Consider the following 72,089-nt stretch of genomic DNA (forward strand, 5'->3'; position numbering starts at 1 on the left):
TTTAAAATAATATGATACATTCATATCACTAAGTATCCTACATCCATTAAAAAATTACTTTTGACCAATACTTAATGACCCAAGCATTCATAACACAGATGGATATGAAGCTGATTTTATAAATTCAATTATTAACTAGAAAGTGAAAAGGAAAAAGGACAACAAGCAAAGATCAGACACATGTCAATAAAAGGACTACTATAATAGCCAAGGTTTAAAATTATCTTTGGGTTATTTGATCACATAGGATTTTTACTTTTTGTCTATGCTGTGTGAAGAGCTGCTATTTACATTTCTAACAGAAGTAGTTTAAGAGTATCAAGGGAAAAGTCTCTTAGAAAGGTTGGAAATTAAGGATATTAATAGACTTTTTGGCCTGGGAAGATGGACACTCCAAGATTTGTCCTAAGTAAGGGTTGAGACTGTATTTTAAAAAGTAGTTATGATTTGGGGCATCTGGGTAGCTCAGTCAGTTGAGTGTCTGACTCTTGGTATCAGCTCAGGTCATGAGCTCTAGATCTTGAAATGGGGTCCAGCTCTGTGCTAGGCATGGAGTCTGCTTGGAAATTTCTCTCCGCTCCACCCCCTTCCCCATTTTGGCCCCCCTCTATCTTTCATGCTTAATCTCAAAATAAAATAAATTATAAAAGAGGTAGTTATGAGGCCATGTAAAGATAGCAGAAAACCCTAGACATCTTTGTCATCTCCTATGTGAAGATAACACAAAGAATTATTTTAATTTAAAGGTTAAAAAAATTAGTAATGATATATTCTAACCTAGTTGTTTATTGTTGTGCACATTATCATCATAATAGGACACTAAAGGTCTTAAAAATTTTAATAATGAACATAAATATGAAAAAATGGGAGGGGAAAAAAGCCTTTCTCAAAGAAAATGACAACAAAAGATTGAATTTTATTCACTGGGTTTGTCAAACGGCTTACCAGTTAGCCTCAAATAATGCATTTCATTGCTTTATGTATCAAATGCCCCTTCATACAAGTATACCAACTTTGCCTTTCTTAGCCCTTAATGAAATAGATTTTGGTGTGTTTTATGTTTTCCTTTTGGTACTTCTGTTTTCATGTTACTCACATGTGAGTGAGTCAAGGCAAGACCTGTCACAGAAAGGGCCAGAAGAACCATTTTGCCTGAGCCTTATATATAAGAAAGGGTTTAAATAAAGATTTTGGTATTATCCCTAAATGAACTTACTCCTAATTATGTTTATGAAAGCATTACAAATATTTGCTCTTTTTAAAAACATTTGGTCATCAATGAAAATAATATCCCCACACCATTTTCATATCACTCATTTTATGTATTATACCTCCATAATTTCTTTTCAATTTATAAGTGTACCCCCGTTTTAGGCAATAGCTAGGGGATCATTGGCTTCTCATCTCACGAAAGGAAGTCACAGCTCCTCAGACACAGTGTAGAAGCAGTCTTTGACCTTTCGACTTCAAAATATTATTTGTCAAAGTTCTGGAAGAGGTAATGAGCTGAAAGGAAGCAATTATCTGCCCAAAGAATGTATTTGAGAAAAATGAATGTTGATATTAAGAGCAAGGTTTCCTATCCTCAGCTAAAGAATTCAAGAGTTGGGAAGAGGTAAGGAAGTCAGAGAATAAGAGCTTGTGCATGCATGCCTCTCTGAAACAGCCCTGTACATTCCCCTACTCTCTAAGTTTATGCCAAGAAGGAAACAGACAATGCAACATGGTCAGTTACATATTGTGTTCCCTAAAAAAAATTGGATACTTCAAGAACAGTAGTGGATTGCTTTATGGAAACCTGGGAAGTGACACCATGGGATAGGTTTCCTAAGTCATATTGGAATCACAGCAATAGAGCCAAAAACTGCCACAAAGGTCATGGAAGTTCCAAGGCAGCCCACAATCTTCTGGATCATTTAAGAGGAGGGGAGGAATCAGCCGAACCTTCCATATGTTTCTTGAGGGAACAAAGTACATTCCAAGTTATTTTAAGATCACAACTCAGAAAAATAGTCTGTGGAAATGAGTGTAGATTAGTCAGAAGTCCAGGTAAAATCAAGTCCAACTCTGTATATGCCAACCTGAAGAAGGAGGACACCAGAGAACAAAATGGAACAGTATCAAAGGAAAATTAGCTACATTTTCTGTCTAAATGTACAAAAGAAACTTGAAATGGGAATTAAGTTGAGCTGTAGAAAAATAAAAGTTGCTTTTTGTAATACAAATTCACAGAAGGACTAAGGCAAATAAGAAATTGACCATGTTTTGCCATCAGAAATAAGTGAGGGCTCAATTAGAGACTGAGTTAGAGAAATAGTTACTGTATTTTTTTCCTAAACCCAAGTTTATCATTTGACAAATTTCTACTTTTCTATTTTAAATTCTCCACTATTTTAATAACCCTGTTTTGGCATTGCTAATAGTCTCAACATGTCAGAGAGGCCAGGATATCAAAGTAGCATGCCCCCATTCTATTTTTCGTTGAACATTTGTTCAGTATTTAACTGGTAACCTCTTATAGAAGCTATACAGTCATCAACGTAGCATTACCTAGTAACTAGAATGGTATCTTGATAAAAAAAAAAAATAGTAACAGCATTTGAATGCAAAGACATAAGGTTTACTCCCTCCCCCGCCCCCTTCCCAAGTACCAGACCTGGTAAGCAACAGACTGAAGGCTCCATTCCAGAATGGATACAGACTAAAGGACTAAAAAAACAAAAACAAAAACAAAAACAACCAATGTTCAAGTAGATGGCTATTTGAGAGGTAAAGAACAGAAGGTCATCTTCATAGAATTCATTCTACAAAGAAGAAAACAGAACCAGTTGTATATTTTGCTGTTTGCCTTTTTGGAAACCCCAGTGGGTCAGTGTGATATTTGCTGCCACAACTTGCTCAGAGATCAGTCTTTTGCATTGAATCTCCTAGATAGTCAGTTTCAAACCCCAGTTGAAACAAAGTTAGATACAGAGATGTTCTGCAACTTAAATTACAAAAAAATTACTTAGCACCAGGACCTTTGGTCACTATCCACTGGTTACATTTTTAAGTGGAATCACAGCCTAGTGAGCCTTTTCTGTTTTGCTCCACCATCTGCTTCAAAATATATGCTTTTGGGGTTATCTTACATAACCTTTCTGTCTGTATACTTTTCTACAAATTCTCCAGTTAAATGAATGGATTTAATGGACTTCTATATTAGTTTATGTGTCTCAAATTTTCCTGCCGGTACCCTTAGTAACAAAATTTTAGAAAATCAATTAATTACAAACCTTCTTGCTCTAATTAAATGGAACATGATTCTGTAATTTTAAGTGTTCATTATTTGGACTTACTTTTCCACATTGTTGTTTGAGGAGACGTAATCTCATTCCCTACTGGTCTTCACATTGTTATGTAACCACTCCCACCATTCACTTTCCATGGACCAAAGGAGGAGGTGGACTCAGCAAGTCTTTTCACACTCCCTTCCACTGTCCTTCCACCAGCTTTAATATCATTTTTTCCACAGCTGTTTGCTTGATTCCCTTTAGCCTGAGCCACTACCCATACAGATTTTACTATGCCACTACAGTAGAAATTCTCTTCAGCCAGTTCTTCTCCAAGTGATTTCAGCTGATGGTATTCCAAGTAAAAATGTGTCATCTTCATGAATCAGAGTCCTAAAATATTTGTAGATTGAGTAGGTAACAGAGACTTCTGATCAAACAAGATATTATAAACTGAATGGTATTTGTGCAACATGTTTTTTCCCCTAGACACTATGCTTAACTGTTATCCTGGCCATATTTATCAGTATATTAGACAAGTCCTTCTGAAAATGTTAAAAATTATGTATCATGACTCATTACTGATTGCAGTAAAACTGTTATAATGAAGTATAGCAACCATTAGACCTATTGGCAGATTATTGTCAAAAACCCTATAGATTTTGTAAAGCTCAAAGCACAGAACTTCTCCATCATGGTAAGCCCATCTCATAATGGTTTCCGTGAACTTTGTTTCACCTCAGAACTCTTACCTTTTAACAAATTCTCTGCTATTTCAACACCCACATTCCCAGAATTTATATTTCAGAAAATGAGTGACATTTATCTCTAATAAGTTCATGTATAGAAAGGTATCTTGTCCACGATGTCACTATCAAATCAAGGAAATGAGTACGCTGGAACTAACAAGCTAGCAAGATCTGCTAGAATACCTATTATACCACTTTTTAGATTAGGTTGCTCCATGCTTCAACCTCTTTGGAAATTGAGTCAACATTTTAAATTTAAAATATAACAAAACAAATCACCAAATATGTTTTTATTAATGTTCTTTGCACTTATGAGTTTTTCACTCATTTTTAAGTTTCTGCAATGATGCTGGACTTGAATGAGCTTTGGCCAAGTCTAATTTTGGACCCTCATGGCTTAATTAATTTTATCAATTTAGAAAAATTTTATGAAATGGTTTGGAACATTCAACTCTAGAAGATCCTTCTAGATTGAGAAGTTCTAGTGTCATTACAACTGCTGAATTTGTCACCAGGCATTTTTACATATTTTCATGCAAAAACTGCCCTCTAGAGATTAGAACGGTACATCCTCTCAATGATACCTATACACAAGGAAATTGTATGAAGTTTTAATAGGAAGTATTTCTTCTCTATTAACATGTTAATATTCCAAGTTTAAAAAGAATAAAACTTTAACAAGCTAAACTACAGGATGTCACAATAAAAAGAAAAAAATTTTTCTATGTGTGTCATTATGCCCAGGATTTGTTAATGAGGCAGGTATGTAGATCACACACATCTCTCTCATACCAGCTATAGATATACTCTTTTACCATTAACAGGACCCTCTACTGTTATATATCACATAATGGATAGAATATTTTAAATTTCTACTTTTTAAAGTTTTAAAACTTTTATTCACATGAGGCATGAATTTCCCATTACAGATTATTTCCTATTGACAATATTATCTATTGAGATCATGATAAAAGAGAATTAGGATGTATCCTTTTAAAAGTCCCATTTGGGATTAAGTAAAATTCAACATGTAATGAATTGGAACAACACTGAAATATTTGTTCTTTTGAGGAATATCTTTCTAAAAACTTCTTCGTAGTTGTCCCATCCATAAATATCAAAGAACAACATTTCATAATATATTACTTCCTGACATTAAAGGTTTTATGTAAAGCTTTAGCCTTTGTAGTCTTCCAGTTATCAAGTTTCAACACATTGTGTTGGTTGACATTTAAAGTCTCTGTAAGCTCATGTGGCATTTTAGTCCTGACTGTCATTACTGTTGCCTTACCACAGATTTTCTTCAGGAATGAAACCCAGTGACCCAACTAATACCACCAAAAGAGTGTGAACATATTAAATCCAAGTAAATCTAATAAGCTATATTGGTAATCCCTTAAACTATTTTGCTTCCTAGAAACCTTTTGTTCCTAATGATGTAGGTTTATTGGGAGATAATCCAGAATCATTTTCAATAGGACTGTTCAAAGAAATATTCTTTAATTAAAGCTGCCTAAAACCAAGTTCTTTCTCCACTCTTGGGAAAGTTCCTTACTTTCAAGTTTTTTGCCTTGTGAATAATAGACATTAAGGATGATCTTATTATTCAGTATCACCTTTCTAAACTCCCCTCTCTTCATTCTCTAGTTTAGCCCCTCCCATGATTTTCTGGAGTTTTTGTACTTGACTCTTTCCCTAGCTTTATCCCAAATGATCGCAGCTGTGACCCCACCTAGTGCATTCAGTTCTACATTTTCCTCTTTTCTCCTCATGTGCACTTTATTCCCTATATATCCCTAAAATATTTTTATAAACTTACTCTGTTTTATTCTTGGCTCCAATTATTAGAGTCCAGTATTCACACTTAGATTCTGCTAATCCACCATCTTCAATATAACCATCTCAATATCCTTATCATAATAAGTCAGGAAGAGATAATAAAAATAATGTAAACATATTCTGCATTCTTAATGTGTGTTAAGCTCTCTAAGAAGCGCTGTGATTTTTATGAAAGATAAGTTTCCAGGTAAATTATTGGTATAGGTACCACATATATTGATAGAATTTTCTGTATTTCTTCTATTTATGTTCTTCAATCAATCCTCACCGTTTGTTTTTCATCGTTACTCCATAACCATGTACCAATTTTCTCATCAAGCAATTTGTGTTCCAACTCTTACAGTTGTGATATGCAATACGACTTCTTGGTTTAGTATCAGTCATGATTCATTCAAGGAAATAACAAAGGCTTTTTGCCAAAGAATTTAAGGGGGGAAAAATGGAGAAACTCACTTATTACATGTAGACAAAAAAAAAAAAATACATCCCTCAATCCCACATTTTGAGCCAGAGAGTGCTCTATCTAGGGCCTCGTGCCTAGAGGTCTTCCCATTCTCTAGGACTCAAGAACCATCCTGAAACAGAGTCCTCTAATAATTTGGGGGGGTGGGGGGCTCACGGAATAGTCACACATACATTTTTTTTCTAGTGATAATGAAAATAGCATCTCTAGCATAACCTATTCTCTACTGTATCCAAACAAATCCTTGCTTTAACTCAATGGCAGTTATCGCTGATACATCCCTTCATGTTTAACTCCAAAACAGGAATAGGAGGTAGCTGTTACTAACTCTCAAAGCCCAAATCACTTTGTTGGTCACTGTCCTATGTAACAAAGTCATTATCTCCCATGAGCAAGTATGAACAATGAGCTAACCTGGTAATTTAAAGAAATGTTTTTGATTACTCTAATTTCTCAACCCCTTCTCTTCTATTCAATGGTGAAACTGACATTTCTACCCACAAAGTATTAAAAAGTAAAATGTGCTATTTAAAGAATATTAAAAGGGGGTGGCTCAGTTGGTTAAGCTTCTGACTTCATCTCAGGCCACAATCTCACAGTTTGTGAGCTCCAGTCCCGCACTGGGCTCTGTGCTGACAGCTCAGAGACTGGAGCCTGGTTTGGATTCTGTATATCCCTCTCTCTCCCCCATCCCTTGCTTGTGCCGTCTCTGTCGCTGTCTGTCTCTATTAAATAAACAAACTTAAAAAAATTCTAAGAATTAAAAAAGTAAAGAACACTGAAAGGATAAGATTTTGCAAAGTAAATTTACCATAAACTAGTTTCCCACCAACTTGCATTCAACCACTAACCTTCTAACAGCCAATACTCTACACAACAGATACACTGTATTTTTCTTTCTTTAGAGCAGTTATTCTTAATGGTGGTTGATTTTGTTCCCCAGGGGACATTTGGCAATGTCTGCAGACTTTTTTGGTTGTCCCACCTAGAGGGCCTCTAGTAGGTAGAGAACAAGAGGCCAGGCACACTGCTAATCATCTTACAACGCACAGCACAGCCACCCATCCACAAAGAATTACCTGGTCAAAAATAAATATTTGGTCAAAGTGCCAAAGTTGAGAAAGCCTATGGAAGCAAGTTTTTAGTCTCTGTATAATTGTATTTTAATATTAGAACATGTAAAGGGAAACAAGTGTACCCAGGAATAGTTCCACACAAGTTGGTGGTAAAATTTTCTCTTTGGTCTTTAAAAATCATTTGAAGAGGGGAAAGGTCTAAAGGAAGATGAAAGGGAGAAGACATGGTTATACACACATGCTTATCGAATTAACGCTTCATCACAGTCCAGTGAGAAGGTGAGAACACTATGAAGTGCAGGTCAAGAGCCTGAGCTTTGTAGGCAACATTCTGGGTTCACATTCCAGCTCTCACACATTCTAGATGTGTAACATTTGGCAACTCAGCCTCTGCGTCCTTCTGTCCCTTATCTGTAACACGACAGTAAGAGCAGTAGCAATTTTAAGGAATCATTCTGAGGATAAAATGAGTTAATATAAGTGTGTAGGGTACAACTAGCACTTTACAGGTGTTTGCTTTTATTTTATCCATCTTAAAATCACCATGCTTGCATCATAATCATTTCATTGATTAGAAACATGGGAATCAGATAAGTTGAGGAAGACAGTTTTAAGCAGCACCAGGAAGATTGGGCCACACGTATGCATCTGCCTCCAGGCTCAGTTGTGAGCATGAAGTCAGGCATTAGAAACTCACTTAAAGGCCGCGAGTCGCTAGGATGTCTCTTGGAGGTTCTGTCACATCCTGCTTATAAAGTTGTGTTTTCCTCAAAATAATTCAGACTTTATTTTGAACTTGAATATTTTGTTCTTTACCACCTTATGCTGGCTTTGGATGCACTTGAGAATATTTACCAAATAATCCAACATCTTAATGAAGTTCAATGTAACAATGCCTGTGATAAACTGTGGCATATAGCCTAGTATTGTTAGTGCACTCTCCTCAAAATTGCCTGTTAACAGGAATATTCACTAAATGGGTTGCTCGCTACTTCTCCCTCCTTTTCTTTAACCTCCATTTATCCCCTCCCTCTCTTAGCTCCCAGAAAAGGGTGGGAAAGTTGGTGACCCAACCCCAACTTCAGCCATTCATAGAGGAGGAAAAAAAAAAAAAGCAAACCACTACTAAAATCATTTCAGTCTCGAAGTTCGGGGAATTAATTAGTTCGGTAATAAACAGAGCCCTTAAGGCCACTCCAATCTCACTTACCTTTATCACTAGGTGAACGGTGTGTTAGTTTCCCAGGCTTCTGCCTCACCCACAGCCACGAGATTACAATTTGTTACCTTACATTCAGCTTTCATTTTCTGATTCAGACAAGTCACCACCTCCTTTGCAGATACGGACTTCCCCATTCAGACATTCCTTAGAGGTTGCACCCCCAATCCCACTGTTCTGGTGACAGCTACTGAATTGAGCTCAAAGGTACCATTTTGGCATTCCCCCATCATGGCTTACAACCACTTTTAACCCTCCTGATCATCCAACAACTGAAAAACCACCCAAGCAAAATCCCTACGTCCTCATACAATTATGTAAATTTTCTTTTTCCTGTCCGTAAGCCATAATGAAGCTAATTTCCTTAGCCTTTGAATTCTCATATTAACATTTGTATTTCTCCCCTTTCTTTGATTCCATTTTAAGAAATAGACTAACTCCTTCCTGGGTACTACAAACATTTTTTTGACTTCTTTTTAAGTTAAATCCATGTCATTATTGTCTATCCTTTCCTAATTCTGTGCTTTATGGTGTGCCTTCTATTCTTGCATACCTCTCCCAGCTTTATATGAAAATCAAATTCTGTTTCACCACTGCCTCAGCCTGTTTTTAGCCACAAATAGGATACACAGTAAGAAGAACTTTCACCTAACCAGAGAGGAAGGAGCAAATTTTCACATTATGTATTCGATAAGTAATGGCATTTCCTTCCTATTGGTATGACAAATTATCACCAACTTAATGAGCAAAAACAACACAGATTTGTTAACTTACAGTTCTGGAGGTCAGAAGTTCAAGATGGGTCTCACTGAGGCAAAATTCAATGTGTTGTCAGTTTCTCTCTGGAGGCTCTAGGAGAGAGTCCATCTTCTCGTTTCCCAGCACCAAGAGACTGCCTGGATTCTGTGACCTGGGGCCCTTTCCTCCATTTTGAGAGCTGGTAGCTCCAGACAAAAACGTTTTACTGCACTGCCTCATTCCAACTCTCCTTCTGCCCTCTTTTGTTTGTAGAGACCCTTGTGATTACATTGGGCCCACCTGGGTCCTCCAAAACACTTGCCACATCACAAGGTCAGCTGATTAGCAACATTAACTCCACCTGTAAACTTAACCTTGCAAAACAACATATTCACAGGTTCTGAGATTTAGGACGTGTACACCTTTGGGGGGAAGTACTGTTCTGGCTATAATGCTTTTTGTTTTGTGGTATTTTTTGTCACTTTTAAATCATATAAACTAGATAATAACTAGAACTACAAATCTTTTCTTTCCTTCAGTATCTCTTAAATTCCCAGCTAGCTCACTGGTCCACTGGGCTATCCCAGAAAATTTATAACACATCTCTGTCAGAACAAAAATTACAAAACACTTCATGAAATAATTAATAGGCTTTTTATAAATTTGTAAAACAAAACAAAAATGAATGCGAAATAAATACTTCATAGAACTAGACAGGCTTAGGCATTTAATTTAGTTTTCTTCTCATAATATTTCTAGAACTTGGTGAGTTTTTTTTTTTTTTTGAGAGAATGGGGAGAGGAACAGGGAGACGGGAAGAGAAGGAATCTTAAGCAGGCTCCATACGCAGCATGGAGCCCCAACAGGGCTCGATTTCACAATTGTGAGATCATGACCTGAGCCAAAATCAAGAGTTGGATCCTTAATCAACTAAGCCACACAGGCACCCCCTGAAACTCAATATAAGTAATGCATAGTAGAATAATTATAGTTACAAATAAGTAAAAGGAAAATTATAAGAGTAAAATATTCCTAACCCCACTACAATGGAAAGCATTTACTGTTTTAATATACATTCATCCAGACTATATTATCGCGAAAATATTTATATGTCAATGATTACACATTTGTAATTATGATGACTAAATATTTCATTATGTAGCTGTACTATAATTTATAGTGCATGTTCTGTGTTTGGAGCTGCTTTCAAAAGATGTGATAAATATCCCTGCATAAACACCTCTGTGTACTTTAAGATAAATTGCTTGAAGTAGAATTGCTAGCTCAAAGATTATGCTCATTTTCTAGTTGTTGTTTACACACACCTTGTGTTAGTTTTTAAAGGAGGTATATTCATGAAATTCTTCGTCTGGAAATAAAGTTTAATTGCGGCCCATAATGTAAAGCATTGCCTTTTTTTTAAATTTTGTGATTTCAAGAAATTTTTTAATGCAAGTGTCAGCATTATAAACATGATTATAAGTACTTAGTAAAGAACACAGTAGATAGTGAGTAGTCAGTAAATGTTTTCTGAGTAAGTGGATGAATGAGCATGTTTGCTTAGAGTTATGTAGGCCTACAAAATTTAATCAGCCTAGATGGCATGAGCAATCTTACATGCATACATTGTGTACCACCAACATATCCACATAGCTCCTTAATATTTCTTATCAAATGACAGATTATATTGTTTTGGAGTAATGACTCTCAACCCTGGTAGTTCATTGTAATTACCTGGGAAGTATTAAGAAATACTGCAGACTATGCATAATTTTTAAAAGCTCCCTGGGTGATTCTGCTGTGTAGTCAATGTTTTATGATCTACCAGTCCAGCTTTGTACAGGACCACACCATTAAATTGGAATCTCCAGAGGTCAGGCATGTGTCAGACCACTTTCTAAAGCCTCTCAGGTGAACACCATGTACAGACCAAACTGAGACCCTCTGAAGGAATCTTCTGGATCAATTCTCCAATGTGTTCCTTTTACAAGTGAGGATAATTGACATATGAACATTCAATAGTCTTCCCTCAGAGTTAAATGGCTGATTAAATTCTGTGTTTGACGTCAGGCCACATTTAGCATAAGGGTTCAGAGTACAGAAGAGTACATTTTAAAGTACATTTTAAAAGGTAGAGAAAATTTTCAAACTATCAAAAATAGATGAAAATATGGCACCACTTAGAATCTTCTAGAAGAACTAGCCAGTTAAGCATCTTAATCAATTTGTTGCTTCTACACTATTGGTCAGATTATTTACTGAGTCATCTTGGCCCGTCTTGTACTTTAGGAGATTCTGAAGGGCATTTGAACTAAGTTTAGGGAGACCCTTGGGACTATGAGCACTACATCTCTAAGGTCCCATGACCAGTAATTGGTCCACTAATGTGTTAATGTCTACAGTTTAACAGAATGAAAACAATAGGAAAAGAAGATATATCTATAGAGGACTGGCTGTTCTGTACTGGGTTTCCTGTGTGGAAAATCAAACGACTTGCTACTAATTGTTTGTGTGCAAAAGTCTTTGGCAGGGATGCCAACAAAAGCACTGGATGGTGTGTCTGCTCAAAGCAAAACACGTCAAATTATGTATTCAGCAAATCCTTATTATCAGAGCCTTGGTCATGTGAATTACTTGCTTTTTAGTTAGGCTTCAGGAGGCCCTTCCTGTGAACAAAATGTCTGGCCAGTTAAACACAGAGCTGCCAAAACAGAGCCACAGGTGGCCAGGACTTGGCAAGTGATAAAACACAAGCCACACCGAAGACAATAAAAAAATGGACAGGATTTTCCATCTGGCTTTCAATATGTATACACAGCACATAAGAGTTTCTCGGGGAAAAGTGAATTTTACAGTTGAACATAATGCCCAATATATTTCATTATGTTGCCAAGCCCATACTTAAGATTTGGGAATTTTTGATACAAAGTAACTGATTTAAAAATCTATAAAGATAGTATTTTAGCTGAAACATAAGTAGCTTTTGCTTTTTTCCCCAATTTTTTGTGTTTTTAAGGATTCATCATTGATATTTACATTCTCTGTAACCTTGGAGAAAAGGCATGCAGAACACGTGTTCTGAGAATTTCCCAAGTCCAGTCAGCTTTCACCTTGTGTCTCACTTTTGGCCACAATACACAGCCCATGGGATACTTTACTCACGGGATGTCATTCACCTGACCATACACATCTGTGCACTCATCTTTTCTTAATAACACATTCATTGTATTTCCTATCCGCCTGATCCTTCCCAAGGCTCCTGAGATACTCACATTAACCCAAAACCTTATTGCAGCTACCACTTATCAACTTTACCCTACGTTACGTCCCCTGTGCAATCTCATCCAACACTATATATCCCCTCTCCTATGAATCCTCCATGTGAATGTGTATGTAATGAACAGCATATGAGTAAACCCTTGCACCTACATCGTAAGTTGACTTGCTTCTCCTGTTCTCTGAGATTGTAAACTCCAGCCCCAGAGATGTGGTGACTGAAAAACAGGACCAGCGCTGTGGAAAGTGCAACTTTTTCCAGGTTCTGCCACTTTATAGACTAACCAGATGGGACAATTTCAGGGCCCTGTTTTCTTCATCTGTACAATAAAAATAAAATTTTTACAATGCGCTGTTCAGAGTATCTGTTATGATCAAATAAGCTAATGAAATGTGAGCATCTTAAAAAAACATGTGATTGAAATTTTTGTGCTGTCAAGACTTTCCATATTTTAGAACTAAAATACCTGATAGTCTGAAGGAAACTTAAAATACTATGTGCAAAAATTTATTCTTCTTCTCTGGCAGATGGTCATCAGTTTCTGCTTGAATATATTTAGTGATGGGAACTCTTTATGTCTAAAAGCAACTCATTCCAATCTTAATAATGTATATTTAGCCATGACAAGAAAAAAAAAAGCACCATCTCTAATGTGGCTTACAAATCAACAGAATTTTCCTTATGATATTAGGAAAGCAAACAAAGCAATTATTTTCTTTGTTTATGTTTACTGTTTGTCATTATTAGCAACAGATAATTTAAATTTAGGCCCAAGCCTCCCATTAAAAAAAAATTAACAAGAGTCAGACTGCAAGCACAAAGACAGTCATTTTCTGTTCTAAAACTTTTGATTCCTGCACTCTAAAATATTAGAAGGTCCATCTCATAGTGATTTTTAAAAAAATGCTTATTTATTTTTGAGAGAGACAGGGCACGAATGAGGAAGGGTCAAAGAGAGAGGGAGATACAGAATCTGAAATAGGCTCCAGGCTCTGAGCTAGCTGTCAGCACAGAGCCTGATGTGGGGCTTGAACTCATGAACTGTGAGATCATGACCTGAGTCGAAGTTGAACACTCAACTGACTGAGCCACCCAAGTGCCATGACACAGTGATTTTTAAGTTTAGCAAATCTAGGCTTAGGTTGACAAAAGGTAACAAAAAAGAAACAATGACAAGAATATTAAGAGGTACTAAGAAGAGTAAAGGCCAATGGAATTTTTGCATAATTATGGCTCTCAAAGGCAAATAGTTTGGTCAATAGCATATGAAAATATGCTCAACACATTAATTATCAGGGAAAGGCCAATTATAACTACAATAATATATCAGTACACACAACAGATTGTTTAACAAGAAAATAACAATACAAAGTGATAGTAAAAACATGGAGTGCCTGGAACTTCCACATTGCAAGTGGAAATGTCTGTTGGTACAACCACTTTGAAATATTATTTGGCTAGGGCACCTCGGTGGCTCAGCAGGTTAAGATACTGGCTCTTAGTTTGCTCTCAGGTCATGATCTCATAGTTCATGAATTCAAGCCCCAAGTTGGGCTCTGTGCTGGCAATTCAGAGTATGCTTGGAATTGTCTCTCTCTCTCTCTCTCTCTCAAACTAAATAAATAAAGTTAAAAAAAGATATATTATGTGGCTATATAGTGGAACTCAGAATACTGATGACCCAACGAGTCTGGACCTGGGAATGTTCTCAACAATAATGAGTTCTTATACCCACCAAGAGATATGTACAAGAACCTTTACTCATAATTGTTCAAAACTGAGTTAAGCTCAAATGCCCATCTACAGTAGAATGGATAAATAAATTGTGCAGTATCTGTGCTGCTCAGTAATAGAAAAAAACAACAAACCACTGCTACATGCAACAAATTAAGTAAATAAAATAGACATAATGTTCAACAAGATAACACAAACTCAAAGGAGGAAATAGTGTATGATTCCATTTATACAAAGTTCATGAACAGAAAAAATTAACTCATGATGATAAGGGTTATAATAATGGTTACCTTTGTGACTTGACGTGAGGAGGGCCATAAGACAAGGTCCTGAGGTGCTAAAGATATTCTGTATCTTGAGCTATGCAGTGGTTACAGGCATCTACATTTATGAAATTTAATTGATTTGTATATTTAAGAATCATGCACAGGGAGCTTGGGTGACACAGTCGGTTAAGTGACCAACTCTTTATTTTAACTCAGGTCATGATATCATGGATGGTGAGCTTGAGCTCCACGTTGAGCTCTGTAAACTGACAACATGAAGCTTCCTTGAGATTCTCTCTCTCCCTCTTTCACTGTCCCTTCCCCCACTCATTCTCACACAGTCTCTCTCCCTCAAAATAAATAAGTAAACTTAAAAAAAATCATGCACAGAAAAAATGCTACCAGTAGACACTTATAGCTTTACAAAATTATATTCTAAAATATAATTCATCTTTCTTTTTCCATCTCAGTCTCCTTAGAATATAACAAAACAACACTGCATGTAACACATCCATTTTGAAAGAGTTGCCAAGAGTTTAATTTGAATTAATTATTGTGTTTGCAGAAGAATAAGCTCCTCTATAATTGTATATCTTGACAGTAAGAAAGTATATTTAGCTCTTCTGAATGTCTTTCTGTTTACTTAACATAAGAGCTTATTAAAGTGAGTTGCAGAATTTCTCATTGATGAAAGCATTATTGAAAAGTAAGTGTTATTTTAAATAGCAGTTACTTTATTCTTTACAAAGCCAAATTAGATATGACCTGGGTCAATAAGTGGATTCAGCTGAGAAGGGCTGCCTTGTAATTTTTGGAATTTTATTGAAAATTTAAATTTAAATGACTTGTACCACATAACTCTCTTGAAAAATGGAATTTGACAAAGAAAGCAGTCACTTGGAAAAACATTCCATTAATCTATACCTAAGTACTATAAACTCCATGACCAAAAGTTATGAGTCACTAATTCCCTGTGGAAAACACTTGGGAGGTTGGAGAGAGGTTCCTCCTGCCCGTGAACTCTCTGCCCTGGAAACCAAGCGTACTCAGTCCTATTCAGTTACTATTCTAGTAACATCTACCTTGCTTCGAGAAGAGTATAAAAACAAAAGGGATCTTACTTTTCTATTGTTAATAAGATAAAATTAAAGCAAACTAGAGAAGACCAACTACCTAAAACATCTAATACTTAAAATAAAAAAAGTCATACACACATACACACACACAAAACACACACACACACACACACACACACACACACACACATACAAGAGGGGAAAGACCACAGTATAAACTTACCTCTCCTGGGAGAATTGTTTTCCAACTAAATGGAAAGATAAATTAATCAGACAAAGGAAAGATGAAAGAACCCTTGCAGAATTGAATGTCAAATACTTATACCTTTTATTATGTCATTATGACATAACCTGAGTGGGGCATGAAAGAGAAAGGGGACAATTTCTGAGAAAGGCACAGAAACCCTGTTCCATGGGACAGCAGGTAACTTAAATCCTATATTTTAGGGAGGTGTAAGCTCCACCCAAGAGCAAGCTTTAGGGATCTCCACTGATACACTCCCTCCTCTTAAACTCCTCCTGACCATCCCCATGCTATGCTTCGGTTGGTCTTGTTTTCAGTCTGAAAAAGTGGAAGATATGGTCTAAGATGTAAGGAAAATGCTCTAGTTTCAGGGGAGTAGTTTGACATTTCTGTTTATTCAGTAGACATTCAATGAACTTCTGGATATGATAGGTCCAGGGGAAGAGAGACTACAAAAGGGAAATAAGACATATTCTCTGAAAGGCTGACTTCAATTTGCTTAAAATCCTGGGAAGGAAATGGGAGCTGGAAGCCCTGGGGATGTTTGAAACTAACGGATAAAAACATGAATATAGTTAAGGAAGTAAAAGAGAGAAAGGATATCCTAAATGAATCAAATCTAGAACAATTCAACTTTGTTTTTCCATTGGAAATAAGGATTTTTTTTCTGTATGAGGGTGTATTTCTGCATTAATAAAGTAAGCCCCAAATTGTATTCCTTGGGGTTTATTATTATCACTGATTTCGTTTTTGGAGAGCAATGAAGAGAAAAAAGGGATCAAGCATTATTTGGTTGAAAATTCAGACTTTGTTTCTGTTACAGTCTTTACATATTATGGCTTTTGATGTGTCTGGTAATTTAAACAGAAGTAAATTATTAAAGTAAGACAGGCTCATCCCCCACTGGAGTTCTATTAATGAAAAATGGAGGTCTGAAACCATAGTAACAAAATGCTCAACAGTAATAATTTATTTGACTTAATAACTTCTATCAGACCTACAAATGCAAATGGGAGAAATAAAAACATGAAAATAAAAATCCTCTCCTTCCAAATACTTTATTATTTATAACAAAAATAAATAGAAATTTACACTCAAGAAAAATACAATTAATTTATCTCAAGATATTAAATTATTTATAACAATTATTCCAATTCCTTCTAAAAAGATTCTCTTGAACATATTCCTCTGAACTAAATTTTGAAAAGAAAGAGAAGCATGTTATCAGTTAGAATTTAATGAAATGTTGCTCCATGCTCCTCCTGAGATCTAGTAGCTAAAAGTAATGAAGAAATGGGTAATAACTCATAACAACTTTCATTGCTCCATTAAGCTAACTAGGTAAATGGGTAAATAATACATGTTACAAAAAATTGCCACTTTGCTTTTATAATAAGAGAAAAAAAGGAATAATGAAGGGATTATAAACTATTTTTCTTAACTGGACCTTAGAAATTGTTTAATAAGTCCTTGTTTTAAAAAAGGGAAGGGAGTGGGAGGTACTCATATTAAGGAAACAAGCACGAACAATATTTTTTAATATAATTTATTGTCAAATTGGATAACATAATATATACAGTGTGCTCTGGGTTTGGGGGGTAGATTCCCATGGTTCATCACTTATATACAACATCCAGTGCTTATCCCAACAGATGCCCTCCTCAATGCCCATCACTCATTTTCCCCTCTCTCTTGCCCCTCACCTTCAACCCTCAGTTTGTTCTCTGTATTTAAGAGTCTCTTATGGTTTGTCTGCCTCCTTCACGGTAACTATTTTTCCCCTCTTCTCTTCCCCCATGGTCTTCTGCTAAGTTTCTCGATATCCACAGATGAGGGAAAACATATGATATCTGTCTTTCTCTGGCTGATTTATTTCACTCAGCACAATACCTTCCAGTTCCATCCACATTGTTGCAAATGGCATGACTTCATTCTTTCTCATCTGCAAGTAGTATTCTATTATACATGTAAACCACATCTTCTTTATCCATTCATCAGTTGGACATTTAGGCTGTTTCCATAATTTGGCTATTGTTGAAAGCACTGCTATAGACATTGGGATACATCTGCCCCTATGCATCAGCACCTCTGTATCCCTTGGATAAATGCCTAGTAGTGCTATTTATGAGTCATAGAGTAGTTCTATTTTTAATTTTTTGAGGGACCCCACACTACAAAAAAAAATATTTTAACTGTACATGGAATCAGATGATTTTCATTCAGAATCCAACTCTGCAGCTGAAAAGTTTTTGTCCTTAAACAAGCCATTTAACCTGTCTAGGCTTCAGGTTAGAGGTCAAAAGATATAAGAACCTCATAGGATGGTCCATATTAGAGGATAGTCATCTTAAATAAGATACTCTATTGGAAGATAATTTAAAATCTGCATTGCTTTCCTCAAATATTATTTACAACTTGGAAGCCACAGGTCAGGAAGCTCTTGAAGGGACAACACCTGGACTGGAAAGATGAGCTTATTCACTGTTGGTGCTATTAGTTTGGTTAGGGTGTGCAGAGCTGGGGTCTTCCAGGCTTCATGCAGGGCCAGGTAAGCCTACAACACTCATGCTTTATGGGCTAGCCTGTTTTGCCTATAATTGGCCTTTCCCCCAGTGTACTGTACAAATAAAACTGCTTCCTGCTTGTGCAGTTCCAGAACAAAGTTAGAGAACAATACCTTTTTAATATGGACCCCTCCTCCAACCTCCCTAATAGTCCGTCCTGGTTGTCAGGACTTGATGGATTGAGGTAGAACTCACAGAGTACTGGGAAGGCAGTTGAAGCCCATAAGCTAATGGTCAGAGGCAGAGTCAAGGTACCTATTGGGGCCAGGGAGGGACTCCTGAAGGCTACAGAAATGTCCTTCCAGCTAGCGCTGGGGCAACTGTGCACTGATGCTGTTGTCTGAATTATGGACACAAGGCTCAAGTGCATTTCAATTTTCCTTGAAAATTTTGTCATGTACTGCTTTGATTGTTTGTACAGTAAAATACCAGTGTACTTTGAGGCAGAATAAGCCAGCCAAAGATTTTCTGCCCAAGTTAAAATGTATCATAAAATCAGTGAGAAAATGAGATTGATTACAGAAGCCTTTGAAGCCTTCGAGTCACCTGTAGCAGAGACCAGCCCTCTGGAATTACAAACACTATATTTGCCTCTACTCAGTAAAGAGGTGAACAGGTCCACCTTTTCCCTGGAGGATACAGTAGACTTCCTCAAATAAGAACAGAAAGTAAGTCCCCTAAAATCTTACTTCATGGAGTAGAGATGGCTGATCTTGCAGGACATAGTCACTCAGAGAGATCAAAATCCCACCAGTTCCACGTGATTGAACCCACAAACACCTTGAAGTCATCTCAGAAGAATATAGAACATCAGAAAAAAATAGTTGGTGGTTTTAAACATGTTCAGTGTCAGGAAAGCCTAAAGCTTTGTGCCCAGGAAGATACTGAATGGTCAGAAAGGGCGGCAGAGCAGAAGGAACAGAAAGAGATGTTTGAAAACTTCAACACATAAGGTAACAGGGTGGGAATGTTAAGAGAGCCGATTAACTTCCAAGGTTGAATCTGTGCTGAAAGTGATAAACTCATCTGCTCTCTTCATTAAAGTTCACGTGTTGATGGCAACAGGACATTGGAAAGAAAGAGTGAATCAGGAAATGGAGGCCAAGATAATCAGCCAGGTGTCTACCTGAAGAAATTCACTGATGCTGTTAACTTAAATGTTACCTTTAAAAAACTTGCAAGAGGAAAATGAGGGACATTTTTAAAGTACAGAAGGAAAACCAAATGCATGAGTTCAAATCAAAAAACTACATCCAGAGCAATGTCAAAATTCACAGTTAAAGTGAGGTTCAAAGGCTTCAGCTGAAATCCCAGATACTCCTGAACTATACCCTGAACATCTGGGAAATGCAACTTCACAGAAAATCAATGGGGGAGAGAATTTAATGCTTAGAAAAGAAGGAGAAACGTTCCAAAGTATATGAAAACATCAGCCTTAAGCATCAAACCCTTGACTCCTACAGAAGATGGCCAAATACCTGGAGGAAAAAAATATATGGAAAGCACCATTATTTCTGTGTAAAGCACCATTATTTGTTCATGGAGCAAATAGCACAAGAAAGTTGGTCAGCAGTTCTGTTGACCAAGGAAAAGCTCAAGGGATCTAGGGAAAGAAATTTTTCACAACAAACAAACAAGCAAACAAAAAAGCTGATTGGAATTTTAAAGCCATCCTTTTCTTTCCCTTTTTTTTTTTCTTTTGAGAGAGAAAGAAAGAGAACGTGGGAGCAGGGCAGGGGAGGGGCAGAGAAAAGGAGAGAGAAATCTTAAGCAGGCTCCATGCTGTCAGCACAGAGCCTGATGCAGGGCTCAATTTCATGACCCTGAGATCATGACCTGAGCCAAAATCAAGAGTCAGACATTTAACTGACTGGGCCACCCAGGTGCTCCTAAGCAGCCTTTTCAAGGGGACCATATAGCACCTGCTATCCACATGAGACCCAGAGTGGAGACCCACCAGGGTCATGACATCTCTGCATCCTCAGGTCCCCAGGGGAGCAAGAGGGGTGGGCTATGAGGGTCCCTGGGTGGAGGCTGATGTGAAGGTTTGAATCATGTTTACAACAGGCATCACACCCCCAACATCCACAGGCACAGTGGGATATTGGATATGTTTTCTCTTTAAATTCATTCCAAGTTGTGTCCTTTTAGTTCAGTTTGTTATTTAATTGAGGCTACATTTGCTCTCATTGAACTTTTGTATATTATTTTAGAATTGTGTTTCCAGAATATAAATGGCTTTAATGTAATTCTTAACAGTGTATCATTCCCACTTCATTGGATCCTCTAGAATTAGATCTTATGGGTATTATATTTGAACTAATTAGTTCACTCTTACTTAAAAAGTAATTAAAGTTTGGCATGACCTGGTAGAGACAATGAAACATGAAAAACATTTTTATATGCCATGAGGTGTGACAAAAAATTTGTACAAGTAACCTCACATTTATTTCAATAAATGTTGAGTGCTTTTAAAACCAAAACAAAACAACACAAAACAAAATAACACAATGACTAGAGCATCCCTTGCTAGCGTATTCATTTTCTTATTCGTTTAGGCCAAAATTCACAGATAAATTTTGGGGAGTTGACATTGATAAGTATTTGTTTCTCCTCTTTCTCTGTTATGTTGTTTATAATATTCCCTATACTTTAAAGATTTCTGAGTTGTATGCAGTCAAAACAAAGTTTCCTTAGAAAGCTTCCACTTTCAGGTTTTTCTTACTTGGAAACAATCCCTTCAAAGATTTTCTGTAATTCTTCTCTCTGATTTTTTTATGGTTTCAAATTTGTACCCTTAAAAGTTAGAAGCTTAAAGTCTTACATAAATAGTGAAGTAGGTCAGTCAGAGAAAGACAGATCATATGTTTTCCCTAATAGGTGGATCTTGAGAAACTTAACCAAACACCATGGGGGAAGGGAAGGGGGAAAAATATTTACAAACAGAGAGGGAAAGAGGCAAACCATAAGAGACTCTTAAATACAGAGAACAAACTGAGGGTGGATGGGGAGGGGCAGGGGAGAGGGGGAAAATGGGTCATGGGCATTGAGGAGGGCACTTGTTGGGATGAGAACTAGATGTTNTTATAAGAATTTTAAAAACTAATTGAGATAGTGAAACTTTACTTTTTTTTCTTGGACATTTAATCTTTCAGGTGAATCTAATAGCATTTCCTCAAGTTCTCCTCCATACCCAAGAACAAAACATTTAAAGATTAATTTAGGAGAAGCGACCTTTCCTTAAAGTCTTCATATTTAAGAAAAAGCATGCTTTCTGTTTTTGTTTAATGTTTATTTATTTTTGAGAGAGAGAGAAACAGAGCACAAGTAGGGGAAGGGCAGAGAGCTAGGGAGACACAGAATCTGAAGTAGCCTCCAGGCTCTGAGCTGTCAGCACAGAGCCCAACGTGGGGCTCGAACCCATGAATTCTGAGATCATGACCTGAGCTGAAGTCTAACACTTAGCCGAACTGAGTCCCCAGGCACCCCAAGAAAAAGCATACTTTCGTATTAACGCAAGCTGTCATTCATACATTACAGTTTTGCATACTTATTTTTAGGTTTGTTTTGTAGTCACTTTAACGTCTTACAATTATGAGTATATGGTATCTTGAGATATTAATCTTTATTTTCTTCATCCTGTATCTTCCTCATTTTTTTCTTTTATTACGTCCTGAGAAAAATGCCTTAGGAAGGGAATACATGGGAAGATAAGCCAAAAATATGCAGAACATTTTTGCTTTTTATTTAGAAAATCACAAGTCCCAAAGGAGAGTGAGGATTTGGAGAGTGAAAAAAATATCTTGGCAAAAATGGGATGAAAGTCGAATTTGTGTTGATCAGGATTCTCTTGGTTGCCAGTGACAGAAACTGGTAACAGGCACTCCATCTGAAACCATACACAAACCTAAACACATGCATACTCCCACCCAGGCTCCACAAGAATCTGAAGAGAAGTGAGGTAGGGCTGGATCCTCTAATAAGTGTGTTTCTTATAAGGATAATAATCCTTATTTGAGACTCGAGAAACTTTCTGCAGCAAATGGGATGAGGACCCAATGAACCATGGTGACAAACACCTATCCTTCCAGTCATTTTGTGAGGTCATTTGGAATTCATCTCTTGATATTGCATTTTCAGGTGAGAAATAATAAGTTTCTATCACTTGCTACTGCTTTTATAGAATTCTCTGTGCCACTCAAAATCCATAGACAAAGGTGTTTTTTCTTGCACTCTTCCCTTGATTTCATCCATATTTCGCTAGGCTTGAGGTATATGTTTTATAGTTTGAGACAATTTTGATTGCTTCCATGTTTGATTTTTTAAATATTTTTTTTGCTTTTATATACTTCTAATAATGCCAATTGTAACATGTATATACAAAAGTAAATAATCCATTAGTATATAGTCACATAGAAGTACAAAGTGATTCCCTCTCTCACAACACTGTGTCCAACAAAAATAAAGCACCCCCCCCCAAAGCCACACCTCCCTGCCATTCTGTACAAAGCCAAGACACCTGACAACATGAAATTTTGTTGTATGGATATGAATCCTAAGTGAGGCCAATGTCCTCTTCTTTTTTCTTTAGCTTAAAAATTATTATATAATTTATATACAATATAATTTACCCTTTAAGTTCAGTTCTGTGAATGTTGACAAAAGTCCACCTTCATGGACTCACCACCACAATCAAAACATTGAACAGTCTGTCACCTCTTCCCCAAAGTAAATTCTTTCCCTTTAATATCAATCATTCCCCACTCTATACCTCTGTTCCCTATTGCAATATCATGGCTACTCCAAGAAGGTCCTATAAATGGAATCCAACAGTATATAGCCTTGAATGTGACTTCTTCCACATAGTATAATTTACTATGATTTATCTGTCTTCTTGCATGAATCAGTTCTTCACTCTTTTTATTGCTGAGCAGTATTCCATTTAATGAGTGTACCACACTTTGCTTATATCTGTATCAGTAAGAGAACATTGGATTATTTTCCAGTTCTAGTAATTCCAAATAAAGATACTATGCACATGTGCCTACTAGGTTTTGGGTAGACATGGGTTTTCATTTCACTTGAGTAATGCCAAGTTGGATTGCTGGGTCATATGGTAAGTAAATGTTTCCTGTAAGAGAAACTGCCAAATGGTTCTCCAAACTAGCTGTGCCATTTTGCACTTATTTTACTAATATAAGAAAGTTTCAGTTATTCTGCATGCTTGCCAGTGCTTGGAGTTGTTACTTTATTTAAAAAAAACATTCTAGTAGATATGTAGAGATATATCCATGTGGTTTGTCAGATGAGTAAGGATGATGGGCATCTTTTCACATGCTGCTCTGCCATCTATATGTCTTCTTTGGTGACATGTTTGTCCTAATCTTTTGACATTAAAAAAGAAAACCTTTTTTGTTGTTATTTGCTTTTTTTATAAGTTAAGAGTTGTTTAGATGTTATTTGTATACAAGCATTTTTTCAGATATATGATTTGCAAATATTTCTTCCAATTCTTATGACTTTAGTTTTTAATTTCTTAAGTATCTTTATTTAACATTTATAACAGAACAGAAATTTTTAATATTGACAATCCAGTTTGTTAGATAGAATATATAGATGATAGATAGATGATAGATAGATGGATGGATGGATAGATAGGTGATAGATAGATAGTATTTTGGGCATTGTATATAAGAAATCATTGCCTAACTGAAATTCACAAGGTTTTTTTATAAATGGTTTTATTTAGAAGTCTTATAAATTAAATTTACATTTAAATCTATCACTGATTTTGAGTTAATATTGTATATATTGAAAGTATGCACGTTGTTCAGAAAAATGGCTGTCACATGCGAACCACCATGTAAATATTTACAAGGATAAAGCTAGACTCATTGCCCCCAACAGAGTCCAGGCTCTGTCTCCTCTCGTAAGTTCACAGCCCAAGATTAAAGGAATCTTTTCCCATAATTGTAACCTAAAAGGTTCACAAGAAGGCCTTTGATTATTTTGCTTGGTTGTACGCCCCCTTCTGTGGCATAGAAGGAGACACTAAGAAGGAAACTCTATGCAGAATCACAAAGTTGTTCTGGGATTACAGGAGAAACAAATTAATACACAAATACACAAAATATGCTTTTCATTGTCCAACAGAAGGTAAGGAGTATAGCAATCAGGAAAAAACTCACTGTCTACTTTTGTTCCTCGATTTTAATTCAGTGGAGTTTCCTTGCAAGTGTTGACCGAAGTAGTCACATTAGCCACAATGTAAGCCCGGAGAACAAGTTAGAATTTAGATAATGTATAAGTTGCAAGATAAGTAAATAAATATTGTACAATTCAAAGAATACTTTACCCCCTACTACTACTAAATTAAACATATGTATAATAAGTAAATATATCTGTAAGCACTAATTACCAGAAATAAAATTCACCTTACCTCAGTTTACAAATAACATTTACGTGTCTGATCTTTTTTATATTCGACATATAACTGTGTAACATTTCAGGTATCCAACATGTTGGTTTGATACATTTATATATTATGATATAATTGTGTGCTCCATCTTAAAGATTTCTGAGGTTCCTCAGTCCCATAAATGCCATCAACCTCATATCACCAGTTTGTATATAAATTTGGACAATGAAGGAAACATTTGACTCTTGGCTAATATTTTAGTGGGACTTCAATTTTTTCTGGCCCTTATAAACTTATCTTTGCTTAACAGACTGAGCCACCAGGTCACCTCCTTATAAACTTATCTTTGAACCTAAGACCAGCTGTCCTTATCTAGATCATTTCAACTGTCTTTATAAATTAATTGATTTATCATTTCTGTGTGTTGTTGCCTTAAATCAGCATTATATTTTAATACATCAGAACAGCTAAAAAATTAAAGTATTCTATGTTGTGTACTTTGGAAGGTAAATAATTCTGAATAGTTTTCTTGGCTTTATCCCTTCGCAAAACCAGTTTATTTGTATTATATATATGGATAAATTATTTAGAATAATCAATTGATTGATTAATTGACTCAATAACTACTGGGATTAGCTTGTTCTGGAAGGGGAACACAATGAGGTAAAATGGTTGGTAAAAGTGGCATCGGGACCAGAGCAAAGGCAGTGGGATATATAACATCCAGGGGGAGCAAACAAAGAGGAGAAGCAGTAAGTTTGGACTTCATGCTGGCCGCCTGAGCACCTAGCACAATCCCAGGGCACGGCTGCTGGATGCCACTGCCCAATTCAGAGGCTGTTCGCTGCCTTGCAGATCGAGTATGGTTGTCCCTAGGTCTGGCTGCCAGACTGCTGATAAACACACTAGTCAGAAGCACAGCGCGGGATGGCACTGCCTTGTCGTCAATTCCTGTATGTGCGCGAACCTGGAGCACAACAGAACTGATAGAAAAGATAGATTTGGGGGATTAAGGAGAGGATTCCTGCAAAGAACCACCCCCAGCTTCCCGCTGCCTGTCTCTCCTAGCCAAATATGTCAAATGCCGCTGTAGGCAGGAGACAAGAGAGGAGGAGGAGGGAAGATGGCATTATACAAGGAAACCCAAATTTAAGTTACATATACAACAAACCTTTTCTGGATTTTTATCTTCGGAGTGAAAGTCATAGCTCATAAAACTGCTGCAATCGCTTCCCGCACTACCCAGGGAATGGTCCATATGGCATTTTGTGTTCCCGTCCTAACTTAGAAACTGTCACAATGTCGGGAGCCCTTGATGTCCTACAAATGAAGGAGGAGGGTGTCCTCAAATTCTTTGCAGCAGGAGCCCACTTTGGCGGCACCAGCCTCAACTTCCAAACGGAACAGTACATCTACAAAAGGAAAAGTGATGGTACCGAAATAAAGCTGAAGAGAGCCTGGGAGACGCTTCTGCTGGCAGCTCGAGCCATCGTTGACCCAGCTGATGTCAGTGCCATATCATCCAGGAATACTGGCTAGCGAGCTGTGGTGACGCTTGCTGCTGCTCCTGGAGCCACTCCTATTGTGGCTGCTTCACTCCTGGAACTTTCACTAACCACATCCAGGCAGCCTTCTGGGAGCTCAGACTTCTGGTGGTTACTGCTCCCAGGGTTGACCACCAGCCTCTCATGGAGCTGCCTTATGTTAACCTGCCTACCATTGCTCGGTGTAACACGCACTCTCCTCTGCACTATGTGGACATTGCCATCCCTTGCAACAAGGGAGCTCACTCGGTGGGTCTGTTGTGGTGGAGGCTGGCCCGGGAAGTTATGCCCATGTGTGTCCACCATGCCTGCGCACACTTGAGTTCTACTTCTACAGAGATCTTGAATACATTGAAAAGGAAGAGCAGGCTCCTGCTAAAAAAGCTGGGACCAAGGAGAAATTTCAGGGCAAATGGACGGCTCCAGCTCCTGAGTTCACTGGACTCAACCCGAAGTGGAAGACTGGTCTGGAGGCATGCTGGTGTCCTCTGGGCCTACTCAGCAGTTCCCTACTGAAGACTGGAGCCCTCAGCCTGCTACTGAAGACTGGTGTTCAGTCCCCTCTGCCTGGCCACTGAATGCACAGGAGCAACCACTAAGTGGTCTTCCACTGCTCTTCTACAAAGGCACACAAAATGGAAATAAGGTTGACAGAAAATAAACAGTTTCAAAATAAATAAACTTGAAAAACTTAAGAAATGACAGACTTGTTATAAGATGGACTAGAGAGCTATCACTAACAATACCCTAGCAAAACAAATGAATATAGGGTAGGGGTGATTTAAGAGTTAAAATAATAAATCAAAGATGATCCCAAGGCTTCTATGTTGGGAATAGGACAGAAATTGCATTCAGACAGACATTAAGCAATGCATTTCAAAGAGCTAAACTATATGGGCCACAGATCTAAGTGCTTCACATAGATTATTCAATTAGTAAGGTAATCCTATGGAGTAGGTATTATTATCTCTTAATTCTTCTTCAGGTAAGGAGACTGAGAATGAGGAAGTTTAAATGTCTAAACCACATCTTGCATGTAGCAGAGCTGAATTCAAACTCAGAGAGGGCAGAAGCCAACCTATGTCCTTTCCCTTCAGCATGGTGAGCACAGCACGCTGCTTCTCACATGGTCCTCAGATGAGTGAGCAAACAGAAAGATAGAGCTAGGATTCCTTTAAAAAAATGTAATTTGTTACAACACCACCCTTTCATTTAGACTTTCATGAGTCTGTGGATCACCAAGTTGATTTCTCTGTTGGATTTCCTGCCATGTGAGTTCAGCATGATAAATTAACAATCCTTTGAAAGTCATAAACCAACACATACTTACCGATTGAGGGATTTATTGAAGTAGAGAGGTTTCTCCTAATGAACCACTTATAAATCATTACCCCAACACTTCCTTTGCACTGTTTCAGCCACTGCAAAATGATATCCATTACGTATATTCACTGATTGTGTACATGTACTTGGTTCTAATTTATACCTAATAATCCTGTTCCAGCAATAATCTAGGTATATTCAACATGAAGGTGCTCTCACTAAAGCTTTGAACATTATCCTTAGGCATCATAAAGATATGCTGTGTCACTTTTTTTTTTAATTGCAGAAGAAGTTCTTCAATGCCAAATGATACCCAATATTTATGTAACACTTATGTGTCAAGTACCCTTATATACACTTCATAAATACTGTTCATCTATTCTTTGGTCTTATGATTATGATTATTATCTCCATCGTACAGATGGAGAAACTGAGACATTAAGTAACATCAAGGTCACAGGGCTAGAAAGCAACAGAGCCAGAGGTAGAACCAAAGTCCAGAATCAGCTCCTAACTGCTACACTACACTGCCTCTCAGGTAAAGGATCTTCATCTTTCAACCTTCAGCCTTCTACTTCTAGAACTAGTTCTATTCTTTCTTAGGTAATCATAAAAAGCAAGAGTGGTGGAATTCTCGCAAGCCATAAAACAAGGGTTAGGAGTAGACGAGAATTCTGAGTCACAGCAGTCTATACAGTACAGATGGGAAGAAGCCCTAATCACATTAATCATTTTCTTTCCCTTCCATATAAGTCCAGGATCTGACACCTTGGGTGGACCTCGTGACCCACCTTCCACTCAGGAAGTAAAGGCAGGGCTAAGTTCCCTGCTGCTACAGACAGGGCAGCACAAGATCAGATAAAACTAACTAGTAACTAACCATGGCTGAGAAGATGAAGATAACAGAGCTAAAAATACAAATCCCAGGAATCAGAGACCTTGCCAATAATGCACCTGCAAGATCATTAATGGGGACTTTGCCCTTTTTATCACAAGATTGGACAACATGGATAGAAGGAAAAGCAAACATTTTAGATTTAGACAAGCTCAGGCGTGGCCCAGCCATTTGGTTGGTGAGTGACACCACAGAACACATTTAATCTCCCTGAGTGTCTGTTTTCTCATTTGCAAAAAGGAGACTAAAACTATTTTATTATAAGAGATATAACTACGTGAATTGTAAAAGCACTACTCAAGTTTGAGATGTTATCATTATAGCTAGGCAACCAGAGTTGATTATCCTTGGTGGTTATGCACATGATCTGGCTGGCCACCATTCTGAATATAGACTACTGGGTCAAAACATTTTTTTCTGTGGGGTAGGCTATATTTTAGTATTTACCTGCAGAACAATACCTTTAAAATATACCTGTATATATATATATTTTTTAAATGTTTTTATTCTGTGCTCTAAAATACTGTATTTGGATAATTTGGCTTCTCCCTTTCATATCTCTCCTTAGTATCTTGATCATATTGATGATAGTGAAATCTTTTTCTGGGAGACATGAAAAATCTGGATACTGGTAAAGAGAGGATACAGAAAGATATGAATGCTTTTGGTGGGAAATTCTTCACAAATAGCTTGTTTGTAACAGAAGGGTTTAAATTCTTTTTTCCTAGCCATTTTTAAATCGGGTATCAAGGGTGTGTGTGTGTGTGTGTGTGTGCTTGGAAAAGCTATGATCTTGAAACCTCTTTCCTGAATTACCTTATAAAGATGATAATTATTGAATATTACATAAGAAAATAATAGTGAGAAAAATAATCCATGTATTATCTTTTGTCAAAAGAGAAGATAAAGTCTATTTTTAAAAATAGATTTATGTAAGTCCTACACTAGAAATTGAGTCTACAATTCAGCAAGTAATTATTTTTTGCTTTTGTTTAAAGAAGAAGGAAATTATTGAAATTATAACTTTCAAGCTTCTATTTCCTCTGAGGAACATATTTTTTAATGGCAGAGGCCCAGCAGAGTGAAAAAGATTTTATTGTTTCAGAGAAAATAACTTCCAGGTAAAATACAGATACAGGTGACAACCTTAGTAAAAAATTATTACAAACTAACCTCTTTTAAGGGGTTTGGGACTCCAAATAACAGCACTCTGACTAGAGAATAAAAAGGTCTGAAACGAAACACAGCAAGTTCAAGATAATAGTTACCTTGAGAATCAGGCAGAAAAGGGAATAAGTTCAGATGCAGTGGTTTAGCTTTACCTGCATTGGAGACATTTCATTTATATTAATTTAGGGCCATTTTAGTATGACTCATAACTTCATTCATATTATGCCCCTAGTATTTTTGAAAATCATTTAGATACAAAGCCCATGTGAGAACAGATAATGATCACGCATATGAAGAACCATACTTTTAATATCAGCACCAAAATAAGTATAGATAATTTTTACCACTTTCATTCAAATGTGAAATATAGGCTTTGCATTTCTTCCATATTTAAAAATGTGACCTATTTCTCACATACTTTCCAAGTGAGAAAATAGACAATTATGAAAATAATTGAAAGAGATCTGAAATGTAAGATCAGTTTTTTAAAAAAAGCACAACATAAAATACTTTCATAGAACTGGTTATATCCCTTGATTGTGAGATGCTCATTTTATGTAAAGTTTTTAATAGATTGCATGGTGTCACAAAATGAGATGCCATTGCATTTAATATTGTAACAATATTTGAAAGACAAATTCAGAGACATAGGACTTTCCTTCACCATAGATGTACCTGCAAAACAAAACAAGACAAAGAAAAAAACCTCAATGGAGAACACATTGCACTACTAGTATAGTCATGTGAATACCAAGACCTGAACAATGATACAACGATGCAGGCTTTAATGATGACTAAATACTAATATGACATCTGCAGATGACTCTTTGGGTCCTGAAGTCTACCCAGTGATTACACTGACTCTGTAGTGAAAGTGTTCTCTGTTAATGCTATCAATCTTCTGCTCTGAAGCTTTTATTAATGAATGTGAACTTAGATCCAACACTGATGGCTTTCTAAATTTGGAGACTAGATACAGAATCCTTCCATGATAGTAATTAAAAATGTATGTGCGTTGTAAAAAATCCAATTCAATAGCACATTCTTTTGGAATTATTCCTTACATATTAGAAAGATTTTTGAACTAGATATATTTTAAATTTTTTTACCTATTGCCTTTTATATTTATTACATTAATTAATTAATCTAGAGACACCAACAATTTTAAATAACACTAAAAATATTCCATATGTTATTTTTAGTTAAAATTTGATCTCTGGATCTAGAAGAAAACTAACATTAGGTACAAGAGTAAAAAATCCTTAGGATATAAGGTTTTGTTTACTAAAGAACCACAGTTAGTTCTCTTTACAATTTTGTTGATCTTGAGCCTCTAGTAAAGGATATTAAGTTATGTAATTATGAAGTAATCATGGTTATCCTCTAGGGCAGTCAAGTGTAGCTCAATATACCACCTCAAAATATGCCACTTTGGCATATTCATTATTTTGAGCTGTAGGTACTTGAAAAATAGCAAAGGCAGGAGAGGCTTTCTCTAACCTCCCTTTATCTGTCTAAAGACAGATTCTCCAAAAGGTACTCAGTTGTCCTGAATCTACCCAGAAGTTTCATCAACCAGAAAGGACTGACTCTTACCGCAAGAGAGAAGCCTGGAAGTCCGTTCTACACCCAGGAAACTTTTACAATCTATCATACCTCCTGTCTATTTTATTGAGGGCACATTCATCTTTCCAAAAATTATTTATTCTCCCTTAAAAGGACTGTACTCCTCCTCCCCTTTCTCTACTAAGACAGTATTTCTATGAGTTACTCATTTTTTCCTGGGCCCCTCTCACGTATTTATGAGTTGTACGTGTTAATAAATTTGTTTGTTTTTCCCTTGTCAGTCTGGCTTTTACCATAGGGATCTCGGCTAAGAACTCAGATGGGGNGACAATATCACTTATATTGACTGAGGTATAGGCTGTATGTGACACAGCCTCTAAAAATATCATTTCCAGTACAGCATGGAAATGGGAATGGGAGAGAAGTCCTTCGATATGAAATCCACATGTGTCTTCATGAAAGAACATTCCCTGATTTGCAAGCAGATTTCTGCAAACCTTCCCCAAATGGCAACTGCTCAAATTAAAATATAATTATGCTTGGTTTCTTGCAGGCCAATAAAGGGTTAGCACATATGATGTTTTCTCTTCTCTGGAATAATTCAATAGCACACCAGGATTACTTTTTAATTTATTTCATTATAATAGTAAAATGCTCATAGTAAAAATCTCAAACTGTTCTGAGGGTAAAAAGCAAAAATCAAAAGTGCCTTTTACCCAAAACAACCCTGCAGTTTTACTCCACAGAGGTAAACACTGTTTACAGTTTCCTATGCATCTTTTCAAAATTCTTGTAATTTGCATTAATTTTCAAGTCCTCTCCAAAGAGTGGAATTTTCTCAATTTGGACAAAAATAAAAAGAAACATTGCTTGATGAATTAATACATCAATTGACAACTTTCTCATGTAGAAGCTTTTGATTTTTTTGTGCACAGATACAGACTATATGTGCAAACAATCATATAGGTATGACATAACCATCACAAATGATCTATACTTCCTCAAAAGGAAAACATACAAGTTACCAGAATATTACTATTTATCACCTAGAAAATCTCCTATATTGGCAAAATAAAAATCATTTTAAATATCAAGTTTTGAATATTTTACATAATTTTTTTTTATTCGAAACTCTACTGAGGTGGGAAAAGCAATTAACAATTGTTTCGGGATTGGAAAACCACCCTGGCTGTTTCTAATGCAATTTGTGGAAATCTCATGTTTCACAGATACATGTTTGCCCACTCCAGCCATCTGCATTACCATTTTAAAAACCTTGTAACAAATGGCACTATTAATTCCAAAACATGGTCTCCAAATAGGCCAAAGATTTCTGGAGAGCAATACAAGTGGCACAGACATTAGGAAATCTCTTCAGTGACACGAATGAAAAATTCAAAAGAAAATAATTTTTATCCTAATGAAGGAAGAGAGGGGAACGTATGGTAAGAAAGAATTACGAGAACAGAATGGGCAAGATTCCAATTCACTCAATTATATCTGATTTATCTTCATTTGCAACGTATGTTAATTTCAAACAATTCCTCATATTGAAACTAAGGATTTCTCAAAGTTACTAATAAATAATCCCCACAAATGTGCAAATAATAAAATAGTTGTTAATAGGTATTTACTAACTTTCTATGGATAAAAATGGAATTGCCTGAGAATGAAGACAAAATGATAAATGATCAACAAGTGTAAAATAGTTTCATAAACCTGATCACCTGCTAAAAAAAAATTTCCAATTTTAGCAGGATAAGAAATCTTAGGAAAGAATGTGTAGCTCTGGGAAGAGGTCTTTCCCTATTTTGGCCTCTAGTTTTTCTGCAGGAAACGCACTTATGAGAACTTTTCTTCTGTTGATCTTACAGAAAACATATAAACATATATATGTCTGTTCCTCCTATTCTTTCATCCCAGAAAATCACTGGGAACCACTGGTGACTGTTTGATTGGGTACATACCTACCTGAGCCTTAAGAATACATGTGGTCCTTAGCAAATCTCATCTGGACAGAGGAAAAAAAGTCTTAAAAACAAAATTCAGATGTGGAAAAATAAGTCATCCAAATCCTGTTTTGACTTTGACTTCAAAGGACTCCTATATAGGATAAACTTTGAGGAATATGAAAAGAGAAGGATTTGGCTCAAAGAACAGAAGGATCAAATCAAAAGTACAAAGTTGTGAGAAAGAGCCCGAAAAACATTTCACTGCGGTTGGAGCCATTGGCCATGTGCTTTGAACAAAACAAAGTTCACTCAGAGTAATGAACTAAGAAGCAAGTGATGCTAATAATGGCATTTTAATTGTTATAATTAAATAATATAACTTACTTAAACTTTAAGAATTTTATCTTTTTATCCAAAGCCAAAGTAAACTGATGTATATTCTTGAATACTGCAAGTTTTTATTTACCATTAATTCTAAATGTGGAGAGTAATTAATCATTCAAATATACTTGGGTTAACAAAATCACTATAGTACTTACTTGACTTTCTAAAAATCAGCATTTTACATAAATTAGGATATCCTACCTTAACTGTATAGTATATCTCCTCAAAGATATCATGCACTTACTACTCTAGTAATGCTATCATCATTCAAAAATGTTTCCTAAACTTCCTTATAATAAAATTTTAAGCCCTTGAAGAAAACTACCTTTAAACTTCCATAGGATTTTTAATGGAAATATTTTGTTCTGGCTACAAAATAATATATCCCTGGTGTGAATATTTTTGAAGAAATTTTAAAAAGAAATATAAAAATAAAATAAAATAATTCATAATTTTTTATCATATTAACCTTTAAAGCACATTCTTCTGGAATACTCCTATGAATTTATCAGATGGAGATATTTTACATAATGGTATCATTGTATATATGCTTCATTTTCCTTAATATATATACATGTTATATATTGTATATAACATATATACATATACAATGCATATAATCTATACAACACATACATATATACAGTCAGTAATATGATTATATATATTACTAAAACTTTCTATGTTAATAAACATACCTCATTAAATTCTTTGTTTTTAAGTGAGTAATGGTGTATCAAATGGAGCTAACACAAACTTTTTAACATCGTTTTCCAAACTACTTTCTGAAAGTGTTCTAAGATGTTCCAAATTACAAGGGAGAAGAGTGATGTGGATCAAACAAAGTTGAAACAGTTGTAAAAGTCTTAATTGCAGGACTTCTCAGAGTGTTCAGTATACTAATTCAAATCATGAACTTTAAAAAGTGGAACGCTTTATGGTGCATTTACAAAACAAAATAAAGCCACTGGAGTTTTTATTTGATAAAATCTTATTAATGTTCTGATTTATTCATCCCCCTATCTTTGCACTTTTAGGCTGTTTTAATATTATTAACCATTCTTAATGCTTTGATCAACATTTTCAGAATTCACCTTTGAGCATTTTTTGGATTATTTCCTTCAAATAAACGTTTAGACATAGGATTGCCTGGCTTATTCACAGATTTAATGATTTGATACATATCACCAAATTGCATCCAAAAATGTATCGATTTACATATAGCACTTTTTGATGCTATTTTCCCATAAAGTAACAAATATTTGTTACTACCATTCTTAAAATTAACTTTTATTTTTTCCTGCCCTAATTGATTATCCACCTTAATCAAAAGTCTTACTTCTAAATGGCATTTGGTAATCTCTTAGGTAAGAAACCACCTTGACCTGAGGATATAGATAGAGTACAAGAAAAACAATCTGTGGAGTCTCACAAACTGCCATTTCCTCCTGGCCTGTCTCATCTCTCATCACTACGGCAGGTGCCCTGTTTCATAAACTTAATTTTTATGTCACAGCAGGAAACCCACATATGAAGTCACACCTGCCTAGCTCATCTAGGTGAATGGCATCATGGCACCACATCGCAAACATTAAAATTAAGATGCACGTATTAAAGGTTTTTAATCTCCCAACCACTCCCTGATCATTGTACCTGCTTTACAAAAATAGTGCCAGAACTAATAGACATCTAACAGGGAAACTTGGTTGAAGATAACTCTCCAGCCAAGAATTTCAAATCATTCAGGAAAAGCCAGTACTACGAAAGAGAAGCAATAAACTAAGAGTGGGAAAATTTGGTCTAATAATGCATTGGTAATAGAACACTGAAAAATAAGGGTTTTGAATTTTTTTTTTTATGTTTTATTTATTTCTAGGAGAGAGAGAGAGAGAGACAGCGTGAGCAGGGGAGGGTCAGAGAGAGAGGGAGACACAGACTGAAACAGGCTCCAGGCTCTGAGCTGGCAGTCAGCACAGAGCCCGACACGGGGCTTGAAACCACGAACCGCGAGATCATGACCCAAGCGAAAGTCGGACGCTTAACCGACTAAGCCACCCAGGCGCCCCAAGGGTTCTGAATTTTAATACAGTTACTAAATCTTAAAAAGAAAACAGTGGAAAGGATAAACAAAAATTAAATCTGAGGTTGTCACTAGTTTTATGAAATGAACAAAAGAAAAATTAATTCTTACCTGATAAGATTCTTCCAAATTATTAAAAAAAAACAGAAAAAGTCACCCAAAACTTCATTTATGAGGCTTTCCTACATTGGACCCCAAATCAGATACGTCTTCGTAAGAGCAGAATATTTTGAACAACAGATCCAAAAATCCTGAATAAAATATTGGCAAACTGAATACAGCAACATACAACCAAATTACTATATCATCACTATTTAGAGTCCATTCTAAACAACAAAAAAGAAAAAAGAAAAATGGTTTAGTATGATAAAATATGTTACTGTAATATCTACATTAAAAATTTGGAGAATAAATTATTTTTATTATAGAAGTTGGGGCAGAAAAAAAAAAAGAATTCAGTTTGCTTCAATGTCCCTTCATACAAAACAAGAAAATATCTTAGCAAACCAGGAATAAAGAGGAATATCCTATTGTATTTAAAATTTTGAGCAAAGAATACAGACAACAGTAGGATAGCCAAAACATTTTTTTGTTTAATCTCAAGAGCAACAGAAGTTTGTCACCACTTATAAATTTTTAAAACACTAAGACTAGCACAGAGTGAAGAGGGAACCAACACCCTCATATACATTCTCTGTAACACAGCCACCTGGGAGGGGCATCTGCCGTGTCTGTTAAAATAAGAACTTGTGCTCCCTGTATGATTGGACAAGTCTTTTTATGTACACATACCAACATAGACACACAGAAACAAAAAAGCCTGGAAAGAGGGGAAATGCATTAAGAGTACACTTACCTTGATGAGCATTGAGTAATATATAGAACTGTTGAATCACTATACTGTATACCTAAAACTAATATAACACTGAACGCTAACTGGAATTAAAATTTACTGGAATTAAAATTTTAAAAATGAAATTATTTTAAAAAGAACAAAATGACCCGTATGGGATATAAACTACAGAATTGTGTATAATTGTTAAAAATTGTAAATAATCTACTATACTGCAAAGTTATAGTAATCAAAACACTATAAGGCACATAAATCAACAGAATAGAATAGAAATCCCAGAAATAAACCTACACATATATGGTCAATTAATTACAGGAAAGAATGCAAGAATATACAATGGGGAAAAGACAGCCTTTTCAGTAAGTGAATGGTGTTGGGGAAACAGGACAGCCACATGCAAAAGAATGAAACTGGACCACTATCCTACACCATATATGAAAATGCATTTAATATGGGTAAAGACTTGAATGTAAGATGTGAAACCATAAAACTTCTAGAAGAAAACAGTAGCAGTCTACTCTTCGATATTGCATTATTTACAATAGCTGAGATACGGTAGTCAACTAAGTCCACTGATAAATGAATGGATGAAGAAAAGGTGGTACACACACACACACACACACACACACACACAATGGAATATTACTCAGCCATAAAAGAAAGAAATCTTGCCATTTGCTACAACATGGATGGACCTAAAAGATATTATGCTAAGTGAAATAATTCAGACAGAGGAAGACAGATATTACATATGGTGAATCTAAAAAAAACAACAACAAAATAGAAACAGACTCATAAATACAGGAAATCGTTGATGAGCAGAGAAGGGAGAGGTTGAGGGGACAGGTGAAATAAGTAAAGGGGATTAAGAGGTACAAACTTCCAGTTACAAAATAAATAAGTCACAGAAAATGTAATGTAAAGCATAGGGAATATAGTCAATAATACTGTAAAGTTTCATATGGAAACAGATGGTAACTAGACTTACAGGGAATCATTTCATTATATGTAAAAATATCAAATCATTATGATATACACTTGAAACTATTAGGATATTGTATGCCAATTATATTTAAATTTTAAAACAAACAAACAAACAAGAGTCAGAAATCACCCAAAATGTCCATAAATAGAGGATTGTTAAATAAACCATGCTGTATCTCCTATATCACTAACAGAGAAATATCTAAGACGTGTGGTTGGGGGGCAAAAGGAAAATCAAACAGCAAAAAATTATGTACACATGCTGTAATACAAATTTTAAAAGAAGAATTTGTAAATGCATAGAAATAATTCTGAAAGAACCCCCACCAAACTGATAATAGATGTCATATGTGAGAAGTGAATATGGACATGTTAACAATGGACTTTAGCTTCATCTGCAGTGACTGAATGAGCCTATATTGATATAGTGATTATACATAAATACATTTTTAGTTATGAGAAGCCAATAAATGATACTTTCCAAAATTAATAAAACACTTTGCTTACTTAAGTTTTGTAAATATTTATTTATTTTGAGAGAGAGAGAGAGACAAAGAGACAGACAGCACAAGCAAGGGAGAGGCAGAGAAAGAGGGGGAGAGAGAGAACCCCAAGCAGGCTCCACACTCTCAACACAGAGCCCAATGTGGGGCTCATTCCCACGAACTGTGAGATGATGACTTAAGCTGAAATCAAGTCAGACGTTTAATCAACTGATCCACCCAGGTGCCTGGGTAATCCCAAATTTATAACAAAGATACTAGACTTGTGAGGAGACCAGAATTGGCCTTATGAGAGAAAGCTAATTTTTGAGGGAGGTAATAGATAGTAGATGAGACCAGAATTAACCTTAAAACAAACCAGAACAAAGAACAACAACTACAAAAAACTCAGGAAATCGACTGTGTCCAGGTTTTTCCATTTACAGTATTTTTTGATCCTATATAATGGAAACTATGAATTCCAGAGTCTTTTGTACTAACCAATCCTATTCTCCTGTGTAGCTACTACAGCTTCCCCAGATCTTCCTGGGGGAAAAAAATCACAATTCTCATTTGCTGTGGAACTTTTAGAGCTCTCTTAATCACCATACATCTTGTCCTTGGCCCTGAAGGAGGAGCAGGGCTCTTGAAGACAGTGTGGATGCATGGCTAGCACTGGGGGTCCATGAAGAACATGCTAGAGCCAGAACTCTCCCACTGCTGGAGCTACAAACCAGGCAGTCTGAGTTTTGATCCCTGCTTTGCTCTGTTACTTGGTCAAGTCTTGAAGTTTATTTTTCTCATTTGGAACATAAGGTACCTAGATCTATCAGCTTCTTTCCAATTCTATAATTTGATGACTATATTTTAACTGGTCAGCATGCACCCCCAAACACCATTATCCCTTAAAAGGTTTTGGGCCAACATCAGTAATGGTAATGTCCGGGCCTGCCCTCAAAAACTCTATCCTTTGAGATGTTAATCATCAATATAATTACCAAATGTAGGTGCGTTGTCAAAGAAAACTGTATTACTGCAGTCATCTGGAATTAGAAAGTACATTAGAAAGTACCACAGACATAAGGGATAGATAGCACAGTCATTATTTGTCATTAATACTCAACCAGAAGCTGTACGGGTATTGTATTTACACACACTTACTTCAATTTCTTATAAAAATGTAGTTGTATGAAAACAAAAGTTTCACAGCAATTTTGTTAAAAAGCCATTTACTGGATTTCTCAAAAAGGATTTTTGAACAAGGGTGTGTTATTTAATTCCAAGTATAGCCAGCCTTACTCATTGGCAAAGAGAAGGTTGGCCGCATGGAGGGCAAGAGCTTACCTGTCCTACAGCGATTTTTCTAAGGACTTGTTATGGCACCACCTCCACTATTCCCTGATCCAATTTGCCTTTCCCAGATTCAGTTCATGGCAGAGAAAATCAGAGTGTGAGCAACAGGAAACCAAGCACATAGAGTAGTGCTGAAGTAAATCTTAGGCTGCCAGAGAACCACGGGAAGTGCTGAACAGGAAGTGAAGGATCCCTCCAGGAACATCAGGCAGCCAACCTGGGGGACATGGGGCATTTCCAGGGAAGGGTGGGTAGGGTAGAATAGGGTGTTCCCGGGTAAATACTTGGCAAGCTGACTTGGATGAAGGAGGGGAGACGTAAGGCGCCTTGGCTTAGGGTGAAACTTTGGCCAGAGGCTATAATTAATTTTAATCATTTCAAAAGCCATTTTGCCAAATTATTTTTGTTTTTTGCTTCACTACTTCTCATAAGTGGTGCTGATTCATCAAATTTAATTCCACTCCGGGACTTCTCTGATTTCTTTTCTCCTGAGTGAACAAGTTAACATCATGCGCAAGGGCTTACTATCTAAAAATAAACCCCCACTGAAAGAAAGTGGCACAAGCTGGCTGAAGTCCATGCTAACTGGCATAATTGCAGGTTATCACCCAGTATTTTAAAGATAATCACCAGCTCCACCTCACCCTTCCTCTCTGACAGCCAGAGGGAAATAAATTAAAGCAAAATCACTCTCAATGATTATAATGGATATAAAAGCAAGATGGAAACTTCATGACTAAACAAAAAAAAAAAAAGATAATTAGATAGATTTAGATAGATGAGAGAGAGAGAGATGTATATGTTTATCCAAGCTTGTTGAAGCACCGGACCAAAACTTCTTGGGTTAATCACGGTCAATAACAGAGTGAATGGAAGAATATCTATTTAAGACTGAATGTTAGGCAAGTGAAGGCTAAATTGATTCATGATGGATTGCTGTTTCTGGTCCAGTATCTTTGTGTTCCCTGGAAAGTCATTTTGAATCCATGTAGGGATTGGACTTGAATGATTTATATAACACTCAATGAATTCTATTGACTCTGAGGGCAAATATTTGATGCATTCAAACATAAAGTCATTTATGTGGAATTGTTTCACCAAATTTTATCTCTTTAAGTCATTTTAAATGGCCTGGACATCGATGATTTGTACTGACTATCTTTACCTTTTCTGTATGAAACTTCATTTAATATGCTTTTTTTCAAATAATAATAAAATGTGCTTTTGTTTCAATAGTTAATTTTGGATCACCCAATGTCATTAGCTTCTTTCCTGAAAACTTAGCACATTCAATTTCCAGTATTGATGCTGTTCTGAACAGGAAGGAAAAAATACTAAAATGTACTTGATAGACATATATTTCCTTAAAAAATTCATTGTCCTTTTTGTGAGCGCAAAGTTGGACCTTTGTAAATCTTCATGTCAGTGGGCTTAATTCCTTTGATTTGAATTTAAGAGTCTGCATCGATAAATAAATAAATAATTGATTGATTGATTAAAAATTTAAAAAGAGGTGCCTGGGTGGCTCAGTCAGTGCTGACAGTGCAAAGCCTGCTTGAGATTCTCTCTCTCTGACCCTCCGCTGCTCTCTGTGTGTTCACAAGCTTTCTCTCTCTCTCTAAAAAAAAAAAGATAATCACTTCCACGTTGAGCACCACTCATATATGTTAAAATCACAACAGACACCCACATGCAGAAGAAAGAGATTAAATGCCTACCTCACACCACCCCACACACATTCAGAAAAATTAACTCAAACTGGATCATAGGTTTCATTATAAAAACTAAACTTATAAATGGCATCAGAACACATGTGACAAAAAGCAAAGTAGATAAGTTTGACTTCATCAAACTTAAAATATTTTTTGCTGCATAAGATATCATGAAGAAAGAAAACACAGAGTAGGAGAAAATATTTTTAAACCAATCTGATAAGCATCTAGGATCCAGCAAATATGAAGAACTCTTACAACTTAATAATAAAAAAGACAAACATCCTAATTAAAAATAGGAATTAATAATTTAATAGACATTTCTCCCCCAAAATATATACAAATGGCTAAGAACATGAAAAAATGTTCAAAGTCATTTGTCACTGAGGAAATGCAAATCAAAACCACAATGGCGTACCACTTTACAACCACTAGGAAATGGTTATAATAAAAAAGACAGACAACAAATATTTCCTGAGACTACAGAGAAATTGGAATCCTCATACATAGCTGGTGAGAACTCAAATAGTTTGCCCACCTTGGAAAATAGTACAACGGTTCCTCAAAATGTTAAACATAGAGTAACACAACAATTCAACTGCTAGATAGTAAACTAAAGAAAATTGAAAACGTGTTCACACAAAGACTTGTACATGAATGTTCATCAAAGCATTATTCATAATAGCCAAAACACTGAAACAACTCAAATGTACAAAAACTGGTAAATGACTAAACAAAATATGATATATTCCTATCCAAATAATCAAATATTTGTCAACAGAAAGGAATGAAGCATTAATAAATGTTAAACATGGATTAACTTTGCAAAGATTATGTAAACAAAAGAAGCCAGTGACAAATGGCCATATACTGTATGAAATGCCCAGAATTGGAAGACCTCTAAAAAAAGTAGATTAGTGGTTGTCTAGGGCTGGGCAGCAGCAGGGAAGAGGGGAAATGAGGGGCGCTGGTGGGAAATGACTGCCAAAGTATACAGTTATTTTAGGAAGATGATAAAAATGTTTTAGAATTTGATTTGGGGAATAGTTGCACAATTATGTAAATACACTAAAAATCATTGGGTTGTATACATTAAATTGTAAAGTACGTACATATAAATTATATCTCAATAAAGCTGTTTTTTAAAGCCATGCATAAAAAAATATGCAGAAAAAGTTACACCATCGTGCTTTGCTCCTAAAGCTTCTATTCTGATACTGCATTCTTAATCATACAATGTTGAATGCATGGGATTCCATTCCATTATATATCCGGTGTTCCTAAAACTTTGTTACATCATCATATGTGAAATATTCTACTATTCAGCTACTAAGCAATTTTTTGTTACGGAAAAAAATTAAAGCTATATATTCCCTCAATTATTGGCCAAAAATAATGATGGAGGGGAAGTAAAAGAAGATTAATGATGCTATATGACAGGGATCTTATGGCTTAAGGTCGTGTGGGGGTCTTTTGAATCTCTGTGGATGCATCTTACGGAGACTTGGGGCTGAATTATTGAACACTCTTGGAATGTTTCGAGGCAGTAATTCATATTCTCATTGTGTTGGTTGGTATACTGACACGGCTGAGCCCACAACTGGATCCTGATTTGACTGGACGTGGTTGATAAATCATCGCTTTGGCCTGACAGGGAAGTGAGGAGCTCTGTGGTCGAAATCTCAATGGAATAGGGCAGTAGGCAGACCAGGTTAGCCCAATAACCACAGCAGGTCAGGAAGGTGGAGCAAAGTACTCTGTGCCCTCTCTTTGATTTGCCTTCCAGTCCCACTTCGCAGGGATTCATGTCTCACATCTAGGACAGAGAGCAGACTATGAGTAAGAACGGAAAAAAGTAGATATCAAAGGAAATCATAAACATATGGGCTTATTCTTTACTTCCCTCAGCTATGCACTTCTACCCCTGAATAAAGTGTAAAACAGTGTGTACAGCACACGATCGTTAGTGTAAAAAGCAAGTGTATTTCTTTTGTAATCATCAGTATATACACAGAATGATTCTGAAAGGACTAACAAGAACTAATAACAAATGTTAACTCATAAGGAAACTTTGGAGTTCATAGATAGCTATGGGAGGGAGGTTTTTAATATTTTCTTTTGTATCTCTTCTCTTCTTTACAATTTTTTGAACCATATGGATATATTATCTGTTCAACAATAAAATTTTAAAATGCCATATACATATGTATAGGGAATTTGTATACACATATATACATAAATATATATAAACATGTTTATATACATAATTCATATATAATTTATATACATAAGTACATATGTAATTTATATCTATAAATTATATATGTGCATATACATACAAATGTATATGTATGTGTGTGTATATCTTCATTGGGACAACTCTATATTCCTGAAAAACACAAAATAATCAACTGAAAAATTATTAAAAGCCATAAGAGAACTTACTAATGCAGCTACTTAAAAAATTAGTTCACAAAAACTGATAACTTTCCTATATTAAACAACTATACATATGTAATACAAAAAAAGAAATGTTACCATTCAGAGAAGTAATGCCAATATAAAAGAAATAAACAGATAAAATATTCTGAAATAAGACATAGGTAAAGAAAAGTTGAATATTCTAGTAAGGAATAGGTAAATAGAAATATATCTTCTTAGATATATAGACACAATATTGCAAAGAGACCAGATATCCCTGAATTAATTCATAAATTCAGTGTGATTACCAACAAAAATACAAATGATATTGTCTATTTTGGAATTTGATAAGAATTCTGTAGGGAAAATGGAAAACAAGGGTATGAAAGTATAAGGATGCTAGGATAGCTATGAGTAGACACAAGAGAGTAGTCATGGAGAACTAGCCCTTTATTTAGTTCAAACATATGCTTTAAAATCTGAGAGTGCTTCAGGAACAAACACATCATGAGGGCAGAACCTCAAAATAGAGTAAAATGTATGTGATAATTGATACATGAGAAAGGTAGCTTTACAAATTAGCTGGAAAAGGCAGTTACATCAATACAGGTATTGAGAAAATTAGCTAGTCATTTGTGGGGGAAAAGTGAGATCCTTTATATAAAAATACATTTCACGTATATGAAATATTTCAAAATACAAAACCAGAGCTATGCTGTGAAAACAATGAGCACTTAGGGAGACAACAACAAAACTTGGAACGGAAATGCCTTTCTAACAAGGCATAAATTCCAGAATGCTAGGGGTGCCTGGGTGGCTCAGTCAGTTAAGCTTTTGACTTTGGTTCAGGTCATGATCCTGTGGTTCATGAGTTCAAACCCCGTGTTGGGCTCTGCGCTGACAGCTCAGAGCCTGGAGCCTACTTCAGATTCTGTGTCTCCTTCTCTCTCCGCCTTTCCCCACTCATGCTCTGTCTCTGTCTTTCTGTCTCTCTCTCTCCAAAAATAAATAAAAACAAAAAAATAAAATCCAGAACCCTATAAAAGAAATGATTAGTAGACTTGATTTCATAAACATTACAAATACCCACATGGCAAGAAATTTAATAAACAAAGTCTAAAGATGAATAAAACACTGGGAGAGTTGATTTACAACACAGGTAAATATGTTTTAATTGCCTTAATATACAACTGTCAAACCACTAAAAAAAAAAAGGCAACTAGCAACATTGACTCAAAACAGAAAAAAGATAGTGAAACAGAAATCAAGTACATTTTGGCCTTTTAATATGAAATGATGAAAAATATGGATAACACATTAGTGTTGGCAGAGTGTTAGAAAAATAGGAACCATGATGATTGCTGGCTTTAGTGAAAATGGTGCAGTCTTTTTGGAGGGTAATTTGGCAATATCTGCATTATTTATCAAAATTCTAAAGGCAGGGGCATCTGGGTGGCTCAGCCGGATGCTCATAGCATCCCACTGTGGCTCAGGTCATGATCTAGTGGTTCATGGGTTTATGCCTCACGTCAGGCTCTATGCTGACAGCTCAGAGCCTGGAGCCTTCTTCAGATTCTGTGTCTCCTTCTCTCTGTCTCTCTCCTGCTTGCTCTCTCTCTTGCTCACTCTCTCAAAAATAAATAAATACTAATTTTTTTAATTCTAAAAGCAAACATTTCATTCAACAACTCTACAAGAAATGCATACATGTAGGCAAAAATGTATGTAGGCAAAAAAAAAATGGAGGTACAGAGTATTCATTTGTAAATCAAGCCAAATATTAGGTAAAGTGTGGATGTCCACTAATATAAAACTAATTAAGTAAACAAGTGTATATTATATCACTGTTAAATATGGTGAAATAGATCCAAGAATGACATGGGGAAAATATCTCCAAAATTAAATGTTAATTAAAAATAGCCATATATATATATATACACATATATACACATACACACACACACATTTTTATATATACATATAGATTTTGTATAATAGATTTGTTTAGGTAAAATTAGTTTTATTTGTTTTTGCAATGGTGTCATTTATATATTTACATATATGGAAAATTCTGTGGAAATACATAAGAAATCTTTAATATTGGTGTCTGCTTCTTCAGTGGGGTCGTGTTGGAAGGTAGTGGCATAGGATGTGTGGGAAATTTGCTTTTCATTCTACACAGTGTGTACAGTTTGAATGTTTTACCAAGTGTGTGTGTGTATGTGTTTGTGTGTGTTTAATTAAAATAACTATTTCAAGCTAAATAATTATTTGAAAATGTAATCATGTTTATATAAAATATTTGACCCAAACCTATCTTAACTTCTTCCTTACTGCCATAATCGTAACTTAGAGACAGTTACCAAACCTGCCATCTGCTATAATTACTGACCATTGACCTGCTTTCATCTCAAGTGACTTTAGGGTGTTTGTGAACAGGAAACAGATCTAATCTTTACTGCCAGTTTCTATCACCTCAAAGGTCGGACTAAAAGATGATGCAACTGGCCATGCCAAGCAGTAGCTTAAAGGAGGACATAGACCAAACCATCCTACTTTAAAAAGTGATTGCCCAAGAAGAGCTCATTCTACAAAATAACTAATATGGAGTTATTCAAGACTTGGGCTTGCTGTTGGTACTTTTACTTAGCTGGGAAATAATGACACACAAAAATGTAACTAAACGTCTTTTGCTGTACTTACCTGCAACCACGTGAGCCTAAAGAGTTAAGCTACATTTGATATTAAGCAAGTAAACCATGGTAAATCCTCAAGCTCAAACTTAAGGTGATGGGGTAGTCCTGGGCCGAAATCCAAATTCAAACTCCACATCCATGTCCAGAGAGAAAAAGATAGTCAGTGATTTTCTCAGGGCCATGTTAAAAGAGTGGAACCATTAGAAGCCCCACTTCTAGACACTTTGGCACAAAGTATCTAACTTTGCCTCATTAGAGTTTTCAGAATTATCAAGTGATTGCTGGAAAGCCTTCTAATATTACACCCCTGCTGAGTATAACACCAAGAAAGTCCCAGAGGAAGTTATTCTGATTAAAACATCATGTTTATCATAAAAAGAAAAAAAAACAGTAACAATATTTACCTTTCAGAAAGTAAGCTGGAATACCAGGGCTGGGGTAGCAGGAGAACTTATTTGCATGGTCTACCTTTTTACTTTTTTTAAAGTGGGTTGTTATATATATTTATATATAAAAATTTTCAGGGGCGCCTGGGTGGCTCAGTTGGTTAAGGGTCCTACTTTGGTTCAGGTCATGATCTCACAGTTCATGGGTTCAGGCCCCGTGTGGGGCTCTGTGCTGACAGCTAGCTCAGAGCCTGGAGCCTGCTTCGGATTCTGTGTCTCCCTCTCTCTCTGACCCTCTCCTGCTCAGGCTGTCTCTCTCTCTTTCTCTCTCTCTCAAAATAAATAAAACATTAAAAAAAATTTTTAATTTCAGATATAATATTAATAGTGGGTTTTTCAAACATTAGGACAATTAACTGTTGTAGTATGTCATGTCAAAAAGTACCATTCTGGGGCCGCCTGGGTGGCTCAGTCAGTCAAGCGACAGACTCTTGATTTCAGTTTGGGTCATGATCTCATGGTTCATGGGATGGAGCCCCACAACAGTCTTTGCACTGACAGCATGAACCCTTCTTGGGATTCTCTCTTCCTCTCTCTCTGCCCCTTAACCCTCTCTCAAAAATAAATAAATAAACATTTTTAAAAATAGTGTCATACTGATCCTTATGCTTCATTTCTTGATGATTTGACCCATATACTGTTTAGTTGAGAGCTCTGGGGTAATTTCCCAGGAGGGTTAAGTCAGAAATGCTTTGAGTCCATCTTTTTTTATACCTACTCACATACTGCACAGTATCTGATTTATTGTCCTATCCCTCACTGCCCCCATATACTAAGTTTTCATTGCATGTTATAAATTAATGATTTATAAATTAATAAATTTAATAAACAAATCCAAATAAATTAATGATTGGATCATGCCAATATTGATCCCTGAGGAATCCTACAGTTAGCCTTTATCAATAAAAGGACTACTATCCAAAAACCTTACTACCTCTATCATTGTCATTATTTAAAAAGACGAAAAACTTCATTTTTTTACTTGCTATAATTTGTAAGTGAGGGGATATTAGTATTTTTTAAACCCACTCTTGGGGAATGGAGGGGAGTATATAAATGTATTTACATACAATTCTGTATATATCAGGGCATTCATAGGGTGTATCGAGTCTTCCCATTGATCACTTTGGTTTCAGTAAAACTCAGATTAAGACCATCTATTTAAACCAAATTTCTGTGTACCACAAAATGTTCATTTCAAATCAAATTATGTAAGTTTTTGTTAAAGATCTTGTTAAAGGATTTTTAAACATTCTGAAATAGTATATCTCAATCACGAATATGTCTATGTAGAAAAATATTGATATTTTTACAAAGGAATTAATAAGGAAAATAATTAGCTCTCCCCACTAAATATAAAATAAAGTGTTTTTTATTTGTTAGTGAGAAGGTAAGCAAATAATTGTGGGAAATAGTAAAAGAATCAGTAACTGAAACCATCCTGTTTGAACAAGTATTATGCTGTCCTATAAAATGAATACGTCTGGGGGGGCTGGTGGTTGAGCATCTGACTTCAGCTCAGGTCATGATCTCATGGTTCGTGAGTTAGAGCCCTGCATCCGTCTCTGTGCTGAAAGCTCAGAGCCTGGAGCCTGCTTCAGATATTGTGTCTCCCTCCCCCTCTGCCCCTCCCCTGCTAGTGCTCTGCCTGTCTGTGTCTCTCTCTCTCTCAAAAATAAATAAACCTTAAGGAAAAAAAATAAAATGAATATGTCTGAAGAGCCACATAGAAACTAATTTCTTCTCTGGATTATTTTGTATTACCTGTCATATAGTAAGATTGCTAATCCTACCCTTCTGTGTTCACACGTGCTATAATTACACAATTATTTGCTCTGCAAATAAAAGGTGTAGTGAGTGGAAAAACTTGTACATCCATCAAAAGACTTCTTATACTCTAGCTTAATGCAGGCAAAAATATAAAATATTGCTAGTTCTCTGTGAAATATGCACTGATTTAAGTTTATTATTATATTAATAGATGAAAAGATTGCCAAGGGAGTGCAATCCATCTCTTGAAACAATTGCTGTCAAATGAATAATATAAAGAAAAAAATATTTAAAGTTAAAATTAAAATTTTAAAACCCTGAGAAAATCATAAATTGTTATTTTCAAGATACATTTGCCATAANATGAGCAAGGACAGGGCAGAGAGAGACACAGGATCTAAAGCAGGCTCCAGGCTCTGTGCTTTTAGCACAGAGCCTGATGAGGGGCTCAAACCCACAAACTTCGAGATCATGACCTGAGCCGAAGTGGATGCTTAACCAACTGAGCCACCCAGGCACCCCAGGGTTTTTAAGTTTTGGTTTTATAAGAGAATCCACTCTACCCCTGGCCATCACTGATTAATTCCATGTCTGGGGCAGGTGTGTGGATCAATGCGGCCATCATCCCAGGCTCATTTGCTCAGGAAATTTCTTCTAGCTAATGTTGCTTTCCAAATCCCTCCAGAACTAAATCTACAGGAACAAGATGCAACAGGAAGAGAGGATTCACAGAATTGGCAAATGATGTCTTAATAGGGTTTGCATAGTTTTCGATAATAGTCTAAAGTGGGGCTCTTCCAATATCCAGTGTAAGGGCCTTCAGGGAACTCTGTACCCCAGATAGAGCACTGAGTTCAGAGATTAAAGGGAAATTCATCAAAATTAAGAACACAATAATAAAGGAAAATTCAAATTTATTTCAATAAATTTCTTTGAATGTCTGCATGGAATTATACTCCACATATCTGTGGTCTTCCTTATTTCTCTCTTCTGGTTTTGGATTCTGTTTCTCAAGAAGCATCAATTAATCATTAAGAAAGATCACAGAGGAGATGTAAACAGTAATGATCATATTCAGAGACACTTCAAGTTAAAACATGTCATGGAGAACACAAATTTTGGACATCTGATCTACAAACCTTGTTAACTTAGATAACAGGAATTAGTCCTCTTCTCCAATTCTATGGTGTTTATTGGTGTACAAATCAGGATTCCAACAGGAAACAGATGGTGTAGTCAAATTAGGATACTTTGAGGAGGGTTTATTTACAAAGGGACTATTTACAGAAGTGTAGGTGTAGCAGAATCACAAAGCGCAGGGCAAGAATGCTGAGCTGGTTATAATGAGTTAACACCCTTAGGAGTTGAAAAGAGCAATCAATCGTTGAAACCGGAAGAGAAAGTCATACAGAGATGTCCACCTTGAAAGGCTAAGTGACCTTTAGAGAACAACTAGCCCTACAGCATCTGGCAGAGAAGTCAGTCTCTTATCTTCCCTGATGTACAACCCAACAGGAAGCTTGGAGGGAATGGGAGCTTTAATGGCCTCGATCAACAATGCCACTTTACAAAGCCTCTCCAAAAGATATCAAAAAGAATGAGTAACTGGATTTTCTACAGGGGTGGCCCAACAACCAAACTGAACCAAAAGCCAGCAGGCATAGGAGCCCATTGATAAAGTCTAAGTGAGTCAATTTCCTGGGGTAAAGACTGAGATGAAAAAAAATGGAGACTCAATAAGATACACAACATTCATGATTAAATCCATGTGCTTACACATGCTCCTGAACATACAAACATACTCACACACAACATGAAAACTTCTCAGAAAGGAATTTTCCCTGGAAACCTACACTTTTGTTGTCTTCCATGTGCAAAATATCTATGGTCAGATACTTCAGAGACTTAATACCACTGATAACCTATACATGCTGGGTAGCACTGGTAGCAAACTAGAAATGAGAAAAAAGGAAACCAACATTTCTGAATTCTGACCCTTCATATACCATATCTCACCTAGTCTTCATAACCAATTAGTTATAAATTATTATCCAATCTTTACAGAGAAGTTGAGACTCAAATAATCTAAAGAATATTTCTAAAGAAACACCAAAATTATAAGGGGAATCCTTTTTTTTTTAAATATTTTTATTTATTTTTTTATTTCTAGGAGAGAGAGAGAGAGACAGCGTGAGCAGGGGAGGGTCAGAGAGAGAGGGAGATACAGGCTCTGAAATAGGCTCCAGGCTCTGAGCTGGCAGTCAGCACAGAGCCCGACGCGGGGCTCGAACCCACAAACCGCGAGATCATGACCTAAGCGAAAGTCGGACACCCAACCGACTAAGCCACCCAGGCGCCCCTATAAGGGGAAATCCTTAAACCCAGGCCTGTTTAAATGTAAAATCCATTCAGCTTATCCCTCACCACATTGCTTACTGTTAACCCACTGCATCTGAGTACCTTAACCTAAAATAGTTTAATATCTTCTTAGCAGAATGTAGGGAAAGCAAGAGTCGCCTAAAGATGTCGAGGAGGACATTCATTGTATGGAGTCCATGTCTATCTGTTAGAATATTAAAGTGGGGGAAAATCATGTCAGTGAAGGGAGTGGGGCAGTGAGAAGAGGCTGTATAACTAGGGAGACAGGTAACTAGAAAGGTTAAATGCAATCTTTGAGTTCTTCCTACTTCCCTATCTTGCTGAGCCAGCCCTGCCACTTTTCAGTGCCTGTGGACTTTGCATCTGAGGTCTACACCCTTTCACAAAGGAAGCATTTTATTATGTCTACAATGGTGCAATGCCTCACCCCTAATAATAATTTCACCAGCATTTCATCTTCCCCTGCTCCTACCTGCTGGAAGGCAGCAGTGTGCAATGGTCAGTTGATCATAGGCTCACTGCAATTACCCTAAGGGCCAAGGACTCCCTCAGTCAAACCTGCCTTTGGACACGTGCTGTCAGAGTAAAACAATGAGCACGCCTACTCAGGGAGGAGGATGTCATTGCCAATGAGTTTACATCTTGATACCACTAAATGAGTCAAGGGCTCCACGCGGACGGACATAATACTTTCATACGAAATCATAAAGGGAATGTGCTATCAGATTCTGGGGATTGCTTTGCCTAGAGAACAAACAACAGAGGGCCCCCAAATGAGTAAATCATCTTTTGCTTTAAGGCATCTGCAAGCATATGCTCTGACCACAAATAAGAAAATCCACATATCTGTGCTTTCTCCCAGAGGCAAAAATGGCCAACCAGAAGTAAATAGTAAGAAAGATGATGGGGTGGCCTGGGTAGTTCAGCCAGTTAAGCGCTGGACTCTTGACCTTGGCTCAGGTAATGAATGATCTCATGGTTTGGTTCGTCAGGTTGAGCCCTGAGGTGGGTTCTTGGGAATCTCTCTTTCCCTTTCTCTCTCCCCCTCCAGGGCTCACTCTCTCTTTCTAAAAAATAAATAAATAGACATTAAAAAAAAGAAAGATGATGGAGTCATGCTTTTTTCAAAAATTTTTTAAACATAAACTTGGGGCGCCTGGGTGGCTTAGTCGGTTAAGCGTCCGACTTTCGCTTAGGTCATGATCTCGCGGTTCGTGGGTTTGAGCCCCGCGTCGGGCTCTGTGCTGACTGCCAGCTCAGAGCCTGGAGCCTATTTCAGTCTGTGACTCCCTCTCTCTCTGACCCTCCCCTGCTCACGCTGTCTCTCTCTCTCTCTCTCCTAGAAATAAATAAAAATATTTAAAAAAAAAAAACAAACTCAACGCCCTACTATAAGCAGTCAATGTTTTCTTTTTTTAGAATAGAGCTCAAGCCTCTAAAAACAGAATGCAAAGAAATGACTTTCAGGGCTGGTCAGCCACTCCCTGAGTCAATGGGGAATCACCAGCACTACTTGTATTTTTGACTCAAATTCCACAGCTGTCCTAAGGCCAAATATTCTCCTAGCTTCTTCAATTTCCACACTGGATTCTACAGAACTGATTTGTGAATACTCTGTTTACCCAGCTAGGCTTCCTGCCTGAGCTGTGAAACCATTTTAGACAGCTAACTGGATAAAGAGCTTAAAATAGGGTGGCCTTTATTCTTTATCAGCTTAAAATTGCCAACTAGCAGCCAACTTGGTCTTTGGACACATGCAGAAATGCACTTGAGCTATTTATATTTTCTTGGCCATCCATGGAATAATGTAGTTTGGAACTAATTTAAATAAAAGAGACTCTATTTAACTCATGGAATATTTTTTGATCAAATAGCTACTGGGCTTGGCCTCCTTACTCAAATGGTTCAAAAACTGTGAGTTGGTGAATTGTTTGGAAATTAAGGGACAGTTTGAAAATACTGTCCCTCTGTAAAATTCACAGATTATAGAATATTTAGATTATGATCCAGAGGTAGAAATGTGTCTTCATGAAAGAGGCCCTAATCTATGAGAAAGAAATACCATGATTTCAGCCATGTCTCTGCCAAAAATCACCCAGAATATTCTGATAATGTCACTTAAAACTCCATGTCTCAGAGTCCTCTGTAAAGTGAAAAGGTTGGACTAATACATAGTTTTCAAATCATGATCTGAAGAGAATTTGACCACCTAAATGGGTGACGGTGGGCATTGTTGGAGGTGACAGTTGGGCCTCCTTTCAACCCCACCTCCATCCTTACCCACCATCAGAACAGATCCACATTTTGTTTTTGTGTAGAATTTAATTGAAGACCACTTTCAAAATGTTGAAAAGCTTTGACTATAATACCTGTTTGATCAAGTTCTATGGCTTTGGATTTTTATTTCCATTGACATATAGGTTTGCTTGTTTGCAAAGTAAATGTAATTTTAAAAAAGCATTAAAAAAGCATTAAAAAATCAGTGTGCCCCATAAGATGCATGTAGGACCATGATAACCTTATTCTATTCCTCTGAAGATGGGCAAACTCCTCTGCTTGAAAAATTTCTACAATTTTTTTCTTATAGCAATGCTTTACCATTTATATGTAAATAGTTTGAAAGGTTTTCAAAATTGGATAGGAATTAAGTAGTAACTGGCAGAATGACATCTCTCTTTGAAATGGATGAATTATATAATTGATCCTTCAATACACACACACACACACACACACACACACACACACACACCTCCTTAGAAACATGTCTGCATTTAGATAACTAAACTCCATCAGTGATCAAGAAAAACAAAACCGAATGGTGGAAGTGCATCCAGGACTGGGAAAGGGGTGTGATATTTGTGGTTCATTTCTCTGTTTGGAACAAAAATGGGAGTGGACTGGACCTGATTCAGTTAAAGCTGCTTTGGTGGCCAGCACACAGATATGTGTGTGCAGGTGTGTGTTGGGAGGGGGAGGGGGGGTGTGAAGCTGGAAGAGAGAAGAAAAGTCTAACTCCCTGTGGAAGAGCCCAAAGGAGGCATGTTTATACTCTCAGCTCAGAGAAAAACTGCAGAAGTCAGAAGGGCCCAAAGAACAAAGAACCCAGGGGGCCAATCCTCACATTGCAATGAGTAAACTGAAGATACAGACATGAGGCATAGAGTAGTGTTAGAATTACAGCACAAGAGAGGTGAAGGCTGGTAGAAAATAAATTTCCTACACAAGACTCATCTCATGTCATATAATTTTCAGGGCTTGCCATACTTTTGATGAACCTATCCTCATCATTTTATCCTTTTTTAAAAGTTTATTTATTTTGAGAGAGGAGAGCGCATGAACGGAAGAGGGGCGGAGAAAGAGGGAGAGGGAAAGAACCCCAATTATACTCCACACTCCTCGCAGAACCTAATGACTTCGGTTGATTGGATAATCATGAGATCATGACCCTTGAGCCAAGAGTCCGACGCTAATCAAGTGAGCTACCCAGGTGACCCAATCACTTTATCCTTAAAGTGTGCCATACCTCATGGAAGATGTATAATTTAGCGTGTATGTGAGAAAATCAGGGGAGGGGGAGAGCACTACATGATTTCAATTACTTTGACATGATAGTGCTTTGGATATAAAGCTGATCGTGCATTTTAATAATTTCATGACATTTCTTTGGATAATAAGACATGGCTTTGTGTCATACAAAACTAAAGAAAATTGAATTTTTAAAGTACCTTGTAGGCTCTTTGTCCAATTATAGTTCCGTCTCCCATCAACATATATTTTATTTAATCTAAATGTATTTTATATTGTTTGAACTTTTTCCTGTGTATTTAAATATTCCACAAAAATTCTATCAATATACTATTGATGATAAAATAACTACAGTTTTTCCCAAAACAAAGCCACAACTAAAAACAACTACTACTGCTTCCTTAAAAATATACTTTTGAAATAAGAAAAAAAAATTGGTTTTAGTCAAAATGTGTAAGTGACTGTCCCTTAAGTTTAAATAAACACGAGCTTCTGCCCTTTCTCAGAAAGCATTTGAGGGTAATTTTATCCTCAGAATTGGATTTCATAAGCCTTTTTTCAGCCTCTAAGTAGTCTGATAAGTCAAAAGAGGGTCAAATTTACCTTTACATTTTTCTCAACTGTCACATTTGGAAGGACCAGTTATGATTTTCACAAATTAAAATAAGCAATAGCAGGTCTTGACATACACATGATTTGCCTAAAAAGAAAGGTCATTATTCTCAATTTTATTAAAAACACAGTATGGGGGAGGTGTGGGAAGCCATATATTATTTTGACGTAGGAGAGGTAAGAGGAAGTTGACTAGGAACTGAGTGATCTATATCATGTAAATATGGAGATAGCTTAATGTTCTGTTCACATATGTTTTCTCAGCCTATGAAGCAGAAGCAACCTGGATATTTATCTACACAACCATGGAAATCTACTTCTCTCATGATTTCTTTCATTCATACATAGGGAGAAATCATAGGTTGTATTTCAGTCGTATAACTCCTCACAAAGATATTGGACATCTGACAGCCCCTAAAACCATCACCATCTAGGTCATTACTGTGTCATCACAGAAGGTACTCTTATTGTGTTTGGAGGATGGGAACACTAAAATATAATGTTCTTTGACCTAAATTTCTCCTAGTATCCTAAGGCTGAAATGGGAATTTCTAAATGGACTATAAAAGAAACTAAACAGGCCATCAGGAAGTTGGTCACTTGTTGCATTTTAAGTTTTTTAAAAACATCAGTGTTTTTTTAGAAGTACACTAGGTTATGCCAATGTGAAGTCAGTGTTGAAAATCCTCTTTTTATTTTTTTAATGTTTATTTATTTTGAGGGGGAGGAAGAAAGGGAGGTGGGGACAGGATCTGAAGTGGGCTCTGTGCTGACAGCAGAAAGCTCTATGTAGGACTCAAACTCACAAATCATGAGATTATGACCTGAGCTAAACTCAGATGCTTAACCACCTGAGCCTCTGTAGCACTTTTAATAGTCATTGATTCTACTAGTCATGAGAGCATTTGTGCCTTCAAGTATATATTTTAAGCCTACCAGATTATGTAAATAGATTTCAGATTAGCAGTTTTATGACTATTGATTGTGAATGAATCACATTATTTTGCTGGCACAGCTACTAAGGACAAAATGAGAATTAGAAGCTCAACTCTATTAACTGAAATGACAACTCATATTTAAAAGAAAAAAAAACCCACGATAGGTGATATGACTGTTTTAGGTAAGAGCCCCCAAGGAAATGATGAAGGTACAGAAATTTGTGTGCAGTAATCTTACTGGGGATTGCTCTGGGGACAAATTCCTTTTAAAGAAGTGAAAGAAACAGAATTGGGCAGAAGTTGAACTTCAGTGCAACAGAAGCTTCACCAGATCCCACATGGTGCTACAAAAATGGAACAGCCTTTCAGAGTTGTCCTGGATGGGGCAATATGCCCAAGCCTCCACTATCCCACTCCCTTGCTTCCACCAGTCACTGGACATGGTCTACCAATAGTCAGAGTTTGTAAACTTAGGTGAGGTAGTTCCCTTAAGCAGAGGGCAACGTCTTGCGAAGTACTTAGAGGCAAGCCTTCAGCAGCTGGTACAGTGATTACTTGGATCATATAGGAGGCATCTGGGCAGCACTAGTACATCACAGCATCTACTACAGTGGTTACACTTGGACAAAGCCTACATATGATTTTCATAATGTTATACCAAGTGAAGTAGCAATTATATTTAGTTTGGCACACTAAAAGGTTTAAACATTAAACTGTAACATCTCCAGAATAACAATCATCAATATCACTCATAAACTGACATGAAATAAAATTCAGATAGGTAATCATTACCTTAAAAAATAATTTCTAAGAAACTAATAATCTTTGGTGCCTTGATAAAATGCATGTAGCCAAATCCCTGGAATTCCAAATTATAAACTGTTCTTAGAACTTATCTCTGAATTAGCTAATGAGAAGAACAATAAAAAAAAAAATAATCCTTGCTTCCCAACAGCTTTTTATTGTAACCTGTTATGCCAATTTCCTGATTTTGGAGTGTGGTTTGGTTCTTAACAAGAGCCCTCTCGGATAGATGGCATGTGAGGTACACAGTGCAGAGGAATCTTGTGTACATAGTGCAATTTGACAGAGAAGACCAAGATTCCCAAGATCTTGGACACTCATTTTCTATTTTTTTTTTCATCTGTGAAATGGAGTAATACTTGTATTAGATTACAAGGTCCTATGAGTTCATTCCTTCCTCGTGTTGTATGTAGCTCCAATTAGAAATATTCTGAGATGTCTTTTATCTTCTGGGCCCCAGAGCAATTGAACTCAACAAATGAACTTTAAGAAAAGAACAAGTACAGGTCATTTTCTAAAAACCACAGTAGAGGCTTTGGAACTGTGTTTGAAAAGAAATGTGCATATTTTAAGACTACATTTAAATTTTCTTGAAATGTTTTCCTGATCTGAAGGGGGAAACAGTATTATTTTGCTGTGACATGTGCTGATGCAACATATTTCAATTTGATGGTTCCTACACATTATACAATAGACTGTAAAGAATGCTACCTTTCAAAGTTCTGGGAAAGAAAAGAAAAATAATAATAACTGATTTCATTTTAAGGTTACAAACCAAGTTATGAAATAATTTTCTTGACAAAAAGGGCTCTCTACTTTCATAAAATACAGGGATTTAGAGAAAAAAGGAGTGCAGTGTACAAAGAAAGTTGAAACTGTATCTAGAAACAGTTTTTCCTACAATGGCAGGATCTGCATGTTCTTCTAGGTGCAGCTCCTTTATAAGGTGGTGTTGCCCCTGGTGTAAACATCACAGTTCAAAGTCTTCCCCTCAAGAGCCTTTCCAGCTAGAAATTTGATTTTATGTCCTAGGATGGCTTATTCTCCAGAACACATCTTCACACTAGCAAACATCACAATGGACAGATAAATAAACCAGGTAACTAATATATAGCAAGTGTCAACCAAAGAGACTAGATTCTCCCCTGAACTGACCAGGAAATCCTCTCTTCTTAGAAAACTACCAGGAAAGCCCAATCACCGGGCAGTGGACAGACGTCATTCTACATAGTTGGTATTTCTGAGAAGTAACAGGGAAACTCACATAAGCTGGGCAAGGCTGCATCTTTCCTGGATAAAGAGCTCTTTGATGGAATCTGGCAAAGATTGTGTGATTATTCTTTTTCGGTAATTCCATGGATAGGGCCAGGTTTGGTTGGTCCTGGAGTTTATGTAATTTGGTGATCCCTAGCGGGGGGGAAATATATTTGAGCTTTGAAACATATTATTTAGAATGACAAAAAAAATTCACAAATCTAGGAAGCTGGCAAATATCCAACATAAAATCTGTGAAAAGTATATTTGTATTTACTGCCTAATTCTCCATTCAATATTTTCCCTGCATTTTTGACCTCTTCTTCATTCGACTATAATTCTGTAATATCATTTTTGATAGCATAGAAAGATATTCTGTCTTTCCTGTAGCCCAGCATATCAAAATTTGTTTTTTATTACAGAGGTTGTGGTTCAGAAGTTTATTTTAGTTTCTCAGGTTGTAATTGTAATGCCACATCTGTATCTTCAAGACTGTAAGGAATGAATGGGGGGGGAGGGGTCCTTTGGAAACCCCCAGCCTTTTGATCTCCCTGGCTCACAAGGCCTCCTGCTGCAGCAGCTGCTCCAACAAATNTGTAGGAGGAAGTGGTGGACAAGACAGCCATGAACTCAGGTCATAATAGCGTCCAAGCCACGATTCAGCATCTGGTCCAGATGTTTTCCTTGGGTCTAACTGCGTATTAGGATGTTCCCAGATCCACACGGGCCAGTTGTTGAAGCAGAGGTAGTGCTGGCAGCAGAGACCCAGGCCTCAGCCCCAAGACTGGCCTAGCTCAGCTTAGAAGGGCTCCCTCACCACTTGGGCCAGAGGATAGTGGCTCCTTGGGCCTTGTGGGAGAACATGAAGGGTCTTCAGAGGGGCTTGGTGAATGTGGATCCTGAACCCTCAGCTTCACCAGTGTCAGGTAAATCAAACCCTGAGTTAGATAAATCAAAGGAGGGAACCATCCTTTCAAAAGGAAGGCATATTCAAGACTGAGATTTCAGGCCACTTTCTACGAATTCTGTTCAGACTGTATTTTTGGTAAGTGCCCCATTTGAATATTATGCCCTGATACAATTTGGAGACAGGATTTTAAGGCAAGGTGGCATATCTCAACTTTGAACCAGTAAACGTGGGTTAAATATTTTAAATCTCAATAGTCAATGTTATTCCCTCATTCCCAGGTTTCTAAGGCATGACTGTATGGGCGTGTGTGTGTGTGTGTGTGTGTGTGTGTGTGTGTGGTGTGTGAGAATGTGTGGGTGCATGTGCAGTGGTGTGTGCATTTGTGTGCTGTGAGGGGGTTGTGGCATGTGGAACGGTGTGTGTATGTGTGTGGTGCATGTGGGAGTGTATGGGTGTGTGAAGTGGGTGTTGGGGACCTGAGAGAGAAGAGAAAGGACAGCCCACCTTCACTGCCACACACTGCGCTGCCTATAATGAGTAGCTTAAAAATCAAGACTCTCATTTGTACTAGAAACATATGACTCCTTTCTGAGGGAAGTAATGAAGATTAGCTTTGAACTAGCCCTTCTTAAAAGAGTTGTCTTTTCAATTGATATTGCTTTTCCTCCTCATCTGGATTTCTACTTATTACCAGGTCCTGTGATTAATTGTTATTAAGTTGAGCCTTTCCCAATAGAAGTCTCATAATTAAGTTCAAAGAACAATATTGTTTATCAAAAGAAAACTACATACTTTAAATAGAATACCGTTAGAATGGCATTGCCCACAAGCATCTATTTTATTTTTTGTAGATAATTTGATCTGCTGAACCAATGAGCTAAGTTAATTTTTCAAATAATGATAATAATAATATTATCATAGGGGCGCCTGGGTGGCTTAGTCAGTTAAGCGTCCGACTTTCGCNATAATAGTATCATAATCTGCCTTTACCTTTCACTTGAAAAGCTCTACTCAAATGAAAGGTATTAGCCGTGGCACTTGCAAAACAAACTCTGACTGGTAAATCTTTGTGTTCCTTAAAAATGGAAAAAATGCAATACTTTATTAGGAGTGCATTCTGTCAAGGGCAGACCCAGAAATCATACACAGCTGCCAAAATGTCTATTTGGCCTTATGCATTATTTTCTCCTACCTCGAGGGGAAAGGTTCATGGTCATTAGAAGCAGAGAGACCTGTGTTTGAATTCTTGCTGTGCCACTTAGTTGAGGTTCTGTCACCTGCAAATTGTGGATAACCATTCCTATCTACACTTTTGAAGAAGTAGAAATGGGATAACAATTAGTAAACATCTGCTTATAATAATAAAAGTTCATACATTTCCTGCTTTCTCTGCCCCCTTCTTGTGTTCTAACACTAACACTGTTCCCCACACCTTAAACACCACTTCACAAAATGTATTCTCTCAAAATAAAAATACTTCAAAATTTTCGGCACCTTTACATAACAACATAAGTTGGTATATTTTATTTCACATGGTATTTTAAGTAAATATACTTGGTTTCCTTTACTCCTCATAAACAATAATAGATGTGAAATCATGGGTTTAAAATTTAGGTATATTATAATATGCATTTACATAAATATAAAATTATTGAAAAAACGCACCCTTGCAAGACTGGAGTACAAGCACCATACTTCAGCAAGCTTTGGTGGGAAATGATTACGTCCCCTTGTCAATAGAAAAGATTCTGCTCCCCTTGCTAATGGCCTGTCCTTTATACCCAGGAATAGATGCTACTAAGTGTATCACACACATTTACCATGCCCACAAGACAACTTTGAAGGCCTAGAATTAAGCCATTAAATAGGTTCCAAGAAAATGTCAAAGCTCCCAGATAACTATAAGTTCTAACTGAATGCACCTAGTTCTAACATACACTGCGCAGTATATATGAAGGCATTTTGATCATGTGGCCTACCTGTGTGAAAAAATACAAGTAACCCAAATCCATAATCATATGCTTATCAGCTCCAAAACACAAAATACTAAGAAAGCCCATTATATGTTAGTAGAAAGGACAATTAAAATTTATGAGATTTCTTTTCCAGTCTAAAGCTAGAAGTTTTCTAGGCCAGAGACACATGCTAATATGTCAACCTGCATGTTGCTTGGACTCTTAATATGACAGATAAATTTAGTAATTTCAGTACATTATATAAATAATTCTTGTTCTGTGTTCAAGATGACTAGGCATGTTTTATTTTCGAAAGAGAGAGAATGAGAACAAGCCAAAGGGGCAAAGGGAGAGAGAGAGAGAGAAAAAGAGAGAGAGAAATCTTAAGCAGGCTCCACACTCAGCCCAAAGCCCGAAACTGGGCTTGACATGACCCTGGGATCATGACCCGAGCTGAAACCAAGAGGCTGATGTTCAAATGATTGGGCCACCCAGGTATCCCAAGGCATGTTTTAAATACACTGGTTGAGTTACAATAAGATATGGTACAAGCTTAGCACAGACAGAACAATCAAAAAAGAAAACCCTTTAAATAAGAGGGGAAAAAAACATGGGTTTATCAGTGGGTTTGATGGCCTTCAGTATTTATGATTCTCTGAGAACCAGAAGCCAAGGCACAGCTCCTGGTTAAGTGGATTACAGGGAAATCATCGTTCAGCTAGAAGCTGCTGTTAAGGTGGTTACTGATGCTTTCAGGTAGGAAGTGGGAAGAGTATGATCTGATCTTCTAAAGTGTGCACAACTCTGGGCCCACAAAATTCCTTTGGAAAATAAGTTAACAGTTCATAGTAAATGTATGATACCCTAATTTTTTCAGAATGAGAAACATTTTCATGAATCGGAGACCTAATTTCATAGTTAGACATAAAAATCTATCTCATTTTTTAAAAAGTAAAACATGAAAACTAGGCTCCAGAAATTCCTTGGGACATGCCTGTGTTCCCTTTTTAATCAATTTCTGAACTGTGACATTTTAATTGTGGAATAGAAATCAATTCCATTTGACATAGTGAAACTCAAGGCAGTGCTGGAAAATCTGCCAGCATGGACTTTTTCAAGCCAATTCCAATTTAGCCAAGAAAATCCAGGCATTTAGAAATTCTAACCAAGAACATGAGGAAAAATAGAAAAATGTGTGCCATTTCAACACATTCTCTGTGTGACAGGAACCAACATTATTATCCTTTCTTTCAACAGAATACCATGTGCATAAAAATAAAATGTAAACACAGCTGTACCCTGTTCATTTAACAGATGTACTTCTGAGAAGATGTTAATCAAATATTTTAATGGAGAATTATATTTTACATACACTAGGGCAGTAGGGCATTGGTTCCCTGATTTTTACTTTACTTTATTTTTGGTTCCTTGCTTTTTAGATTTTAATAACAACTATATTTCTTTAAAACATTTTAAAAAACAAAATTGGAATAAAACACACAAAAAATAGAATACATAAAATTTAAAACTTCCAAAAATATAATCTCTTAATGAAGACTAATACTTCCCAAGAAAATATTTGGTAACCAACCTAAGTCAAAAGATATTTTCAAGATTTGAATAGACAAATATATATATACTACTATTCACATAGTAGTATTTGACAGAGATAATGAATTATTGTTTTAACTACTAAATTATCAAGCTGCTTGAAGTGAACACATTTGAAACATAGCTTCATTAACTTGCAAGAATTGTAAATGAAATAAATAATAATAAATATTTCCTTGAAATAAATATTATTAATATTTTTAACTGCTTATTTTGAAATAATTATAGAATCACAGGAAGTTGCAAAAAAAAGGTACAGGAAGATTCTGTGCAGACTTCAGCCGGCCTACCCCAACATTAACATCTTACATAACTTCAGTACAATATTAAAACAAGGTAAGGACATTGAAACAAACTATAGAGGGGGCACCTGGGTGGCTCAGCAGGTTAAGCGTCTCACTTCAGCTGAGGTCATGATCTCACTGTTCGGTAAGTTTGAGCCCCTCGTTGGGCTCTGTACTGACAGCTCAGAGCCTGGACCTTGCTTCGGATTCTGTGTCTCCTTCTCACTCTGCCCCTTGCCCAGTTATACTCTGTCTGTCTGTCTCTCTCTCTCTCTCTCTCTCTCTCAAAAATAAATAAACATTAAAAAAAAAACTATAGAGCTTATTCAGATTTTACCAGTTATACATGCATTCCTTTATGTGCATGTGTGTGTTTAGCTCTATGCAATTTTATCATGTGTTTCACGTTTCCATCACTATAAAACAGTGCCAAGCTATAAAACAGTGCCATCATTACATAACTCCCTTGTGCTACTCATTTATAGCCACATCCACCCCCCATCCCTAACCCGTGGCAACTACTAATCTGTTCTCCCTTTCTATACTTATGTAGTTTAACAAATACTATATAAATAAAACCATATAGTATGTAACATTCTGAGATTGGCATTTTTCACTTAGCATAATTTCCTTGAGATTCATGCAAATTATTTACCAATAGTCCATTTCTTTTTATTGCTGATTAGTATTCCATGGTATGGATGCTTAACCATTCACCCACTGCAGGACATGTGGTTAATTTCCAGTGGTTGGCTATGATAGCTGCCAAGAGCATTCACATACAAATCTCTGAAAATATGTTTTCATTTCTCTGAGATATATACCCACAAATACAATGGATGACTGTATTGTAAGTCCATTACTTAGTTTAAGAAATTGCCAAAATATTCCCTGACTGTCTGTGTCATCCATCCATAACACCCCAGGAGCAACGTATGGGCGATCCTGTTACTATAAATGCACCAGGGCACTTGTATTAGCACCATTTGTCGTTCTGATGGGAATGTGGTGGCACTGCATTGTGACTTTCAAATGCGTTTCTCTAATGGCTGATGATGAACATCTTTTCATGTGCTTATTTGCCGTCTTTATAAACTCTTTGGTGAAACATTTGTACCTATCTTTTGCCTATTTTATGAATGGATTGCTGGGTTGAAGAGAATTATTTTAAAAGTAATTTATAGGGACGCCTGGGTGGCTCAGTCAGTTGAGCGTCCAACTTTGGCTCAGGTCGTGATCTCACAGTTACTGTGTTCGAGCCCCACGTGGGGCTCTGTGCTGACAGCCAGGCTCAGAGCCTTGAGCCTTTTTCAGATTCTGTATCTCCCTCTCTCTCTGACCCTTCTCTGCTCACACTGTCCCTCTCTCTCAGAAATAAATAAAACATTAGAATTTTTTAAAAAGTATTTTATATACTTCAGATACAAATCTTTTGCCAGATATGTATTTCCTCCCTATCTGTGGATCTGTGGCATGTCTTTTCATTTTTTTAACAGAGGCTTCCATAGAGCCAAAGATTTAATTTTGATGAAGTTCAATTTCCCTACTATGTTTTTAAGGATGCCTTTTCCTTTCATATTTGCTACACAATGCACATTTTTCAGTTACACTTTAAGTGTGGAATCTTGTCTTTCAATAAATCTTTTGAATTTTGTATTGCAGTGCTTAACTTTAAATACCTTGTAAATGTGATAGCTTTACGGAATTATTTCACAGGATAACCCCATATAATATACACTCCAGGGATCATTTTTATTTCCTTTAATAAACTTCAACTGATTTATGAATATTGTTTTTGTTTCTCTCATTTCTCCATGGACCAGTGAAAGTTTTGCTATGTAAAGTGGCAGGTGCTGAGACCACTCATTTGTAGGCAGCCCACGATGCAGTACAAAGCCCACTAAAATAGAATTGGTTTGGATTACTGCTTTGCCACAGTGATTCAGAGCTGTATTTCAGTGTGGAAAGAAATATATATATTTATATTTATGTATAAAATCTATATAATTTTATATAGATAAAACTTTGAGAATCATTGGACAAGTGTCAAGAGGAGAGACTATCCCTTCTGTGTCTAATATAAACTTGAAGCTCTTACTTGCTAAGGGAAAACTGTTCTAGCAGGACACAATCTCTCTAAACCAAGCAAAGAATCCAGTTTATATCCCATGTAGGCAAAGTGAGAAGTTTAGAGATGGGCTTATTTCCCGAAGTTAAGGGAATGGAGGCAAGACTGTTGCATGGAAGTTGCAGGACAGGTAGACTAGGACTGAATTAAAATCTGTTTTGTTATTACTTGCATGTGGTTTACAACTAGAGCCAAAGGATCAGTTTGTCTTTTTTATAAACTTAGACATAGGGTTTTTTGTAATGTATTTTTTAAAAAAATCTCAGTCCCCATCCCACACCTACTCAATCAGGATCTCTGGTGGTGCCCAGATACAGCTGGCTAGCTAGACAGACAGACCTAGAGATACACATATATAGATTGGGGTGGGGAGCGGGGAGAGACAGAGACAGACAGAGACAGAGGTATACCAGTTATGTACTTCCTGTTTAGAGTAGAATAGTGTGAAACTGATTTGGGATGTGATATTTTGGAGACCATTGGCAACATGCTGAGACATTGCAAACCAAATGAGGAAACAGAGAATGGAGGCTGCAATCTAAAGGGCCTGAATCATAGAGAAAGAAAATCCTCTAAGAACCTTTGGCCCTCATTTAACCCTCAGAGAGAAGACATTCGAACACCATAGACTTAGTCACATGCTTTGAGGTCAAAGTTCTTTTTGTTATTGCAAAATGAGAGAGTCTTTAGATAAATTACAGTAATTCAAGTTAGTTATTGAACCTAGACCAATCAGCTCATTCCATTGTGCCCTTTGGGATATTTGGACCTATTAGGAGGGATCAAATGGCTATGTTCTGATTGAATCAACCCTATTTTCAGCCATCTAAGCTCCATACCTAATTATCTGCTCACTTATATTTGACCCTGGCAACTTTTCCACTCAGTTACTCTAAAAATGTCTAACTCAGTAATACATGTAAGTGTTAAATCAAATATAAATCATTTTATAAAAAAAGAAAATCAGAAGACGTGTCTTCTCTCTCCCCTCTCACAAATCCTCTCTACAAAAGGAACAACTTTTAACTTATTTTGGTTCTTCTTGTGGTTACTTCCATAGCTATTTTTTTAAAATATGGGGATGCCTGGGCAGCTCAGTCAGGTAAGCAACCCACTCTTGATTTTGGCTCAGGTCATGAACTCACAGTTTGTGAGTTCGAGCGCCACATCAGGCTCTGTATGTTGACAGTGCCAAGCTTGCCTGGGATTCTGTCTCCTCTCTCTCTGCCCTTCCTCTGCTTGTTCTCTCTCTCTCTCTCTCAAAATAAATAAAAATAAAGTTAACAAAATAAAATACAAAAATAAAAATATGATTACTTGATTAGCTTCCCAGGGCTGCTGTAACAAATTCACACAAACTACGCAGCTGAAATGCAAATAAATTCATTCACTCACAGTTCTCTGGAGGCTGGAAGTCTGAAATCAAGGTGTCAGCAGGGCCATGCTCCCACCAAAGATAGAATAATTCTTTGTTTCTTTTTACCTTCCAATTACAACACTCCGATTTCTGCTGGCAAATGTATACCACCACCAACATTAAGATTTCTATCACCCAGAAAAATTCCTTATGTACATCTTGATGCCAATGGCTGCTAACTGATTGGGGTGGTAGCTGCTAGAGGTCGGGGTGACTGTAGCAATTTCCTAAAATAAGACAATGAAGTTTGCCACCTCAGCCGACTCTTGTTTTCAGTCGGTTTCTCTGTAGCATGTGATGCTGTTTAATATCAGTTTACCCAGAGGAGGTCTCTTTCAAAATTGGAGTCACTGCCCTCAAACCCTGTTGCTACTTTATCAAACAAATTCATGTAATATTCTAAATCCTGTGTTGTCGTTTCAGTAATCTTTACAGCATCCCCCTTCTCCTCCAGGAGAAAGTTCTATTTCTTTGCTCATCCAGAAGAAAGAACTCTTCATACATTCAAGTCTGATCATGAGATTGCAGCAATTCAGTCCTATCTTCAGGATTCACATCTAATTCCCATTCTCTTGCAATTTTCACCACATCTTGAAAGTCTTGAAACTTCAATTTGTTTTAAAAAAAAAAAAATGCAGTATCTATGAAGCACAGGAAGGCAGAACATAATAAAATGAGGTGTGCCTGTCATGGCTTCCTGTATGGGTCTACATGTCTTCCAGGAGTAAGAACTAGTGGCAATTTACTATTTTTCCAACCCGAAACCTCTGCCTATTTCCCCCCTCTTCCTTCTTTTGCTTTTCTTTAAAAGTAAACTCCTCCAAATTCCTCAGACTACTTCCCTGCTAGATGCTTCCAGTAGCTCCTTGGCCTTATTAAATCATATTTTTTCAGGACCCTCAGTTTCTCTATGCCATTGTTTTAAGCGCCACCAAGCTATTTCTCACATGACACTAACTGTAAATATCCTGAAGCAAAGTCTTACTGTCATTGCTTCTCTTATTTCAAGACCACCCATATATAGTCCTAAGAGTGTTTTCTTCTTATAGAGATATTAGCGGATTGTTTAAAAATTTTTTTAATGTTTATGTATTTTTGAGAGAGAGTGAGAGAGACAAGGTGTGAGCAGAGGAGGGGCAGAAAGAGAGGGAGACACAGAATTTGAAGCAGGCTTCAGGCTCTGAGCTGTTAGCACAGAGCCCAACACGGGGCTCGAACTCAGGGACCGTGAGATCATGACCTGAGCCGAAGTTGGATACTTAACCAACTGAGCCACCCAGGCTCAGATATTAGAGGTCTTTATAGAGTTCATACACACAAATGTACACATGATTACACTCTAAACTATTTAGGGATAAGAATTCTTTGCTGCATCATGCTTTATAGAAAAAGTCCTTTAGGTATCTAATGTGTTTTTGATTCTTATATTTCAAGTTAATATTTCTGAAAATATCAATGATCTAATAATTTAAGTGAAACCTAGTGTAATTTTTTGTTCAGTATCTTCAATTCAAAGGCAGATAAAGAAAACAGAAACAGAAATTTTATGCAGCACTAGCAAACTGAAACCATGTATACAACATAGCATAACATGAAATAATAGTATTTCCAATTTTAAGCATAGGACAATAAAATTCCCTGTCCTGTAAATAAAACATACTAAAGATAAGAATCTAATAAATTTACTAGATGCTTAATTGTTCAAGTAAAATTTCTGAAAAAGATGTTGTTTTCCTCCTTTCTTTTACCCATTAAAAATAAGGCAGTGTTGACAAGACTTTCAGTAGACTTTTAGAGGTTTAATCTAGTAGGACAGAAAAAGAAAGTGTTAAGGCAAAAAAACAAAAAACAAACAAGCAAAAACAGTAGTGTTGAATAAACTTCTGAGAGACTAGTATCAGACACAGATGTAAATCATGATATTCTTCAATTCATACATTCATTTTTAATAAGGCAAATGAAGTCATTTACGGCCTAACAGGAATAATTTTATGACTATTAAGCCAGTTCTTTAGGGAAATTTTGAGTAGGATGATTGGAGAATTCGGTATCCTGCTCCCATTAACCGTCATAAGGATTTTGCATCTTTGTATCCTAATAAAGCTTATCCTTTCATCTTTACTTTGAGACTCAAATATTCAGTGATCATAAAGACTTAATGGGGGAAATAGTTGATTGAGATCTATAAAATTAATTTGTTGTATTTGCTTTCTTTCCTTTAAAACAAAATTGATAGTCATACAATGCAGAATGTAATGGCAGCCTAAGGATTCATTGGCATTTAGAGTCATCATTTGTTCTCTTGATTTAAAATCACTCTCTTAAGTTATATATTAAAAAAAGCGTCCATGCCAGTGTTACCCAAGTCTATATCTTTGTCTATTCACCACAATTAAACAGTAAACCAAGGTGTAAACAAGCATCATTAAATATAATTAAAGCAGTAAGAAAATCACAGCTCTTTACAAATAAGTGTGACCTATATCTGAGTAAATATCGGATCACCAAACTGACTGCAAGCCAAAGCTTTGTTTGACAGTACGCAGCCTTAACCAGAGCCTGCCTTTGTCGAGCTTTGTTTAGCCACAGGCTCAGGTTTACCTAACTTTTGGGCTACTTATTGCTGAGATAAGCAGGCTGTACCAACCTGAGCTTGAACGGTGTCCATGACATCTACTTTCACAGTTTGCCTCATCCACTTGACTGGCCTTGGTTTCCCCCTGACAGCAAGGCCCTCTCTGGGGCTGGAGCCCTGGTGAACCACTAGTCTACTTGCTTGATACACTGAAACACTGTCTAGAAAAGCCTACTTGATTTCTACCTCAAGGGCTTTATGTGGTTCTAACTGCAAGCTCCCTGCTCTGAAAAAAACACCAGGAATCTTCACCTCTCTGTAACAGTCACCATTTCCTAGAAAGTCCTAGGAATGTTTACTACCTCTCAGTGCTTCCCCACACTCCCTACACATGGATTTTAATATCTACCTGGATCCAGTTCTTTGCATATATATTTGGACTCATGATGGAGATACCGTCTCTAGCCACAGTGGATTCCAGAGACCAAACACATTTTATTCTTATTTTTTTCTTCCTCACTTCAGGAGAAACAAGAATGTCTGGTAGCCACAAACCCCTCAATTTATGGTACTTTGGAACATAGATTCTTAACCATGTAAACAGCTGAGATACTTTTGAAAAAGAGCTATGTGGTGTCCTCACCCTAGAAAAATGCACATATGAACAGACACCCAAAATTTGTTTCACATATTAAAGAGAACTAACAAGCTCTCTAATATCCTCTCAGGCTTAAGACCCCCTGCTTTAGACCAAATCCTCTAAGGTTCAGATACATATATATTTTCATGTGCATTTAGACCTCTAATTCCAATTACACACTTGAATGCAGAAAAGTCTCACCTTCTAAAATTATTTTACCTCATTTTCCTTAGGATTAAGTGTAAAAATTAAAGAAATTTTTTTTAATTTTGTTTTTTAATGTTTTATTTATTTCTGAAAGAGAGAGAAAGAGACAGTGTGAGCAGGGGAGGGTCAGAGAGAGGGAGACACAGAATCTGAAACAGGCTCCAGGCTCTGAGCTGGCTGTCAGCACAGAGCCCAATGCGGGGCTCGAACCCTCGAACCGCGAGATCATGACCTGAGCCGAAGCCAGACACTTAACTGACTGAGCCACCCAGGCGCCCCAAGAAACTTTTAGGAAAAAGTCAAAAGCCTTCTTATAATATTTAATGTATTAACTTAATTACACATCTGTTTAAAATTACATTTTTAAAGAATAGATGTATTTTAGAATATTGCTCTTTTCCACTCCTTGATCTCATGAAGCAATTTGCTCTCTTCTCCATATTTTCCTTCCACACCATTTACATGCATCTTCTATGATAACTTAGCTTGTTGTCATCCACCAGTTATAACATCCATCTGTTTTTCACTTCGGTTCAAATTTTTAAAATACAGTCCTTTTCATCCATGTATGATGGAAACTAATACCCAAACTATAAACCAAAACAGTAAGCCTCATGCCTACCCCATACATATTTATATGACCTCTATGATAGACTCACTTGCTTTTTAAAGTGATCTTAATGTTTGTCTACAGACATCAACGCCTGCAATAGTGACAAAATATCCCTAACAATAAAAAGCACATAAATGCACCAGATTCTCCAGCGGAGAAATTGTTTCCTGGTTAATATGCCTAAGCTGTATTTTGATGTGCAGATTAATTTTTAAAAATCTCTGTAGGCATGGGGGAGGAGAAGGGAAAAAATAGTTGGGGAGAGGGAGGGAGGCAAACCATGAGAGACTCTTGAATACTGAGAATAAACTGAGGGCTGATGGGGACGGGGGGGGGGGAAGGGAAGGGAGGGGATGTGTGTGGAGGAGGGCACTTGTTGGGATGAGCACTGGGTGTTATATGGAATCCAAGCTGACAATTAACTATGAAAGAAATAAAAAGCTCTATAGGGTGAGAGAATTCGTAATTACTTAAACACTAGGCAAGTTTCATTTTTCTGAGGTATAATTTTTGGAAAGAAAAAACATTATATTAAGGTACAAGAGGACAAAACATGTTGCATTGTAATATTCAGTTAAAATTTCCTCACTTCAAACATGTTGACACGCTTATTCCCAAGAAGAAACAAAGCCTTCTTAGGTGTGTTTTATGTAAAGTCATTTTCTAGAACTTGTTCTCCAAATCTCCACCTTTTATAACTTAATTGGGAAAAAAGCACAAATATCCTTATAAGAAGATAGACAGATGATAGATAAATGGTAGATAGATACAGATATTCTTCTCTTGGTTATTTCCCATAACAACACATACTTCCCCCTTTACTGCTTCTTGCTCACGTCCACTGTTAACTTCTATATGTACTTAGATATTTTTAGGGGTTTCTTACTGGATACTTCAAAAATGTTTTATGAGCCAATATACTTTATTAAGATATTAATTTTTGGTTTATTTGTATTGCTGTAAAATAATAATGAAACTACTTGTATTTTGTTTTAGATCTTTTTTTTTTTTTAACCTGTTCCAAGAAGATAGCCAGATAACCTCAGAAGATGAAGATAACCTTCCTTTCTTACATAAGCCTAAGTTCACGGGCTGTATCATGTTAGGAGAGAGGAATTTTGGAGGCCAGGGCTGCATGGTAAGCTGGGGAAGATGCTTTCAGCCCTAGGCCTCTCAGCCCGGGAGCAACATTCTTATGCCCCAAAATGGACCATAAGCCGTGGATGTGGCTGATTTCAAGAGCTCATGACAGCTGGGAATCAAAGTGCCTCAAAGGAAGGTAGATCCGAGGATCAGAGGAACCTCAGGGAATACACCACTCTTGGATCTTTGCTGAACCCCAGGGGAAGGATGGGCCCATTGATTTCTAAGAAACCTTGATGACTAAGGGTTTGACATCACATTACATTTGACTTGAAGAAAATAAATGTTTCCTTTTTACACATCCAACATTGCTTGGTTATTTACACCTATTACTGGAATAGCCTTCTTTTTTTTTTTTTTTTTTTTTTTTTTTTNTTATGAGAGAGAAAGAGAGAGCACAAGCAGGGGAGAAACAGAGAAAGAGGGAAAGAGCAAGAATCCCAAGCAGGCTCCACACTGTTAGCACACAGCTCAATGCAGGGCTCAAAATCACAAACTGTGAGATCACAACCTGAGCCAAAATTAAGA

The 72,089-nt window shown here is 36.6% G+C and overlaps 1 pseudogene; it reads left to right on the forward strand.

Annotated features, from left to right (window-relative positions):
* The first annotated feature begins 26,234 nt into the window (after positions 1-26,234).
* On the forward strand, positions 26,235-27,124 carry LOC144226279 (small ribosomal subunit protein uS2 pseudogene; annotated as a pseudogene).
* The last annotated feature ends 44,965 nt before the right edge of the window (positions 27,125-72,089 follow it).

This window comes from Crocuta crocuta, unplaced genomic scaffold (genome assembly GCF_008692635.1).
Source record: "Crocuta crocuta isolate KB4526 unplaced genomic scaffold, BGI_CrCroc_1.0 scaffold62, whole genome shotgun sequence".
NCBI lineage: Eukaryota > Metazoa > Chordata > Mammalia > Carnivora > Hyaenidae > Crocuta > Crocuta crocuta.